Below are 72,089 nucleotides of genomic sequence, written 5' to 3'. Positions count from 1 at the left end.
TTTTATGTCCAAAAGTGATTTACAAATTTTTGGTAAAAAAGCAATGGTTCACAATTCTAAAATAATTTTGATGGGGTTAGAAGTTTCAGATTAGGCTGATTTTTTGTAAGGATGATCTCCTCACCATAGAAATCATCTTTAAAAAAAATCAGATCAATCTGAAACTTTTAAACCACTTAAGATAAAAAAAATTGTCAGTGTTTTGTCATCCTAAGCTTGTCAGCCGAACGCCCCGTATATATCTTCTCGATTCCTACTTAATGAATTTACTTTTTGAAGACCTCCTAGAAGTTATTACCACCATCTATTAATAATTCCTATTTGGACTATTGATATGGTTGCACTCTCAAACAAATAAAAAGATCTCTTTGTTTTTCAAGTGACCGAAAGGAAGAAAATGTTAAATCTCTTTGTTGAATGAAACATGAAGAGGAAGATGAAGTGCCACTTAAAAATCACGAGTCTCCCTCACTCCCCAACAAAATTGGGTATTTGTTAAGACCCGAATGTGAGGGCCAAATCACGTTAACTAGTTTTTGAAATTACAAAGATAACATTTTATTATATTTTCTTAAAAATCAGCTAAGTTAATATTTCAAATTATGAAAAATCCTAATTACAATTACCCACTTTAGTTAGATTTCTAAAATTACAAAAATATCATTTTACTTTTTTATTTTCAAAATCTCGTCACTTAATAATTTAATCTATAAGAAATGCCTGTACATTAAATGATAAAAATTAACTTATATATTTGAAAATTTTAATAATGTTTTAAAGTAATTATAATTTTTTTTATTCATAAATCCTAATTTTTGGTAATACGCCACCTATTAGTATATTTGATAAAATATATATTATAATTTACATAATTTCTCAGATTTTATTAGATTGGGACATCGTTGATCCTATAAATTAACAAATTGGATTTTTATAATTAACCCGAGGGGTTGGCTGCATGGCAATTTCGGACCGATAAGCGGTTAATGCCTGTAGGTCGTGAGTTTGATACCCAGCATGAGCATTATTCCTCAGAGGCGACCCGCGAGAGCGCTCCCTCACTTACATGGTGAATGTGATCTGAGAGCATTGCATGTGCCCCAGGACTAGTCCTTTGACAAGACCATGATCTACCTATAGATTGAGCAAAGTCCAGATATGGGGCCGATCCTCTGTCTACAAGGATACTCGATTATCAAAAAAAAAAAAATGTATTGACTTCCTATTGAAATCCAAGCCCTTGATTCAGATCCAAAGTTATTGGATTTCGTGTTTGATCTAATTCTCTGACGACTATATTATTGACTTACAAGAAAAATAATGCGGTGACTTCTAACCATTGGATTTGAGCACGGTAAGTGATGCCAAAGAGTGATAAACATTAAGAATATGCCAATAGGCCATGAAGAGCCGGATCACAGTTTTTGGAATTTAACCCTACCACAATCATGATTTGGAGACCAAGGTTTACATAGTAATTTAAAGGAAATAATGTCACTTATTTAATGAATTTTAAAAATATCTTTATCTTTGTATTTATATGGTGATAATAGGGAGAATTATTGATGCAAATCTATATTAATTAATATATTTTAAATTACTTAAGTACCATTGAATATATTAATGCATCTAAAATTATTTTATGCCTAACAATATGAATATTATATTATATATTTTTATCTTTCAAAAATTCTCTTGACTATATAATAACAAAATATGCAACACAAGATCAAGTGTCTATTCTCTAAATCATAAATATGAGGCATTTCTAGCAATGTTTTGAAAACTGAATTGATGATTGGTTAGAAATTTTGGTTGTAAAATCTTACATATATGGGAAATGTTCAACACCCTACACTTTACCCTACGCTTTACCAAACATGTTTTGTTCTACATGGGTTAGAAGTTTTGGAATGGGCTGATTTTTGGTGAGGATGATCTCTACGATGTAGGACAAAACACGTTTGGTAAAGCGTAGGGTGGTGAACGGGACCCTATATATATATATAGGGTAGCGTTTGAAGGCCCTGAAGAGAGCCAAACATTTTTTAAATGTATTGGTTAGAAGTTTCAGAATGAGCTGATTTTTTGCGAGGATGATCTTTATGATGAGGGGATCACCGTCACCAAAAGCCAGCCTATTCCAAAACTTCTAGACTGATTTACAAAAATTGAACAGTCCACAATTCTTCAACTTGTAAACTAGGCTTAGAAGTTTCAGAATGAGCTGATTTTTGGTGAGGATGCTCTCTTCACCATAGAGATCATCATCAACAAACTTCAGCTCATTTTAAAACTTCTAACCCCTATTTTGAAAAATGTTTGGCACAATGTTTGATTTTCTTTTATATATATATATAGATATATGTTTGGAGGCCCCAAAAAGGGCCAAACATCGTACCAATTTTTTTTTAAAACTATGGATTAGAAGTTTCAAAATGGGCTAATTTTTTGTGAGGGTGATATAAAAAAAAATCAGCACATTTTGAAACTTCTAACCCTAGTTTACAACTTGAAGAAATGTGAATTGTCAATTATTTGTAAATCACTTTTGATGAGGATAAAATTTTTTGAATGGACTGATTTTTTGTGAGGATGACCTAACTAATTTTATTACAAAATCCATTTGAACCCATTGAACCATAATCTTGTGCCATTTTAAAAATTATTGTATGAAATTAATACAAATAGACTATTTTGGTACACATGTGCTGTCTTAATTACTCTTTTAGTAAAACTAGCTTTAAGCTAGTTATATGATAGGAAATTAGGAGAGAATTGTATATTTGGGAAAAGTACAACATAAAAGAAAGTAATTTATGTTGGAATTTAGAGGGTTGAATTGGAAAACCCTTTAATATTCAATTAGCTTTAACCATATGGTAAATCAGTTATTAACCATAGGGTATTTCAATCCCATGTTTGTTTTATGCTTTATGCTTTATGTTTTATGCTTTTTACTTTATTGCTTTAAGTTTAGTTGATAGTTTTGTTTTTGCCTTGAGTAATTTTAGTCCCACATCGACTAGGAGAAGAATTGATTTGTAATTCTTAAATAGTTGTGTTTCTAATAGTTTTAAAACGGATAGAAGTAGTGGGTGGGCTCACACGCGCACATAGGGGCCCAAGAGGAAAATCCAAGGTTTCAATTGGAATTTGGATCCACCGGTCCAAAAATCTTAATGCGCGCAGGGGAGTGCAAAATCCGAGATTTACACCTCACGTGGGTGCTCGCAAATTCCCGTTTTTTACTTTAATTTTCAAGGCCCACTTTTATTTAAAAAATTCTAGACGTTTTTAAATTCTGTTTTGAACCAATGTGTTTATTCTGAACCAGCACAATGTGTCTGTTTGGAATAGGTTTGTGACTGTTCTAAACAGCCACTTTCTCTTTTATTTATATCAAATTGTTTAGTCGATTAAAACCACTTAATTTTCTCTGCTACTTTATATTTTCGAATATTAATAATTTATTATTCGTTGTAAGAGCACACAACATCTGTCGAGTTCGAAGTTACGTTCCAATTTAAAGTATCATTTTGGATGCGTGGGTTGTTGAATCCTGCAGAACGAACGCCTACAGACTGTGGTACCGTAGCAGGGGCGAATTTCGTTTTAGGACAGTGCTTTGTGCACACCTCAACCATTTCTTTTAGGTAATATTTTTCTATTACATTCGGTTTCAAAATTAAAATTTGTTCTAACTTCTTCTCTCTCTGCCATAAGAAATTAGTATTCAAAAACAACAATTTAAATAAAATAAATTATCTTCTCCTGGGTAAGACTCCAAACACATGGGTCATAAGTCATTATCAATGTGGGAAATTGCCCACCCCATAAATAAAATATCAAAATTTTCCATACCTATTTGTTTTCATGGTACATGGGTCTGTCCACCCCAATCTTGGACATTATCTTGCTCCACATTACAAAAATCTCTACACTGCCTCAATCGTTTGTGATACAAATCTAACTGTAAAATATTATGTATATTTGATAGATATATATGGAACAGTTGGTGGTAAGATTGTGATCTAGAGTCCAATATTACCATGCACAGACTTCATCACCTTACTGAGGTGCACAATGTGAAAAAAGCTCAAATTTGACAGTCTTAGGTCGTCAAATTTTATAAAATTCGACAAATCAAAGGGTCGAATTGGAATCGAATTTTTTACTGTCAAATTTTTTTTTTCAACGACTCAAAACTGTCAAATTAATGAAGGATGAAAGAAATTCGACAACTCTAAACCATCAAATCTGGAAACATCAAGAATTTCGACGTTCCTACACTGTCAAAATTCAGTGTCTAAAATTCATGGGCCTTGGCCCGTCAATTTTTTCTATCTAATTTCCCAGATTTCACGTGGTGGTGGTACCTTCAAATAGCGAAATAAAACATAATTGCTTGGACATTGTATTTTAGTCAGTGACTAATATAGGTACTTGGCATGTCTGAATCAATTAATCATTGGAGTAAGGTCAAACCATGGTCCATTTCGTTAAATAATTACATTATTAAGGTTTGGCTAGTAAAAATAAAAATCATAAGCGAAATTGAAATCTTTTTTAGAAATCTTATGTTGAAAAAGAAAATTATTTTTCAGATAAAAATACAATATAGGGACCATTTATTATGTGGCTTGAGTCCCCCTCTTTCTACTACAGCTACTATATAGATGAAGGAATTTGAATCTCAAAAGTCCTCATGTTTGCTAATCCAATAACTCACTCATTCAACCGTGATTATTATATGAATAGTGATGCTTCGGTGTCCAAGCTAGAACGGGGAACTGCGTATGCTGTTACTCTACACCACTATGCTACTGCATTATTTCAACCTACTCGACTTGTATTACAAGTTGAGTTGGACCATGTCTCCCAAGGTCTCTCAAGCCTCGTTTCCCAATGAGTCAAAGATTATGTTTCACGAGAACAACTGAGATATTACTAGTTTTCATCATACATGTGAATTATACTACCCCCACTTAATCGTACATGCGATCTCTATTCAATCATACTACCCCACCAATCGTATTACTCAAACCTATTTCACTCGTCAAACTCCTTGCTTTGCTTTTTGGTGCCTCATGTCATGTAGCATAAAGTCCTAGTCCCCAAGTCTCTCTACGTAATTCGTTTCCACCATTGATAGAGTCAATTTCTTTTTATAGCCACCTGCGACCTTTTCAAAACATGACTTGCTGATGTCTCAATTTTTTGAAGTGACTTAGTAGATCCTAACTTCACGTACGAAGAGAACCTCAACAAATTAGAGTGGATCTCTCAAAACCCTGGCCCAATGGGTCTATTTATAACTCACTTGACACATTCGAAGGTTGTGTAAGGGTGAGATTAGTGGTTAGAATCATCAAAACGTGAGAACCAATCAAGAGGAGGCCCATGGCCTAACTTGATTCACCAGCCATGCCACCACCATACCAGGCCGTGCCATGGTCCGCTGCTAGATGTTGAATATTCTATTAATTTTAAAAATCGATCTATTGTGGCGGATATAAATATCCGCCACTAAAAATGGTACATTTAACAGCGCATATTTGTTCCGCCGCTACATTTAGCGACCGAGCATACTACGTCGGATCTGGTTTCCGCTGCTCATCGTCGTAATAGCTTTTAGTGGCGGAAAAATTGCCATTTAGCGGCGGATTTTTCCGCCGCTATAGACCAAAAATGTTGTAGTGTTTAGAGCTTGATTGCTCCTGAACTTTGGTGATTTGTCCCTTTCCATGCCTTGAGTGTAGTGGAGCTTCCAATTTTACAAAATGGGTCCTTGATTGCACTTAATTGTCTTCGAGATACCTACAAAATAAATTGTACATAATTAGGCTCCTCTAATTACACATAAACGTATGCTAAAATGAATGGATTGAGCAATTATTCAACAAAAGACATGAAATTGACCTTGCATTGATTTCTTATGCAGATCCTTAAATATTACCAACATAAAGTATATAAGTGCCTTCAAATACATGAAATAATTTGAATATTTAGGCACTCTGAACAAGGTCATGAGAATGTAACGATAAAGTCAAGTTACAAAGACTCCACTTGATTGGATCCACAGTCTGGAAACCAGTTACGAAGTTGCAGAAGGTCTTGCAAACAAGTCAAGTGTTCACGAATAGAAAATATTTCCTATCAAGTTAGAAACAAGAAGTTGAGTATGCCGCTTTTGACTCCATCATGAACATGTAGGTAGAGACATGTTATGTAGACTACACAGATAGTGATGGCAAATAATTTGGGTTTATTTCAGGAGCTACACTAGAGAAGCTCGTTAGTCTATGACTTCAAAATGGGATTTGATTACAATAAGTAGCGCCAAACTTGATGTGGGGAACATGCACTACGTGAAAATACCCTAAACTTGATGGCCCAAAACCATCGAATTTTACAAAATTCAACCGCCTCAACCATCGAATTTGTTCGTTGAATTGGGCCATGTTGGAAAAAAAAATCGATGGCCATAAGCCATATAAATTATTTTCGTCGGCCTTGAAAATCGTCGAGAAAACTAAATTCGACGGCTTTGAACCGTGGAAAACAATAAATTCGATTGTTTTGAGCTATGGAATATGATATTTTTATTATAAATTCAACGGCTTTGAGCCGTCGAGTTACTATAAAACCCAATCAGAGGCTATTTCTTTATGTGCCTGAAAGCACCCTCGATTCACGGGTGCTGATTTGCTTTTCATTTTTTGGGAGTCGCCACCTAGTTTTACAATTTAGGAATCGAAACATGACTCTAAACAGAAAAAAAGTACTAAACTACAAAAAAAAATGGTTTCGGGGATCACGTTAAGGGATCCGAAGATGTTAAGCATCAATCTCGCTCAGCAAACGCCGATCTCTACTTTTCTCAAAAATTTTACATTGTAAGAAAAAATGGTCTAAAAATAAAATTAAAAATTAAAAAATTATCTTCTTTACATGGAAGATTGCGACGATCGATTCCCTCAGAACTGGCAAAGAGCATTCCTCATGTGAATCTTCCCGCGTTTATCTTCGTTGTTAGATCTACTTCCAATTTTTTAGATAAGATTTTTTTCTTCTAGATCTGAATATTTTCTAATTTTTTGAGGTGTTTTAAGAATTTATGGGTGTTTTTTAGGTAAAAAAAATAAGATTTCGATGTTAGGTATGGACTTGGGACTTTAGATTTAAGGTCATGGGAAGTCTTGGGAGAGTTTTTGATCTCTCTTTCCTAGGATTTTTCTTGACCTCCGAATTTAGGTAGTGGAAACCCCTTTTAAAAAGTTTTTTGGGATATTAGGCTTTTAATTAGGTCTCTTAGAGATAAGGTTAAGTTGTTTTAATTAGGGTTTTGACTTATGTAGAACGATAATTTTTTAAAATTTTGGAGAAATCCCCCAATGGAGGGTTTTTTATTAACTTGTATTTTTAATTTTTCGAGACCCCCAGTGGAGGGTTCTTTATTAAATATCATGTGGGCCCCACTTATATAAATGGGTCAGCACTTAAAATTTGGCCCGTAGGTTTACTTAATTGATTTTATTTTTTCAAAATTTTAATTTAATTTATTAAGTTCTCACTTTATGTTAATTAATGTTTTAATTATTACTTCTAGAATTTTTTTTTTTTAAGATTTGAAAAATTATCATTTTGCCCTCAAAGATGGCTTTTAAATTGAGAGGTTGATTTTTGACGTTTTTGAATATTTTGAAATTAATTTTTCTTAAGAAATTTAATGAGAGTATTGGTTTGTGTTACTTATGGATTTTTATCGTGAAATGATTGTAGATTCTATGAGGGCGTTTTCATAATTTAGTCGAATTTTGTGAAAATTGGCAAAACAGTTTATTTGATTTTAATTTTTTGTTTTATGTATTCGAAAGGATTGTTCTAAGCGTAATGCAGGCTTTAGGGATGTTTTGATGTTAGGGGTATTTTGATATTTTGTTCATTTTTTAGTGATTTTTCTCATAAAGTTTCTTTTTGTTTGAAAATAATGATTTCTATGTTTTGGGTCATATTTTCCTAGCGTAACGTGATTTCTAAAGTTTTATTTGCTTGAAATATCTCATCCAAACTTTGGAAACACATCAAGTAACAATAAAAATATTAGAATATTCATCCATCAAGTATCAGATCTTACTTGTAATATTTCTTAACTATGTTAATATTAGTAGCTTAGGAAATATTTCGTCATCCATCTCTGTGACGATTAGTGCACCTCTTGACATCACCTTCTTGATTACGAAGGGACCTTCGTAGTTTGACTTGAACGTGCCTCTTGGATTTTCTTGAATTGGGATAATCTTCTTCAGAACTAGATCACCCAACTGAAAATTTCTCAATCTAACCTTCTTGTTGTAAGCTTGTGCAATTTGCTTTTGATATAGTTGTCCATGACATATCGCAATGAGTCATTTCTCTTCAATTAGGTTTAGTTGCTCATACTGTGTTTTAACCCATTCAGCTTCTTCCAACTTTGCTTCCATAAGGACTCTAAGAAAATGAATTTCTACATCAATTAGAAGGATTACCTCCATCCCATAGATAAGTGAGAATGGCATTACCCTAATAGAAGTTTTGATTGAGGTTTTATAAACATAAAGAGCAAAGGGTAACATTTCATGCCAATCTTTGTAAGTTATTGCCATCTTATCAATGATTAGCTTGATATTTTTATTAACTGCTTCTATTACTTCATTCATCTTCAATCTATAAGCCACTAATCTATAGTGTTTTATCTGAAAATCTTCACAGATCTTCTTCATGTTTTTGTTCTTCATGTTGAGAGCATTGTTTAATACAATGGTGCTAGATAGGCCATATCTGCAAATGATATTCTGCTTCAAAAATTTGAGAACCTACCCTTTCGTAACATTTGTGTTAGACATAGCTTCAACCCATTTAGTGAAGTAGTCGATAACAAATAGGATAAATATGTGATCATTCAACAGTTTAGGGTTTATCAGACTAATGGCGTCCATGCCCCAGAGCAAGAAAGGTCATGGCCATGTCATATTGTAGGGTTCATTTGGTGGTGCATTTATCTTATTTGCATATATATGATATAAATGGTATTTTTTGACGCGTTGGAAACAATCCCTCTCTATAATGTACCAGTAATAACCCATCATCATTATCTTCCTTACTAGTATGTGTCCATTCATATGAGAACCACAAACCCCCTCCGTGGACAACTTTTATTAGACATTTAAGTTCATCTCCTACTACACACTGGATGAGAATCTTGTGGTGTGATCACTTGTAGAGTGTCCCATTGCTTAATGGATCCATCCTAACAATAAGATGTACTTTATAGCTTAGCAAATAGGGATACAATCTTTGCGATACCCAAAGTAGGATGCAACATGTCTTCTCAAGCAGGGAATACTTTACCTCATAGTCAGTAAACTTTTTGTTAAGATAGTATATCGTCCTTTCCTTGCGCCCCATTTAGTCATGCTGCCCCAGTACGCATCCCATGGCTGTTTCAAGTATTAATAGGTATATTAATAAAGGTCTCCCTAGGGTAGAGGAACTAAGATTGGAGGATTCAAGAGATACTTCTTAATTTTATCAAATGCCTCCTGGCAGCCGTTGTTTTATTTTAAAGATTCATTTTTCCTTAAGAGTTTGAAAACAGGTTCATAGATTGATATGAGTTGTGCGATAAATCTGTTAATGTATTGAATCTTTCCCAAGAAATCTTGTATTTCTGTTTCTATCTCTAGTATTGGCATTTCAATGATTGCTTTTGGTTTAGCTAGATCTACTTCAACACCTCTTCGACTTATGATGAAACCTAATAACTTTCCTGAAGTTGCTCCAAATACACAGTTTGAAAGATTAAGTCTTAAGTTGAACTTCCTCAAATGATTGAATATTTTGCGTAGGTTGATGAGGTGATCTTTTTCCAAATCATACTTAGCAATCATATCATCCACATAGACCTCTATCTCTTTGTGAATCATATCATAAAAACGAGCGGTCATGACTCGTTGATAAGTTGTCCCAGCATTTTTGAGACTGAAAGGCATAATCATGTAGTGAAAAGTATCCCAAGACGTGATAAATACTGTTCTCTTTTGGTCTTCTTCTACCCTCTTGATTTGATTGTAACTGGAGAAACCGTCCATAAACGAGAATATGTTATGTTCTACTGTGTTATTGATGAGTGTGTCGATATGCGAAAGTGGAAAATCATCATTTGGACTAGCTTTGTTCAAGTCTCGGTAATCTACACACATCCATACTTTGCCATTTTTTTGTTCTAGTAGTATATTTGCAAGCCATTCTAGATAAGTTGATACTATTAAAAATCCTTCTTGAACCTGTTTTGTCACCTCTTCTTTGACATTAAGAGTCCATTATGGTTACAATCTTTTGAGTTTCTACTTGATCAACCTTGCATTGGGAAAAATGGGTAGACGGTGTACTACAAGATCATCCAAATTTATTGATCTTTCATAATCATCTCGAACAATGAATTTCTGAGCAGGTTCATTTCTTCTGCCATGTTTAGATATTGATAAAGATTATAATTGCCTATCACTTTTCACTAATTATGCAATAGAAATATAAGAATAGGGGGAGGAACAAACATTGTTAATTCGTTTATATCCCTCCAACAATGTCATCATATTTCAATCTCTTAAAGAAAATGAAAACCTAAAACTTAAAGATTTGGTTCCCATATATATCATGATAGAAGAGAAAGTCATTTTTTTACTATAAAATGAGTATTTTTTTTAGAACCCCACACATGGAAAAATTATATTTTGTAGAGATTTTGAATGCATCGAAACCTATTGCTCTGCATTCTCGACGTAAACAGAGGTCACAAAAACTACTTCATACAAATGACAGATGATCTTAGAAGACTTGGATTGTCTATTTTAGAAAAAATAACAATTATATTCAAAATGTTGGTGTATAGAGTACCACCAATAAATACATGAGAATTTGTGAATCCACTACAATTCTATTTATGAAAATATTTTGTAAAACAATTATAGAGCTATTTGGAGAGTTAAGATTACTCAATACTAAAAATATTGGAAGGCTACTACAAAAAGGTGAAGATCGTGATTTACCGAGAATGTTGGGGTGTTTTGACTATATACATTAGGTTTGAAAAAATTATACAATGGCTTGGACGAGACAATACTCAAGACGTCATAGATCCCCAACTATAATTCTTAAGGAAACAAAATCATATGACCTTTGGATAGACATGCATTCTTTGATTTGTTCAATTGCAATACCGATATTATTGTCATGCAATCATCCAACCTATTTGTGAATCTTACTTAAGGTATAGCTCCTGCTCATAATACTATCAAGATACAAAGTATAATTTTGGTTACAATTTAACCAATGGTATATACCATAAGTGGTCAATTCTTGTACAAATCATTTTTCAACCCTAAGGTCCCAAGAAGAAGTATTTTTTAATGATGGAAGAAACATGTCAAAAAGATGTAGAACGAACATTTGAGATTCTCCAATCATGACTTTCCATTGTCAAATGATCAACATGTTTTTGGGATAAATATGTATTATATTGTATATACATGTGAGAGTTTAATTGTTTAAATTTCATCTACTTAGGTTTGGGAGTCGCCACCATTCAAAGAATTTAAGGTGTGAATGAACCCTAAAATAAGTTTTGAAAAAACTATTTCTCAAGGAGTTGGTGACTCAAATCTAGTCTAACCTAAGAGGTTCAAGTAATAAGGTTCGGTTGTGAGACAAGAAAGGTGTTAGGCACCTCATCTCACCCATCAAGCCGATGGCTATCAAATATTGGCTAAAAGTGAAAACTAAAACTATTTTTTTAAAGGATTTTGTATTAGAAAATAGAGCAATGCATGTATCCTTGAGTACATGAGATAATCTAAAAGTGAGTGTATGCAAATATGTTTTAAATGTGTCCATAAGGGATTATTTTTTTGTATGTTTTGAATTGTAAGTGTTAATCCATAAGGAATACACTCTGACTCTGTATTTTTAGAATAAGAATGTGTGGTATGTGCAAAAGTGCGTGCATGCAAGGGTTTCATAAGGAATTTATTATGGACTTATAAATGGGAGACTACCTTACATGAAAGAATTACTTTCTTCTTCCTTATCCATTAAAAGTATTTACACTACATGCAATGCAAGTAAGCTAAAGGGGAGTAAAAGAACATTGAAAAGTAAATGATGCCTAAGGAACTTATTATGGTCTTATAAGAGGGAGATTACATCACATGGAAAGATTACTCTCTACCTCTCATGCCATTGAGAGTGCATACACTACATGTATGCAAGTAAGCTATAAGTGAAAGAAGTTAAAGCATTGAAAACTAAAATATTCCCTCAGGAATTATTATGGACTTAAAATGAGAGATTATCTCACATGGAGGGATTACTTTATACCTTCCTAACTATTGAAAGAAAAGATTACATTATTTACTTGAAAAATAAATGTACTTGGAAAGTAAAAAATTAAAGACAACAAGAAGAAAGTAAAAGTTCCCTAAGGAACTTATATTTAGAATTAAAGGGGGAGATTACCTCACCTGGAGGGGTTATTCTCTACCTCCCTAGCCATTGAAAGTAAAAAACTAAATTATATTTTTTGAAAAATAAATGAACTTAAAAAACTAAAGAGATTAGAGTGGGAGCTTAGAAGTAAGATTAGGGGAGTATGTAAGTAACAAAATAGAAAATTAATGTTTCTCCCCACTTTGGTATGTAAGTAGAAAATTTGCCAGAGTTTTGGGACTTTATAAGATGGTAAGAAGAGAATTTGGACAGAATTTTGGGGTTTAAGACTTCCCCCCTCATTTGTGGGAAAAGTCATTTATTTATAAGCCCTTGGGAGATCTTTAAGGATGTAAAAATCCAAACTCCATGTGTTCTTCTTAATTTCAACAAAATCTCAATGAATGACCATGTTTGCCATCCATCAAAGTGTCTTTGATTATCTTTTACATTTTTTTGAGTTTTACCAATCATGATGATCAAATGACAGAAATGTCAAAACTTATAAAGTTCTAAAAAAATTTATTGGTGGGATAAAGGTGTTGAAACCCTTTGAAAATAATCAAATATATATCAATGAAAAAAAGATTAATGACATATAATTAACATAAGAGAATAGGGGTTTTATAATCTATTATTTTCTATAAGCTCCAAACGAACTTGAGGATAGAAGAGCAATTATTCTTGAATTGTAGAGAGTTCTTCTAGATGGGTAAAAGTATATTGATTCCTTAAACTTGGTTAAATTGGAAAGTGAAAGCGCCCTCGATCCGCGGGGTACGCGGATCCGCTTTTGACCCTTGAGGTTTGGGAGTCGCCACCTAGTTATTACGGTCTAGGAACCAAATTGACCCTACAATGGATAAAAAGAACTAATCTACTATAGAAATCTGAATCCGGGGATCATGTTACGGGGTTGGAAGGTGTTAGGCACCAACCCCGCCCGGCCAATGCCGGTCTCTACTTATCCCAAATAGATCTCCATTGCTAATGATAAACCTAGAAAAAAAAATTACCTTTGATCTGCAAAAGTGTTATTCCCTCAGATCTGGTTAGAATGGCTCCTTGTACCGTATTCCTTACTTCGTTCTATCTCCGGATCTGATTCCTGATCTCCGAGGTAAGGTATCTCCTTCTTGGATCTGAGTGCTTCAAATTTGTTGTGGATTTTTGGGATGTTTTTGAGAGGTTTTTGGGTATTTTTTAGGCTAAAATCGGAGTAGGGATGTTAGGGAAGGAGTTGGGGCTCCAAAATTAGGATTTTGGGGAGGCTATGGAGGCTTCTTTACCTACTTTTCCTAGGGTTTTTTCTTTGATACGAAAATAGAGTGTGGAGGCTCCTATTTATAAAGTTTTTAGAAGTATTAGGGTTTGATTAGGATTTCTTTTTAGGGTTTCAATTAGGGTTTAGACTTTGGTCTCATGAGATGGACTTAGTCTTTAGGGTTTTGACTTAGGGTTTTGACTTTAGTCTTAGGAGATTGACTTGATTAGTTTAGATTAGGGTTTTGATTTAGGATTTTGACTTTAGTCTTATGAGATTGACTTGATTAGTTTAGATTAGGGTTTTGATTTAGGATTTTGACTTTAGTCTTATGAGATTGACTTTAATACTTGACTTTAGTCTTACTTAATTGATTTTAATTTTGACTTCAATTTTATTTGATTGACTTTAATATCTTGACTTTAGTCTTGCTTGATTGACTTTAAATTTTTGGAGAACCCCTTTCTATTATATCTTTAATTCTTTAGACCCCCAAATGGAGGGGTCCTTAAAGAAATATCTTGTGAACCCTCAACAATTTTGCCTGAAAGCCTGATTGATCGATTTTTTTGTTCACATTTTAAAATTAATTTTATTAATGTTTCACTTTACAATATTTAATGATTTATTTATTAATTTTGAAATCTTTAATTTTTAAAATTGTGAAATTACCATTTTGCCCTCAGAGAGGATTTTTTACGTTTTAAGTCGTTTTTCCATGTTCCATGATGTTTTGGAATCAGTTTTTCGTAAGGAATTCAATGGGAATGTTGGTTTTTGTCATTTATGAAGTTTTTTTTGTATGAAATGGTCGTGAACTTTATGAAGGGTATTTTCGTAATTTTGTCGAATTCTGTTAAAATTGATGAAATGATTTATTTGGTTCCGATTTGTTGTTTTATGTGTTTGAATGGATTTTCCTAAGCGTAATGTAGGCTCTAGGGTTGTTTTGATGTTAGGGGTATTTTGGTAATTTGATCAATTTTTAGTGATTTTTATCGTGAAGCTTCTTTTTGATTTGCAAGATGATGATTTCTATGTTTCTGGAGTCGTATTTTCCTAGCGTAGCATGATTTCTAAGATTTTGTCAGTTCGAGATACCTCATCCGGATTTCTAAAACACATCTAGTAACAAAATAAAGCAATGGAATACACATCCATCATTGGGAATCATTGCAATCGGGTTGACGAGTTGATTAATCAGGCGAGTGCAAAAATGGGGTGTCTACAGAAAGAATTATTGATAAATGACCTTGAATTAAGAATAAAAAAAGTGGGTTTAATGGTCAATTACTTTAGATTGAGTTTTAACAAACTAGAGATATATGAAGGTAATTGGCATTTTCTGGGGACTACGAGTCAACATTAAAGGATTTATGTAATTACTAGAAAACCAAGGTTCAATGATTAATATAGGCTTAATGCATGGGTAAAAATGGAAAATATTGTGTTATCTTGGGAAAATGAGAGATTAAGAGAGGGTTAACATGTAAATTCCTCTAAGAAAATCTAGAGCACTCAAGTGCACTCATGCTAACCACAACTGCTTAACCGACTGGATCTTTATTGAGTAAGGGCTAGTGTAAAATCATGATGTACTTTAGGTTAGTGAGGGGCAAAGTATAATTTGCATAGGTCTTAGGTGACCAACGACTTGTGGTAAATTAAGCATGGTTGTTGGTCATTAAAAGGCTAGTTTAATTAATATTTTTGAAAAGTGTTGGTTCTCTTTAGAGTGGGTCCCACTTAGTAAATTCAAAGTCTTTTGGTCACATCCTTCTTCACTGGATTTTTGTGAGCCTTCGGGTTGGATCCAAACAAATTGGGGTGTCTACAAATTGTATTGTATATGTCTAGGTGTATTATAATGCACAATGTGATAGTCAAAGATGAAGCGTATGCGAATGTTTGCCATTCTAATCAAACACCCATCACGAATGTTGAGATGGTGGTAGATGATGAAATGAGATGATTTTAATAGTTCATTATTCGACATTAATGTATCATTAAAAACAAATAGACTTAGCATGCACTTCGAAATGCATTGATTGACCATTTGTGGGAAAGATATGGTGATGATTCATTTGGTCGAAATGATTATTAATGTAAAATTCTTTAATGTTTAATGTTTGTAATTGTAATACAGTTTAATGCTTCATACAGTTCTCTCTTTTTACAAATTAGGGAATCTTCAAAACTGAATGATAGTAATATTTTAAAAATTAAATCAATGTTTCATTGAAAATTTATCAAATTGGTTGAACCGTGATGGCCCCTTTTTCAATTTGGTTGGACCATCTAATGTTTTATTAAACAATATCTAGAAATCCATATACATTTTTCTAAATTACCTTCATTAAAAAAGCAAACATCAAAAATTGATGGTTCACTAATCAAAACTTATTTTATTAAAAAATTTTGTCAAATAGTCGATTTGGTTTGATTTTTTTAACCATCAAATGAAAGAATTTAAAATAAGTAGCAGATGAAAATGATATTTAACATATGTTCCATGAAAAGAGAATACCAAAAATAACATTTATGAATTAAAAAAATTAAAAAAATTAAAATAAGTATTTAGAAAAGGTGAATAGTGAATGATGCATATCTAACAACTAAGCAAAAATCTTTCTCCCCTAATACCCTCTCACTTGGATAAAATAACAAATTCAAATCGTCAAACTCAACGATTCAAATCGTTGTTCTCAATGATTCATGTTGAAACGTGGAGATTGCCAATTGTAATAAGCTTGATCTCGACAACTTCAATCATTAATCTTGATAGTCATTTTACAAAGTTGAGATCCATGATGATCTCAATGATTATAAGAAATTCAATCTTGACCATCAGAATAAAGGTTAATTGCAACAATTTGAATTATCCATCTTAATAATTTAAATCATCCATCTCATCGATTGAAAAGAGTGGTGAGGGGGTAGTATGAAAGAAAAAATTTAATAAAATGAACTATCGTGTGGGTGTTTAAAAAGAAATCTCTGCATCAGAGTTCATTAAATTTTATGTTGTTGTTCTTTGTTTGATTTAATTCTGGTTGTTAACTTGAAGGGGATAGTTTGCCAAACCAAACACACAATTCGGTAAAAACGAAAAATTAAGTTAGCTTCATGACGTTTGCATCGGTAATGCGCCTTCTAGGTTTGCAAAATGTATTTGTTTTTAACTGAAATCTGAATAATTTAAAAATGGTGGGCTTCTCGAGGTAAAAGCAAGCCCAGGTGATACCCACTGCCACACCATCTGCTTCTGCAACCCTATCATTTCCCACCTCCCTATAAATAACTCCAAACCCCACCTTCTCCTTCACTGCCAGCCTCATCAATCAATCAATCAATCTCTCTCTCTCTCTCTACATAGATAGATAGAAAGAAAGAAGAAGAAGGTTTATTCATGGCTGCTGCTGCTACTACTACTGCTCATCATTTCTATATGGATGAAAAATGGAAATTATCAAAGAAAGAAGGATCAAGGAGTCGTTCTTCAACTACTACTTCTCCTTTAATGAGGAATTCTTCTAAAAGGAGAGGTTCTTTTACAAGAAAGTGTGCAAGCTTAGTGAAGGAACAGAGAGCAAGGTTTTATATTATGAGGCGTTGTGTCACTATGCTTGTCTGTTGGCGTGATTATGGTGATTCTTGAGATAAACAAAGAGAAATTTGAGAGCAAGACAGGAGATCTCTTCTTTTTCTCTGCTCTCTCTCTCTCTCCTCTTTCTATCTCTGTGATGGGTTTTGGGTTTAAAACCCAACTAAGATTTCAACCGTCCGAGGAGGAAGAGAAGATCAATACTTCTTTGTAAATTTCTTTTTCTTTCTTTCTAGAAGTATTTGTATCTCCAATATATGAAGGATTTAGATTTTAGATTCGTTTTGTAACTGATATTCATCTGTCAAGAGGGATTTATATTTGATATAAAAGAGATCTTCAGTCCCCAGTTTGAAAATATTTTGAGTTTAATTTTGTTCCTTGTTGGCTTCTTTTTCTGGATCTGGTTGTTTGCCCATCAATGGATCTCTCACTATCTAGTTATTTTTATCCATTTTTGTTTCTGGGTTTTGTAATTCTAGAGGGTTATGGTCATGGGTTGGAGAGAGAGACAGATTCCTTCAACCATTGGAGTTGCTGCTGTGCTGAATCCGGTGTGTGCTGAGCTAATATTTTTTGACTAATAATTCATTTAATATTGTTTTATTGAGTGGCAGATTAGAAAAAATATATAAAAATGAAAATAAAATGAAGTAAGGAGTACTAACTTGTATCAGTGTCCACTAGCCCAATGCCAATATTTTTTTAATTAATAAAATAATATTTTATTTAGTAAAACTCTAATGTGATTTGGCAAAAATAAAGAACTGTCCTTGAGTGCTTGTCACGTCTACTTATGGAGGATCAAAGCAGCAGAGGCCGGACAGAAGTAAAACTACCACAGCACCCAAATGAAGTATTATTTAGGATTTCTTAGTTATTCCACAACAATATGTTGGTGAGCAAACATGCCACTTCAAAATTAACACAATAAATCGGTCTATTTGGGACAGTAATAAAAAAAAATTTGGACGAAAATACTAGTCACTCTTAACACTTAACTCTCATTACATGAAAACTGAAAAATTCTATAGAAAAATTTGACGGATCAAGGCCAACAAATTTTAGAAATTGAATTTCAACTGTCAAAGGCCATTAAATATTTTATGTTCCCCGGATTCGACGGTTTAGTGCCGTCGAATTTCTCTCATCCTCCGTTAATTTGACAATTTTGATCGGTCGAAAATAATTTTTTGACAATAAAAAATTTGACACCTTAGTCTGTCGAATTTCATGAGATTCGACATCCTTGGGGCGTCGAACATGTGCTTCTTTCATATTGTGTCTAGTCCTTTCTCGAAACGAAATTGAGTTCACACCTAGCAAATGTGATTCATTCCAATAATTTGTGAACATGAATGACAAATGAAAACTGATATACTTATAATTTCAAATATTTAAATATAACTTTCGATCTATTTTGATGCTTTGTGATAAAGAATTAATGGCGGACATATAAAAATGTAATTGTAATTTTGAAGATTTATTTATAATGTTTGATCCAAATTTTTTTGCTTTGCCTTTACAATATATGTATTTTGGGTACTTGGAGTTCAAAAAGTTTGAAGTGCTGTGATCAATGTTTGTAGTGTCGAGATCGATATTTTGAAGCGTTAATCTCCATGTTTGAAGCATCAATCTGAACACTTCAAATGTTGACCTCAATGATTCAAAATTTTTATTTTTCTAGCTCGACACTGGATTGATATATATATATATATGGGTCCCGTTCGGCACCCTAAGCTTTACCACACACTTTAACAAACGTGTTTTGTTTTACATGGGTTAGAAGTTTTGAAATGGGCTGATTTTTGGTGAGGATGATCTCTATGGTGAGGAGATCATCCTCACCAAAAATCAGCTCATTCCAAAACTTCTAACCCCATCAAAAATGGTTTACAAAACATGGACGGTCCACGATTTTTCAACGTGTAAACATGGGACTAAACATTTCAGAATGGGCTGATTTTTGGGGAGGATGATCTTCTAATCATAGAGATCATCCTCACCAAAAATCAGCTCATTCCAAAACTTCTAACCCATGTAGGACAAAAAACATTTGTTAAAGTGTGTGGTAAAACTTAGGGTGCTGAACATTTCCCTATATATATATATATATATATATATATCATTCGACAAACAGTGTTAGGGAGACAACATGTTTGTCCTGTATGATTTAGAAATTTAAGAATGGGGTGATTTATTATAAGGATGATGTTTACGACGAGGAGATCATCCCAAAAAAAAATAAAAAAATTTGTTTTTCCTTTTTTTTTTCCATTTTAAATTTGGGTCATATTAGCGCCTATCAATGCCCTTTAATTCAGTCCGATAGAAGAAAAACAAGGTTTAGTGTCTTGATCTTGAGGCCGTAAAGGTAAGGTAGAGTTCAAAAATTGCAAGCTCATTAAATCCAGGTCGAGCTAGGTTCTAACTGTCACATGTGTGGTTTAGAAAGAATAAATAAAGTATTTCATAAAATAAAAAATTTACACTCAACTCTAATCCTTTTTAACTAAGACGAAGATCAGACAGCTATACGTATATTGTATAATTAAGAGAGAACAATTTGTGGGTGTGCAAAAACCCGATAAACATTAGGAGCCTAAGGGAAGGGTGCGGTCAGACTCGAAGGTAGCAATCGACAACTGTATCAAAGGAAATCGTGAACCTCCTTGGAAAGAAGCAAGGCAGTTAAAAAGAGTGAATGAAGCAGCTGATGAACTACTTTCATGAGAAAGTTAGAAATAATAGATTTCAACCATAGAGAGCTGAACATTAATGCTCCCATCTTTGGGTTTTGTAATTCTTGATCCTAGTGATTTCTCCATAGAGCTAATGGACATTGTAACTAAGGATGTTTATGTGCATTAGATATGAAAGATTGTTATTTGGTTCTGGCTTTGGGGTCTGCCTAACTCACGCCCCCCCCCCCCCCCCCCCCAACTCATGCCACGATTGATTCTGGATATGAAAGATTGTTCGGCACCATACTATTTACCCAACGTTTTGCTCTATATGTTTTGGCCTACATGGGTTACAAGTTTGGTGAGGATGATCTTTATAATGAGATCATTCTCACCAAAATCAGCTCATTCCAAAACATCTAACCCCATCTAAAGTGGTTTACAAAAAATGGACAGTCCACGATTCAACTTGTAAACATATGGCTAGAAGTTTTGGAATGGACTGATTTTTTGTGAGGATGATCTCTTCATCATAGACGTCATTCTCACAAAAAATCAGTCCATTCTAAAATTTCTAACCCATATAGGACAAATAGTAGGGTGCCAAACATTTTCCTATATATATGGATCCAACATCTATCATAATTGTAAAATAGTGAAACATGACAATAAACATATTATTTATAATATTTTTTTGTTAGAAGATCATACATCTATATATATATATATATGGGGGCGGATCAAGGGACATATGTAAAAACAATGGTTGTTCAAAATATGGGTTAGAGGTTTTGGATTGAACTGATTTTTTTGTAAGGATGTTTTATATGATGAGAAGATCATCCTCACAAAAAATCATCTCAATCTGAAATAAGTCCATCAAAAGTGATTTACAAATTATAAGTAAAAAATCGACAGTCCACATTCTTAATCACTTTTGATAGGGTTAGAAGTTTCAGATTGGACTGATTTTTTTTTAAGATGATCTTTCTCATCATAAAGATCATTCTCACAAAACATCAGATCAATCCAAAACCTCTAACCCATATTTTGAAAATTTATTAATGTTACATTGTTTTTACATATGTTTTTTCATGTCCCTTGATCCGTTCCCTATTATATATATATATAGGGTCGGGTTTCGTAGACATATAAAGCAACATCGTTTTTGTTTTATATGAGCAAAAAGGTTTGGAATGAGCTGATTTTTTGTGAGGATGATCTCTGTGATGAGGGGATCATCCTTGCAAAAAATCACCCCATTCCAAAACTTCTAACCCCATCAAAATTGATTTACAAAAATTGGACGGTCTAAAAATTTTCAACTTGTAAACATGGGACTAGAAGTTTCATAATGAACTGATTTTTGGCAAGGATGATCTCCTCATCACAGAGATCATCCTCACAGAAAAAATCAGCCCATTCCAAACATTTTTGCCCATATAAGACAAAACACGGTGTTGCTTTATGTGTCTACGAAACCCCATCCATATATATATATATATGGGTGGGTGGGATTCCGTAGACACATAAAGCTACTCATAAAGCTACAACATTTTTGTCTTATATGGTTAAAAAGGTTCGGAATGGGCTGATTTTTTGTGAGGATGATCTCTATGGTGAGGGGATCATCCTTGCAAAAAATTATTCCATTCCAAAACTTTTAACCCCATCAAAAGTGATTTACAAAAATTTGATGGTCTAAAAATTTTCAACTTGTAAATATGGGGCTAGAAGTTTCATAATGGGCTGATTTTTGGCAAGGATGATCTCCTCACCATAGAGATCATCCTCACAAAAAATCAACCCATTCCAAACATTTTTGCCCATATAAGACAAAACACGTTGTAGCTTTATGAGTAGCTTTATGTGTATACGGATCCTAATCCTATATATATATATATATATATATATATATATATATATATATATATATATATATATAGGGTCGGGTTCCTGCAACACACATTGCGACACACATATAGACAACGTGTTTGTCTTATATGGGCAAAAATGTTTGGAATGGGCTGATTTTTTGTGAGGATGATCTCTGTGATGAGGGGATCATCCTGGCAAAAAATCATCCCATTCCAAAACTTCTAACCCCATCAAAATTGATTTACAAAAATAGGACGGTCTATAATTTTTCAACAAAAATTGGACAGTCTAGAAGTTTCATAATGAGCTGATTTTTGGCAAGGATGATCTCCTCACCATAGAGATCATCCTCACAAAAAATCAGCCCATTCCAAATATTTTTGCCCATATAAGACAAAACGGTGTGTCGCAATGTGAGTCCCAATATGAGTCTTAGGAACGCTGTTCATATATATATATATATATATATATATATATATATATATATATAGGGTCCCGTTCGGCACCCAACCATTTACCCAACAATTTGTCCAACATGTTTTGTCCTACATGAGTTAGAAGTTTTGGAATAGGCTGATTACCATAGAGATCATCCTCACAAAAAATCAGTCTATTCCAAAACTTCTAACGCCATCACAAATGATTTACAAAAAATGGACGGTCCACAAATTTTCAACTTGTAAACATGGGGTTAGAAGTTTTGGAATGGGCTGATTTTGGTGAGAATGATATCTACGGTTAGATATCATCCTCACTAAAAATCAGCCCATTCCAAAACTTCTAACCCATGTAAGACAAAACATGTTGGGCAAATGGTCGGGTGCTGAACATTTCCAATATATATATAATATGGTGGGTCAGAGTGGGTTGGGCATTAACGGGTTGAAAAACTTGAGTATAAGCCTGACCTTCGTGGGCTCAAGAATAAGACCCTATGCCTACTTTGTTCAGCGGGTTGGATTTACACCCCTATTCATTATTTTGGCAAAATAGAAATTTAATTTTAGATCAATAATCAAATGCTAAAGTTAGAAAGTGTAGCGTTTGATCTGAACCTGTTTCAATATGCATTGTGGGTATTTTCTCCAGTTCTTAAAAGGTGACAAGCTGAACATTGGGTCTCAAAATTCCCCAGTAATTGTGTAGTTAGCTTTGTGGATCTACTGGATCTTCCAAGTTGAAAAAAAACTAGAAGAATATAACTAAGTTTATCAAGGAATAAAATCAGAAGTTTCCACTAGACACCAACGACCTCAAATAACAAATGAAGAGGTGGCCTTTTCACCATTCTCCACTCTTTTATGGTAGCCATCACTAGATTTCTTTTAAGCAAAAAATAAAAATAAATAAATAAAGATAAAGAGAAATATTGGTGCCTTATTCAATAATATAGGATGCTATAAGAACTAAGGTTGTTTTATGAGAAAAAGTTACGCAGAACACATCAAGGAAGAGTGTTCAGGCCCAAAACCTGTTAACATCTCGTCAGCGCTGTAGAACTACCTGATTGGATGAAAATTCAAAAAACTTAATTTCGATGGTCAAGATCATCACAATTGGTCAGTATGACTCTAAGCAAAACATTCCATTCATTCATCAGAGAAATCACAACAATGGTTTTATTCTATAGTGGGATCAGGATTGCACCATTAGTGCTTTGTACAAAAGAATAATCAGCTCAGCTCCTGTAGTAAACACTAATTTCATGTGTTTCTTTTCCTTTTTCTTTGGGCAAGGTAAGGTAAGTGGGGATCAACTCCCCTTTCTACATGATATAAATCAGACACAAAACACTGTTTTCAGAAGCATTCTATTTCTTAAAAAACATCAAAATAACTTCGCTATGGTCTGGTATCTGTTTGGTTCAAATCGTGTAAGATACCTGAGCTGTAATTTACACGTTGGGCCATCTCGTCCGTGTTGAGAAAAAATAGTTTGCAGCTAAGCCATCCAGAAAACTATGTTGAAGATGAAGTGGACACCTTGTTATCATAAGATGTTCGGAATAGTAGGCCTGAACCAATGTGTCTTGATGTTGGACACACCCATGTGAAAGGGCTTGGACCCAAAACCTAAAGATCATAAAAACAGATTTACTTAAAAAGTTTATGTGAAGTGGTGAGATGCAACACCCCATATGCTTTTATATGCCCATCCATACAAGTCTTTTGGTTTTTATAAAAGGTATATAATGTATTTTTGGCCAGGGAATGAAATACTCAAGTATTAGCAAAGAAACAGGCCAACCACCCAACTCTTATGAAATGACGGGCATATTCTATACATGGTTTAAAATCTCGCTTCGACGTCTCATCTCATTCATGGACAAGACCGAGTTGTCTCAGATGAGTCAACTTGTCTCACACAAGATAAACCATTTAACTTGGTTTATAATTATTTATCCATATATATATATATATATATATCTAGGGGAGCATTAGGAGGCCCTAAAGAGAGCCAAACATTTTTTGCAATACATGGGTTAGGAGTTTTGGAATTGGCTGATTTTTAGTGAGGATGATCTCTATGGTGAGGAGATCATCCTCACAAAAAATTAGTCCATTCCAAAACTTCTAGCCCATATATTGAAAAATGTTTGGCTCTTTAGGGTCTCTGAACACTTCCCATATATATATAAATAGTGATAATAATTTTTTTTATGAAATAAGGTTTGATTAGAAGATGTTTAATCATTGAATCATATTTTATTTAGATAATATATATTTAAATTCTAAAAAAATGAATTATTTTAATAAAAATATACAAAATCCTGGTTGACATGGCCAAGTCAGCTCGTTTCGCAGGCTTGAGACGCCTTGTCTATTTGTTTCGTTAATGGACAATACCAAGATGACTCGCCTGAATCATATCGGTCTCGGACAAGATTTGAAACCACAATTCCATAAGATTGCCAGGAAAAAAAAACGGGAATAGTGTTCTTACTGTTGTTAAATTTTCATAGGGACCAAGATCATACGGATGCCAATAGACATTCCCAATCTTTTCTGCAAGCAACATTGCTCTCACTCCTTCATGATACTATTATGACAAAGGCCATCAAACAAAACAAATGGGAAATTTAGTCACACAAGCTGGCAGACATAAGCTCGTCAAACTATCTATATTTAATAATAAAAAATCCAAACCTCGATTGTGGTTTTGTTCTGCAAAATGAGGAATATATGCCAGCCCAAGAGGATGCTTAATGCCACGGTTAAGGGGAACAGCAAAACCCCGGAAATGACCTGCAGTGGCCCATTCATGAGAAAATCGGTCTAAGGTCTTAGATATCATTTCTAACAATAAAGTTGTTTGTAGAACATACATAAGAGATTCTGGAAGAGCCTTCATTCTGCAACTCATCATTTTGAGCATCATGAGCAGCACAATTTACAAGCAAGACCTGAGACAATCCAACATTCATTTTTAATACATAAAATTTTCTCATGTTTTAGAGGGTTATCTGGGATTTTGAGCAATTGAGTTAAAAGACAATGGTCACAAACAATGAAATAGGCATTAGATCATACCAGTGAGTGAATGGATGCAATTAGGGCATACATCACAGATACAAAGAAAACCTTATAGTTTGCATGGCCCACACAGTTATTGATCCAGACACAGTGGTGGTCCTGCATTTGAGAGATTATAATTTTATCACCTATTTGGCAACATATGAGAGAACAAATGAATCATGAATGCATATAGCTAAACAAACCATTCGCAAAACACATCTTTTGCAAACACGACAATGATGTGCTCGAGGAGGCTTATACTGGGAACACTTCTGGCAATATCTCAGATCTCCACCCTGAAAGAAAACCACAAACTATGTAACAAGACAGTGCTTTCTAAGAATTTTCCATATCGGACACAACGTAGCATTCGTATATGTGGTTTCTATGATTTCAATATATACCAACTCATTTAAATAAATGATAAAATGAACTAAAATATTCGGAAAAAAAAAAAAAAAAACTCAAACATATGAATAAACTATATGTTTGTAGGGGTCAGTATGTAAGGTTTCGGATGAGATCAACTTAAACTTCAAAATGAAGTACCAGTATAAAAAAATAAAAAGAACTAAAAGAAAAACTTCAAATGCGGCACAGCAATACATGTTGGTATGTCATGCATGCCCATCTGCCTAGCATCAACAAAATTGTATTAGCCAAGACATCCACAAAATTATCAACATAAAAGATGTTGGTTGTGATTTAAACATGTAAATTTGCCCCACCAACCATAATAAGACAAAATGAAAATTCTGAAGCCAATAGTACAAGCTATAATTATCGAATGCCTGTCTATGAAAAATAACTTCATATACTGCTTCCCTTGTAACAGGATAACTACTGAAATCAACGACATAAAATGAGGCTTGTCTGAACCAGTTAACTATACAGTTTCGTACATCCATTCTTGGACTGGAAAACATGGTCTATGCAACGAGGCCATGAAGCTTCATCACCACTGAAAACTTAATTGGGAGTTGAATTCAAGAATCAACTTCAACCCATGTACTACACTGGGGAAAGTGATTTATGAGCTTCACTTCAATGACAGCACGAGGACATTTGTTGTTTTTATTGATAAAAGTCTCATTAGAAATACAAGAAAGACGGGATAGTGAGAAAGGATCTCACTTTCCAAAGAAAAACTAGAAGTAAACTGCAATGTCTTTCCATTTAAAAAAGGTCTACAAATCTCAATCCTTTTCACTCCAAAATGTACCAAAGTTTTGAAGGCAAGAATTAAGGTCTAGACATAAAAGATAGAAGGGGTGGTGAGAAAGGATCTCACTTTCCAAAGAAAAAACTAGAAATAAAACGAAATGTCTTTCCATTTAAACACAAGTTCATCAAATCTCAATCCTTTCATTCCAAAATGGACCAAAGCTTTGAAGGCAAGAATTAAGGTCGAGACATCATCCACTTAGTTTTTCTTTTACTTCAAGAAAGGTGGATTCTATCAAACAAAGAAATGAAAAACAGAGCCCTTGGAGGAGATATTACAAATTGAGAATCCAATCCCAAATGGCAAAAGAAGTAAAGGAAAGTTTTTCTCATTAAATTTAGAGCCTGTTTAGATACACATAAAAAGTAACTTTTTTAATTTTGAAAGTTACAAAATTAAAAAGCTTGTTTGATTCATTTTAGAAAACTACTTTTAAAATGTAAAAAATCTTAACTTTTTAAGAAACAAAAGAAAACTACTTTCTACTTTCTAAATATCACATTCTCCGAAAGCTACTTTCATCCTAGTTACTTTCTACTTTCTATCCAAACGGGATCTTAATATCTTGTCCATGTTTCCATCCATTGGGTCTTATGTGAAAAGCATCTCCAGTGAGAGGCACTGGGTAGGGGCTTCGGAACTGAGTTTCCCCTATTCTCTGGTTCTTATGTGGTGCTTAAATTCCACATGTCATTAGTGTAAATTGAGGCTCTGCTCTTACCTACATCTAAGGGTATTTGAGTATGGTTGACAGGATATTTGCATTATTTCAAATTTTCTACGAAAAAAATATATTTTTTCAAAGCAGAAAATACCAGTTACTGTCAAAGTGGTGACTGGGTAATGTGTCTAATCTTCTTCAAATCCTAGCAGCTGGTCAGTGATTAAGATAACACGAAACTAGATTTAACTCAAGACTAGAGAGCCAACTTCACCGATCGTAGCAACTCAAACTCCATGAAGCAACATAGTAGCATCAAGGCATTAAACAAAACAACCAGAAGTAATGTGTGTGTGTGTTTTTTTTTTCTTTTTTAATAAAACAATGGTTAATCATGAGAACATTATGGAAAACACTAGGATCTCCAAAATTTAACAGCATACAGCTACAAATAATGCTGTTGACATCATCATCATACATGCCTTACCACAATTCACAAATACTGTGATCCACAACATGAATTGTACTCCACCTTTCAATTCTATCTAGAGCTATTATATGTCCAGACAAGGAATGTCTAGAGATATTTCTTTACTACTTCAACCGTCATCATTATCATCATAGCCTTATCCTCAAGATTTGGATAAGTTGAATCAATCTGGTTCCCCTATACAATTACGTCTAGAGCCACGTCATCTATTATTGAAAGTGTGTTCATATCCGCTTTCATCCACGTTCCTTTGGGTATTCCTTTCTCTCATTTACATCCTTTACCTTGCATATTCTTTCTAACTATGTCAGTAATTGGCCTTCATTGAATAAGCCCAAACCATTTCAATTGCTTTGTCTTAGTTTATCACTTGTTGGAATTACTCCCACATTTTCTAGAATGCATTCATTTCTAATTTTCTCTTTCTTAGTATTTCCTCTAGGCCATCTCAACATCTTCATCTCTGCAACACTCAATCTATTACTATGTTGCTCCTTGACCACCCAATAGACAACTTCATAAAGAATAGCCGGTCATATCATTGCCTTCATAAAAATTTTCTTTTAATTTAATATTAGAATTGTTTGTTAGAATTATGTTATTTTCTAACAGCCCTAGGGCTGTTTGTGTTTGTGCAACCGCCCTAGGGCTATTACTACTATGTGCGACAGCCCCTATTGGCCTTTTTTAAGTAATGGGGTAGGCCCCACATACTTTATTATTCATTGGTTTTTAATACATAAGAGGAGAGGCCGATCCCTAGAATTAAGTCAGTGTTCAGCTTCCTCTCTCCCTAATCTTCTCCTCCTCTATTTCTCCTCTTCTACTTGCTCTAGACCGTTTTGGCTCTCTACTTAGTATCAAAGCAAAGTTTTTTTTCTCTTCTCTCCCATTTTTATTTTTTTTTTGGATTTTTAAATACTTATTTCTGCAGTTTTGTGGTGAAAAGAACTTCGGTTTGTTGTGGTGGTGCAAGATAAACCCTACATGTGTATCTACACATCTAGGGCGTGATTGTTTACTTGTGGTTGGTTGTGAATGAGTTTTGGGGCTGCACGATGTTGTTCTTCAAACTTTTTAGAAGGTTTAATTGTGGTGGGTGGTGTCTAGGCCATTTTCTTTTGGCCGAAATTGGGTTTTTGACTTCCCAAAAACGGTGGATTTTTATTTTTTTTCCCTTCCACCTCCAACCCTTGCCGCCCCTCTTAGGTGCCTTTTACACCGGTTGTTGCCTCCCTCGTTGTGTGTTTACTCCTCTTCATGGTTAGTATAATGGATGAACGTAGCTCTTCAAGTGATGATTCAACCAAATAAATTATGCCGGTACGGTTGAACGGAAATAATTATCATTCTTGGTCCCATGCTATAAAGGTGCTCCTATGAACCAAGAAGAAAGCAAAGTACCTTATTGAAGATCCTCCTCCTGGGGATTCAAAGAACTATAAAGATTGGTGGAGTGAAAATTCATTGGTTATGACTTGTCTTTGGTTAAGCATGGACCATTTGTGGCTTCTAATGTGCAACTCCATGGTACTGTAAAGAAGATCTAAAGCTCTCTTATAGAGATGTACTCTTAAGAGAGTGATGTGACTAGGGTGTTTGAGTTGTTTGAACGCATGTTCACTACTAAACAAGGTGATAAACCCCTGAATAAACACTACAATAATCTAAAAGGTATATTGGAAAAACTATTACTCTATCAAGCTCTGAGCACTGATTTGGAAGTTCAACGTCAATGGGAAAAGTTTTAAGTCGCATTCCTGTTGTCCAGTCTTAACTCAGAGTACACTATCTTCAAGGATTAGATTTTGCTGGTAAATGACTTCCTATTAAAGCGAATTTCTATTCTCACCTTCGAAGGGCCTCACTTAATCACTCAACTCCTTATTTTAAGGAGTCATCTACCTTAGTCACTAGTGATGGTACTTGTGGGACTTTTCGTAACGGATGCGGCAGTACTCACGGTGGTGGTTGTAGTGGTAATTGTGGTGACCATGGTGGAACCCGTGGGGGTCATGGTGGTGGTACTATCTCTGACCGTGATACTAATATATCCAATTGAAAATGTAACTATTGTGATAAGACAAGGCATACCAAGGATTATTATTGGGACAAATGGGGATGTCTTGACTCTACCCACAATGCATTTTTCGATACGTGTTCCGCATTTGTCACTCAACCATCTACTTCCAAAACCCCGATTTTTTATTATTATTTATAAGTATAATATATTGATGAAAAGAGGGAAAATACAATACAAGGAGGCCGAGGAAGCCTTTAAAAAGCAAAAAACAAATGAAGGCTAAAACATCAATGAATACATAAAGAGTTCCATCTAAAAACAAAGTCATCAAAAGTAGTCCCCGTGAACTCTATATTCTGTTTCAGCCAAAGATACATCAGGCCCAAGATCTCCATGAAATTGACATGAAAGCTCCTCATCTTATTATTGAACACCCTGTTATTTCTCTCATTCCACACCCCCCAAGCAATAACCGAGGGAAGAATAGCTCAAAGATATCTTTCTCTTGAAGAAGAATCATTACTAGCCCACCCCTCTAACAACGAGGAGAACTTACGAGGAAAGACCCACTGAATACGGAATAGACTAAGGAAAGTTGACCAAATATCATGCGTGAAAGGGCAATGAATTAAAATATGGTTGACAAACTCCCCATCCTTCATACAGAGGGGACAATAATTGGGAATGATCCAACCCCGAGTAATCAAATTGTCCATCATAAGAATCTTCCCATGGAAAGCCAACCAAACAAAGAAGGAGATTTTAAAGGAAAATGAGTTGGACCAAATAATGGACCTGAAAAATGATTGCTCTGCATAAGGGTTGAGCCATTTATGGAAGGATCTGACAAAGAATCTCAAATCCTTGGCCCTCGTCCATTCCCACCTATCCTGTTCACTTTCATCAAGAAGAGACAAATGCAGTAGAACAAGGAAAGATGTCACATCTATTAACTCCCAATCATTAAAATTTCTCCTGAATCCCAAATCCCAAGTAGAGCTAGAATCATTGCGAATCAAAAATTGCTGGATCGAGTAATTCTTTTTCAGCGAACAAGCGTACAATGATGAAAATTGAGTTGCTAGAGGTAATGTGCCACACCAATTATCCTCCCAGAATCTAACCTTATCTCCTATACCCGTTTTGAAGCTAATCCATTTCTCAAACTCCTCCCTCACTTTGAGAATCCCCTTCCAAACAATACACCCATACGAGTTATTAGCCTCGCCACTATACCAACCTAGTCTCTTATCCCTGTACTTGGCCGTAATGACCCTCCTTCACAAACTTCCCAAACCTCCAAAGTCACTTCCCTAAAAGCGCTCTATTAGTTAATCTAAGACCCCTAATCCCCAACCCCCTGTTCTTTTTAGGCATGCAGATAACCTTCCATCTGACTAGGTGATACTTCCTCCTACCATTCCTATCATTCCACAAGAAATTTCTCATAAGCCGTTCCAATTTGTTTTCAACGGACCTTGAAAGCGTGAACAATGAGAGAAAGTAAACCGAGATACTAGTCATAGTACTTTTTATCAATCGATATTACTTCTATCGATTGAGTACAACGAAAAATGATCTTTTTAGGGTATTTCAAGCCATCATTTTTCATTGGACGTTCCTCCTCATGTCATGTTCATTGATATTGAAGGTACATTCCACATACTCAGTCTTAATCTACTCATTCGAAAGCTTTTGCACTCCAACACATCTCTACATGCTACTTCAAGTCTCATCATTTTTTAAATAATTTAATCCACATCATCTTAGGTTGAACGTCAGCCTTTTCAAAATATTTCCACTTGCATGAATATGTTCCTTCTCTTTGGTGTTGTCATTGGTATCTTTGTACATGCCCAAACCAACTTTACCATATTTGCTTCCTATCAGGGCCATAGGTTTTAAACAGGGTGTTCTATCTTGTTTCAGCACCCACTGAGACCTAGATGACTCAAACAAATCCTCTTGACTTGACAAGTAAAACCCTTTCAACGATTTAAGTTTATTTTATTAACACACACACAAACTTAAAAAATAATTATTTTCTATTATAAACTGGATTAATAGATGCACAATCACATATCTCATTTTATATAGATTAGAAACATCAAAATTCTTAAAAATCAATTATATTTAGATGATGAAACACCAAAACCAGTCCACTCGGCCAAGTCAATTTGATGGACTATTCACAATATCTCATTTGGGTGCCTACAATACCAAGATGAATAGCCCAAGTGGTCTCGATCTTGACTGAGAATTAAAACCATGATCCAAATAAATAGAAAGTTAAAAAGAGTATAAAGATTGAGGAGAAAAAACAGGATTGTAGCTGTCACTATGCCCTATTAGAAAATTTGAACTCCTAAGCTGATTTCTAGATATAGAACTTGAGACTCAACTCTCAGGGTTACAGAATGCTCTCTGTAGACGGTTTACCATGGCACATTTGAAATCCAAAGTACAAATTGGATTGAATTTTTTTTTTTAATTTTTTTTATATGGGTAAGCTGGACTTGAACCAACGACCTCAAAGTTGCTTTGCAATGTGTCAAACCAACTGAGCAATGGGTTTAAGCCTAAATTGGATTTGAAATTCAAACCACAAATTGCTTAGTTGATGGATTTCTACACTTATTTATTTAAACAAAAAAAAAAAAAAAATCACAACTTTCACATAAAGATCAAACAACCAAAATTAGAGAACATTTTGCACAACTTTCGTACAATCCAAGAAACAATAAACAGAAATTGAAACCCTAATTCCTAATTCAATACAGAGAAAATAATAGATAAAGCAATCAAAGAAACCCGAGAGAGTGAGAGAGAGTTGATCATCTAACCTTCCTCTTGATTTCATGGATCTGAGTCTCCGAATCTTCAATATCAGGTACATAAGTAGAGGGAATGCGACCTGGATCCCTCATGATCGCAACTCCATAGGTCACAATGCACATGCAAGCAATTATAGTGAAACCAACAGCATTCATCAACCCCTGTGAAGTCCTCAGACCCAACCAACCTTCTATAAACACAAACACAGTTGTATAGTATATATAAGAGATAGTCGAGAGAACTACGATTATAGGCAGAGAAACAACCCCTCTTTGCCCCATTTTTCAAGAACACCTGTTATAGCAAAGAAAGCTTGAACTTAAAAGGGGCATTTAACAATGGAGTCACCGCTCGTTCCACTTCGTTGGAACCAAACTGGTACATGTAAAGGTGGGATTTGAAGGTTGGTGATGGTTGCAGCTGTTATTACGCCATTAATGAAGTTTGGTTGGTAGGTTAGGTGTCAGTTTCTCAATGTGCTGCCGGTCTAATTTGGTCCGGCTGTGCTGATCGAAGATGGTGAAATCTTTGAGAAGATACAGACACAAGTATAAGCCGTGAATGTTTGGTTACTTGTAATGTTTATTTTCTTAATTAAAGTTTTAAAATTAGAGATGATGTTTGACACCTAACTTTTACTTATTACACCCAATTTGTTAAATTATTTATCACACCTACATTACAAAGATTAAAACACACTCTTCTAAGTTCTAACGTTACAAAGATTTGTCCCAAATTATAATAAATAATTTCAGTAGTTGTTTGTGATTATGATTAGAATCATATAAAATTCTAAACTCAAAAAATAGAAATCTAATTTTTTTTTGTTTTTTTAATATGAGAGAACTTCTATTGGCATCCCAATGGCAACTCTCAAATCTTTGTAATGAGGACCTATTTAAAAATATTGGAAACCTTCGTCTATCGAGCATATCTAGTACTTTTTTAGTTTTCAATAAATATTAGTCATGTATGTTGTTAAAAATAAATATTACAACTAAATAATTGTGAGTTTTTTACAATTAGAAGACAACAAAAGATGAACATTATAAAATATTTTTGAAATTATAAAATTATTATGAAACCTTTAAAGAAGAAGAAGCTTCAATCATTAAAACGTATATTTATTATTTATTTACTAATAAATAATAATATTGATCATGAACTATTTTGTTGTGATTAATTGGAGGAGATAAGTAGCATAGTGTCATTGTTGGTACTAATCAAGTTATATAAATATCACGAAAAATGCAACAAAACCCTTTGATATAGTGTAAGTGAAATATAATAGCAATGGACCATATTAAAGTCCTAACTAATTTTGAATGCACAATTTATTAAAGAAAGTATGTTTATTTCCTAAAAGTTATTAGTTATAAATAGTAAAAGAGAATATGTTTCTTTACAAGAGATAGTAAGTGGTGAAAGAGTGAGTAGAGTAAAAGAATGATCCAAGAGTAAAATTGATATTTAAGTATATTGTATATTATATTTTACTCAATATATTAAAATGTACGGTACGAAGTAAACATCACCCTTATATGCTTCTTCCTCATTAGTCATTTTTCATGAGCCATTGGAAGTTGGAACCTAACCTTGTTCCAACCTTTTAATTTAATAAGAGTCATGATTTTCTGACTTCAAAATTTTTAGTCAATTTAACTAAGTTGACCTAGTAGGGCACAAAATCATTGTTTTTTTTCTTTGGGATACACAAGGAAAAGATCAACGGATATGTGCCCTTGACACGTCAATCGAGTACAGACTAAGTGAAAATTTTCGAGTAAAAAAATCATTAGCGATTTAATAAAGACTCAAAAAAAGAGAAAAATGTCCACAACCTGAGTCCCAATTTGATATGTTCCTCAGGATTCATAGCGGTCAAATTGATTCACAATCTTAGAAAAAGGTCCTCGAACAAACTCAAATTAGGGGTTAGACTCAATCAAGTTGGGAAAGCATTTTTCAAAAAGAAAGTTTCTTGAAAAATATTTTTTTGATAAATATATTTTTGCAAAGTCGTTCTCAACTCATTTCAAAATGCATTACCATTGTGGTCAGATCCCTTTGAGATTCCGATACACCCGTCATCTATTTTAAACCTTTTTTGCATTGTCATTTGCTTATTTTCACACAAATAAACACATGGATCCAATAAATTGAGTATTAAATCAAGGCTAGGGTTTTTGACCCATCGAATATGAGAAATGAAATATAGTGACATGTGTGTGCATCGAAAATTTCTAGACATAGACATGTCAGGACATTTGGAACTGGGAACTTTCTGAATATATTTCGCAAACCGGGATGAAGGTAGTATTGTGCACATGTACTACGCCCTAACAAGCAAATCTATTAGGGAATTTCTCCATAACCTAGCTTTGACATTTTGTTTTCAAGCCACTTTCATTATATCTAATTTTTTTTACAAGACTAAAGCCTTGATTCGTTCAAATTGATGAAAGGAAATGTGGTGTACACACCAAAAATTCTAGTACATAAGTGAATTTTAGGATTATATTCTAATATTCAATCTTTTTCTTTCATCAAGTGTGTTCAAAAAGAGATAAGCCAAGACATCATAACAAGGTTAACCATTAAACCACAAATGGGGGTGATTTGGGGTGCCTAACACCTAGGGGTGTCACTGGTACCCATTTAATGCAAAATCGAACCCAAACCAAAATCGAAAACTCCGATTTCAGTTCCCTTTTTATAGGAATCGATTAAAGTCAGATCTAAAATGGAACCGAACCGATACGAATCGAAACCAATAGGTTCTATCCAATGGGTACCCGGTAGTCAGAACCGATATATTTTGTCATTTCTTTCCATACTATAGATGATTTAAGATATTTTTTTATTTCAAAATAAATGCATATTATATAAATTTCTTAAATTTTTCGTATAAATTATCAATTGTAGCTTAAAATAAGTTACATTTCTAAAACTTTATTACTTTTAACTAAGATAAACTTTTATTTTTGAAAAAATTCATTAACTTGTATCTTTAGGAAAACAAATTATAACTAAGTTAATAATTTTGTTGATAATATGTTTATTTTTTGAAAGAACTTTTTTTTTATAATGTTCGAAATACTTTTTTTCCCATTCGATTCTTGAGAACCGAAACCGATGGGTACCCTATGTTTTTTGGCGGCTCTGATTCCATTTATTTTGTAATTGAATCCGAAACCGAACTAAATATAATGGTTATGATTCTAAGTTCCTTAGGAATTGAACCGGAATCGACCCATTGACACCTCTATTAACACCTTCCCCATGCACAACAAAACACTTACATGTAGAATGGTTGATTGTAGACCAGACGAGGTGATCATCCGATTGTGTTCACAAACATTGATGATGATTCCTAGGTGACCACTTACACCCAGAAAAGATGGTGGCTACTTCATACAATTTATAAAATGTCCTAATGACCGTTAGAAAAAGGTCTCAAACTGACCATAAAAGAATGGTTCAAATGACCATAGCCAGAGTGATCCCATATTCTCATTCCCACGTAGTGTGGCAGGGCGATTCCTCATCCCTAAAAATCACATAACTACACATGATTTTAGGGAAGTTATAAAATTATGGGTAATTTTGAAAAATCTACTAGGATTTTGGTGTATATTTGAGAATCACCACAATATGAAAAAGTCCATATTCGATGGATTGAGGCATTGAATTTGTTTTTTCGACAGATTGAAACCGACAAATTAATGGAGGACAGGAGAAATTCGATGGCTCTAAACCGTAGAATTTGGGGAATTAAAGAAATTCTACGGCCCTAATTAGACATCAAGATTTTCTTTGATATTGGATATGGTTTAGGAGGTGTCATACCGAAATCAACTGGTTATCACACAACATTCTCCTCACCAGGCATCCCATCATGTTTATAAGGATGTGTTCCCTGCCGTCAAGATACATTAAAGAAAATGAAACCTATTTTAGTTGTTTATCTTTAATTATTTCTTCAATTAAATCATGAACTTTAATATATATTTTCATTAAATGCATATCATTTTGACCTTCCTCTCACCGTTACGAAATTTCGCTAAAAACCTCTATCTCCCTTTATCTGCAGATTTTGTGAAAAACACACACTCTCTCTCTCTCTCTCTCTCTCTGTATCAATTTCATATCATCTCTTCTACATCTAGGAAAAAATCGAGAGAAACCTCTCAGGGCCTCATTCTAACAGGAACGATAATATCTCCCATCGATCTCTCCCCTCTTATATTTCTTCTATCGATTTCAAAGATTTTTTCAATTCAAATTGATTTCAGCCCTATTCTTCTTCGATTTTGAGAAGGTGAAGTTCATTTCAAGTTTCAACCCCATTCATATTTGATTATGAGATGGAGAAGTTCATTTCGACCCTCGTCATCTTCGATTTGGAGAATGTGAAGCTCGTTTCAATCCTATTCATCTTCGATTTCGATAAGGAACTTGTCTATTAAACCTGTAAGATCTTAAACAAAAACCCTAGAATCGACATTTATTTTTCTTTGAATTTTTATAAGTTTTTGTTCTGAATTGGATTGGTCAGATAATCACTTTAGATATTTCGATTGAGGTTGTTAGATTTGAAGTGTGCTTTGGTTGCTTTGATTCGTAGAAGAAAAAATCTATTTTTGCTTGATCTATTTGTGGCATTCTTGTTGATTTTGTTTCTCTCTTAACATTTGTGATTTTTGTTGTCGAATTTTTCAATCTGTTACATCTGCATGTTGATGGACGCACTAACATTTTCAAAAGTTACACCTGAATTTAAAAACCATGTTATTTAGAAACTTATTTGAAAACAATCTGTTGTTATAATCATCTTAAATTTACTCATCCAAAAAACAACATTTTTAAATATAAAGATGGAAGGAAGGAAGGTATTGTATCCCCTTTTTATAACATGAAGCTCTTGTGAGTATATGTTAAATTGTTAGCTTCTTCAGTATTTGGTTTCAGTTCTTTTAGTGTTGGGCAAAACTAAAAAAAGTTAAAAATCAGAATGCTGGGTTCAAAAATTTTTTTAGGTGGCTTTAGAGAGGTCTGTAGAGATTATTAGAATGGTAACAGTAAGTTGGAGGTTTGGTTGGACTTTATAGAGTTTATAGCCTTCTTGTGTGAACATGATAGAAGAGTTTTAATGGATTTTCTAAGGTTGATGAATTGCAGATAATTAGCATAAAAATAATGAATGATAGGGAGCACTAAAATGAGAGAAAAATTGGGTCTAATTATCCAAATTCATAGTCTTAATAGTGTCAACTTTTGACTAATTTAAGCTTTAATTAAGTCAATTTTGGTGAGTGGTGTTTGAGATTCCTTTCTGCTTCAGTTTGCTTGCTAAAACTGACTCAAATTCTAGCATGTTTTATTAGGAGGTTTTGAAACCAGGTTGAACAATAGATGTTAGATACGTTCTTTATTACCATGGACATGAGAAACCAACACTGAAATGTTCCAGGTGATCATCTGTCTGGGGGATGACTATTGGTTGAGAAGTCGAGACCCAAGTAGATAAAAATGCTCGGTCCAGAATCATCCTGCGAATCTCAAGTCTTTATTACTTAAACTTTTCAAATTTCCTTTGTTCTCTCTTTTTGAATGGGCTAAGGGGTCATGGTTAGTGACTTAGTGGCTGATGGGTATGCTGGTGAAGACTGTTTTGAACACAAGTCTATGTTATGGATACTAACAATGGAAAATGACTGCCTGCAATGAGGAAATAACACTGTATAGTGACAGCTCTGTGGCATGAAATTTCGTTGGCTTGTGTGACATATCAAAATCAAAAGAGAAGCTAGAGTTTTAGGAAGAAAATAAAGTTGAACTTGGGTCTGCTCTTTTCTGGGAGATTTTAGAGTGGAGTTGCACCACTATAAGATCACAAGTGGTTGACTCACATGCTCAAACTAGATCAATCAAACCCATTATATTGTGATTTGTTATAAAACCGTAATACATCCATATCGTTCAATTGAATAGTAAAATACATGTAAATTTTGTTTAAGAGATCAACAGTTAAGAGGGGCTCACTTGGAAATTTTGTTTTTTATTTGATAAGACTTATGTATACACGGAAGACACAAACATATAAATGTGCCAAATGTCTAGACATGATTTCTAAAGCAAAGTTGTACTAATCAGAAAATACCCTCCATTGGCTTTTGGATTTTCCCATTTTTGACCTTTTCTTTGGGCAAGAAACCAAATGTTAGCCCCTTTTTTTTTTCTTTTCTGTTCCTCATGTTTATTGTATGCCAAGTTGTTAACTGTTGTCACGCACTCTCACACTTAATGAAAGCAGACAATTTTCTATTTGGATGACACCTGACATCAACTATAAGTTACTAATTTGGTTTTAAGTCAAGTAGCTCAACTGTTAAGGCTATCTTTCTAGAAAGTCATGGAGATGTTTTGAAAAAGGAGGAAGAATTTGTACATGTTTTTATTTGGATCAGAAGAATAATATGATAGAATCCCTGGAGAGTTAGTTTGGTGAATAGTTTGAGGTGATACACGCAGTCTCTAGTTATAGAGGATTTGCACCAATGATTTTCTCTAAGCTTGTACCTTTTTGCCCTAGTAATAGATGGGTTAATTGCTCATATTGAAGGAGAGGTCTCTTCCTATATGTTATCTGCGGTCGATGTAGTGTTGGTCAATGAAACGAGGAGGGAGTAAATTCAAATTAGAATTGTCGAGGGATATATTTTAAATTGGGGGGGTTTAAAAAGGTAAGTTCAAGATAAAATGTATGATTTGCAATTTTCATGAGGAAACTCCTAAGGATAGGATGGTAGTTAAGCTTGATTGGCAAGAAGTCCCCCAAAGTGACCACGCTCATTATTTTTGTTTCAATTATCTATATAGATGGAAATGGCGGTGTTTAAGTGGAGGATCACTTTTGGAATATTACAAGACAAGAGAAAACCTGCCCTGCTTTATGCAACTGAATGTTGGGCAGTTAGGAAACATGTTCATAGATTTAGTGTATCAAAGATAAGGATTTTGTGATGGATTAAGATTGGGAAAGAAAAAATTAGAATGAGCACATGTGAGGGATTTTGGAAATATCTACATAGGAGAGAAATAAAGGGGAAGTTGATTGAAATGGTTAGGGCATGTATAAAGAAGACCTGTGATGAATGATTTGATGTAAGTCGAAGGCTCTAAGAATGAATATGGAGGAAGTAAGAAAATATAAGAGGAGACTTGCTCAAAATAGAGTTGAATGAAAAAATAGGATTTATGCTTCCATCACCAATGTTTGGCATAAGCATAAATAATGATATAAAAAATACAAGCCATCCATCGAATGACTATTCTCCAATTGGTGTCATTTTAGCTTATTACCATATGAGAGGTGACCAAGTAAATTGGATGGCTTTCGTTGAGCTCATTGGAAAGATCTCAGCGTGAGCTTTCTAATGGATCCATTTTTATAGCAAACCAAATAAGGATTAAAAGTTATGAGTTTTTGAATTTTCTCGTTAGCATTGCCAATCCTATTCTTCAGTCAAGGCTTGTTCCTTATCTTTTCTTAATATATCCATCTATATCATTTTCGGTCTTTCTCTTGCTTGTCAAAGCACTCTTTATCTTATCCAATCCATTTTCTCTACAAACAGTTGTCTAATCTTGGATTGGATTGGATTGAATGATATTAAAGATGAACAAGGAACTAAAGTGTTTAGTGTGAAGGACATGAAACCAAACAGGAACTTTCATTTGTATAGATAATGCATCATTAGTCTATTTCCTATATTTATGTCTTTGTAAGATATAATATTGATTCTTTATGTGTGTGTGTGTGTGAAGAGGCATAAACTTAATATTCTAAAATAACCAGTTCTTGCTATGCTATTATTGCAAATTTACAGTGCTTTTTTTTACGGGAATATTCTAACACTGTAACTACTAATCTAGCAATAACCAGTTCTTACTATGCTATTATTCTAAAATAACCAGTTCTTGTTATTCTATTATTGCAAGTTGGCTAGCATTGATGCAGCTGATTGTATATAATATTTTTACTAACTATGCTAGTACAGGTCATATATGTGTTTGAAGGTTTATCAAGATGCTTGGTTGGTTGGTTGCTGTTATTGAGAGCCTCCTGATTCTAGCATCCCGTAGGCATTACAACGTTGATGTTGTCGTTGCATGGTAAGATAGGGTTCATCATCGCCTCAGTTTTAGAATACTTGTTTCCATGTTGACACTAATAAATCTATTTGATCCATTTTGCAGGTACACAATAAACCTGGTTGTATTCTTTGTGGATAAGAAATTGCCAGGTTAGCCTTTGATGCTCTAAGCTAGAAAATAGTTATAGCTTATTAATTCTGTGAAATGTATGTGCATTCCGTTTGTTTTATATTCTTTTGAGATAGGCCCAAATTTCCTAAAATATTGTCATTTTTATTTGCGTTTCTGTATTCTACTTTTCCTAGTTGTTTAATTCTTCCCGACGTCCTCTTTGACACTCTTCTTTTTTTGTTTCCAAACAAACTGAAGACTAACTTCAGCATAGGCTTGATAGTTTCCTATTTAATTGTTATTGTTTAATTGTTACTTAATTATCCAATTAGGCTGATGTCCACACCCAATTAGAGTGTTTTGTGTTTTTTAGATCATTAGAACTATTCTGACCTTCATATGTGCTAATCACCATTTTTTTTAATCCTTAAGCACTGTGACCTCTGCCTTCTTTGCCTATGACACCGTGCCATTTCTATATACAGAACATAATGACATAAATCAAAAGGATGAGACTATTTCAATTTCATAGTATATATTTTTGTTAGATTTAGAGATAGTCTTGGTGGAGTTACATAGGTTTTAATAAAGTAATACTCTAAGCTTTGTTGGTGGAGTTATATATGTTTTTGCTATTAGTTTTTTCTTTGGTCTCCTAATCAATTGTTATTAACCTTGTGTAGGGTAAGCTTGTAATGAGCGAGAAACAACAATGAAGAGGCTCTCTAGGAATTCAGGACAAGGTTCATAAGAATTCAAGAACGAAGTGATGTTGTTGCTTAAGCTTCAACATCGAAATCTTGTTAGACTTTTGGGTTTCTTGTTGGAAGGAGAAGAAAGTTTACTCATCTATGAATATGTTCTTAACAGAAGTCTCAACAAATACATTTTTGGTGTAGCCCATTATACATTCTTTCATCTAATTGAGCAAAAGATTTACTTATTGATGCATGTTATTTGCCAAGTATTTATTGATCCTCTTTGGCAACAAGCTATGGATGAGGAACGTTCTGCTTTGCATAAGACAGGTACTTGGGATTTGGTTCTTCTACCTCCTGGTAAGAGTGTTGTTGGTTGTCGTTGGGTGTATAAGATCAAGACTAATTCTGATGGATCTATTGCACGAAACAAAGTTAGGTTGATTGCAAAAGGGTACTCTCAACAGTATGGTATGGATTATGAGGAGACATTTGCTCTTGTTGCAAAAATGACTACTATTCATACTCTTATTGTAGTAGCTTCAGTTTGTCAATGGCATATTTCTTAACTTGATGTTAAAAATACCTTCTTGAATGGAGATCTTCAAGAAGAAGTTTATATGGCGCCCCCTCATGGTGTTTCACATGATTCTTGGTTTGTTTGCAAGCTCAAGAAAGCATTATATGGTCTCAAACAAGCACCTCGTACTTGGTTTGAGAAATTTTCTGTTGTGATCTCTTCCCTTGGATTTACTTCTAGTAGTCATGATTCTGCTCTTTTTGTTAAGTGCACTGATGTAGGTCGTATTATTCTGTCTCTATAGGTTGATGACATGATTATTACTGGTGATGATATTGATGGTATTTCAGTTTTGAAGATAGAGTTAGCTAGACAGTTTGAAAATGAAGGATTTGAGTTCTCTACGATATTTCTTGGGTATTGAAGTAGCTTGCTCACCCAGAGGTTATCTTCTTTCTCAGTCAAAATATGTTGCAGATATTCTTGAGCGGGCTAGACTTACGGATAATAAGACTGTTGATACTCCCATTGAGGTTAACGCAAAGTATTTTTTTTCTGATGGTTTACCTTTGTTAGATCCTACTTTATACCGCACTATTGTTGGGAGCTTGTATATCTCACTATTACTCGTCCAGATATTGCATATGCTGTTCATGTTGTCAGTCAGTTTGTTGCTTTTCCTACTACAATTCATTGGGCAGCTGTTCTTCGTATTTTGCGGTATCTTCGACGTAGTCTTTTACTTTCATCCTCCTCTTCCTTTGAGTTGTGTGCATACTCTAATGCTGATCATGGTAGCGATCCTACAGATCGCAAGTCTGTTACTGGTTTCTATATCTTTTTGGGTGATTCTCTTATTTTATGGAAAAACAAGAAACAATCTATTGTTTCTCAATTTTCAACCGAAACAGAATATCGTGTTATGGCATCTACTATCAAAGAGATTGTTTGGTTACGTTGGTTACTTGCAGATATTGGAGTTTCTCTTTCTCATCCCACTCCTATGTATTGTGACAACAAGAGTTCTATTCAGATTGCTCACAACTCGGTTTTTCATGAACGAACTAAGCACATTAAGATCGATTGTCACCTCACTCGTCATCATCTCAAGCATGGCACCATTACTTTGCCTTTTGTTTCTTCTTCTTTGCAACTTGCAGATTTCTTTACCAAGTCGCATTCTATTTCCCGTTTTTGTTTTCTAGTTGGCAAACTCTCGATGCTTGTAGCTGCTGCATCATGAGTTTGAGGGGAGATGTTAAGAAATATAGGGTTATTTTTTAATTATTGTTTATTAAGGGTAAAATAGTCTTTTCAATTTTCTTTGACTTAACCTATATATAGTCTCTTTGTATTTAGGTTAAATCATCTTTTTGTATTCAATTGTATTACGTAGAATCAATGAAACAATAGCCTCTTCTTTTTCGTTGTGTGTTTTTTGGATTGTTTAACATCAGTATCCTTCGATTCATATCTGTTGGAAGAATTTTTTGGATGATTTCTTTTTGTTAATGTAAGAAAGAAAATATTCAATTTTGTTTGATACTGTTTTCCTTGGTAAGACGTTTTTAGATTTGTGAACAAGAAGTTTAGCAATCAATACAAGGCAACCATTGGAGCTGATTTTTTGATAAAGGAAGTACAGTTCGAAGATAGACTCTTTACCTTGCAGGTTAGATATCTATGGAGAAATTGTTAAGTTTTATGATTTATCCAATGGCTTTAATTGAAATTTTGAGAATTTTATGCTCTTAATTTAGCATTTATGTTTTTTTTATTTTCTTTTCTTTTATCGTGCAAAAGCCATACTGAATTCTTAATTATATTTGTAGTTGATTGTATCCTTCAATAACTTCCCTTTATTATGATTTTATTATTGGCAAATCTCATGTGTTGATATAAACTTAGTTTCGGAAGAAAGAAAATTAATAATGTGATGGTTTAAGGAGAATTATAGGCTTTGAGGATTGCATTTTCTATCTTACTTTTTGTGCACATGCTCACATCTTCGTGGGACTACAAGCCCGCATTCTACCTAGTTAGGTAACCATGCCAATAGATTGGTCCTAAACATTTGATTTGTTCAATTTCAGGAGCAAATCTTTCTGAAATAAATGTTTACTCATCTCATCTCCCCTTGAAGTAAGAGTAGATTTTAGCGAAGGATGGAATGGTCAAATTTTAGTTTTTAAGATGTACCAAGAGACCATTTCTTGATAGCATATAGTTATTGATCTATGTTTTCCCCCCTCTTTGACATTGTAGGGTATATATCCCTATAATCATTTGAATGGACTAGTCCCATTGGTTGCATGCCTCAAACCCACAAAAATTTCTCAATCTGCAACAAGGTAAATCAGGAAGTCACTAAATTTCGAACACACATGACTGTCTAGGGCAAGCAAACCCCAATTCCTAGTGTTACTTATGTATAAATCATCTTGTTTGAATTTGTGTCTATTTTAAAAAAAATGACCAATATTTTATTTAAAAAAATTGATTGAAGTGACTCCTACCAAAGATTATGAAATGATAGAGGCCTACTTTCTATAACGTGGTCCTTACATGAACCTTTTGGGGCATTATTTGAGAAATACTTAAAATAATTAGCCTTTTAAAGTAAAAGACTCTAAATCACTTTAATTTGAAAACCTTTTAAAAATAACTAAAATTTTGAAGAAACAACACATGGACTCTTATGTTTTCAACCTGATGACACGCCCCTCGTGTTTTGGTGAATATTTGATAAACCCTCTGTTTTTTGAAATTGAGGACATGCCCCCTTTCTTCTCTCATAGAATAACGAAAATGACCTCAATGCCCTCTTCATCATCATCATCACCATTCTCCTTGTTTTGTCATTGCTATCATTATTGTCTAAGAGGTTGAGGATGGTTGATTTTGTGAAGAAAAATCGAGGATTTTTAGGTTATTTTTCATTAGTTTTTAAGAGGAGTCCGTTGATTGCCTATAAGGCATTTGTGGCTAACAGAATGGATTTCCCAAATCTGAGGCGATTGTAACTTTCTTGTCTTTAATCTATATCTGCTTGCTAGATTGGCAGTGACACAAAAAAAAAAAAAAAAAAAAAAAATTATAAGAGAAAATTGAGGTCATGGTCATCATTTTTAAAATTTCTCAACTATTCACCAAAAGTGGAAGTTTGAGTAGGATATAATTTCTTCAAGACATTGAATGAGGTTTTACAAGGGTATTTTAGGTATTTCATCAAATTATATTTCAAAAAGTTTTTCTAAACACGATATGTTCTTAAAAGTGGGCCTCAAACTATCTATAATGGGTAAATTCCCAAATAATTACCGAAGTTTTTAAAAATGCTGAAAGTGTTACATGTGTTGACATAACTATCACGTAATGTTGACAAAATATTATTAAATTGTCAACATTAGCAACATTTTGAAAACACCGAAAACTTTTGTAATTATTTGGGAATTTACTCATTTATAATCAGTCTTTAAACACTTCGATAAATTTTTTGAAAAATAGAAATTGTATCATCGTTTTCCCCTTATTTTATGTCACATAGACTACTCCTAAACACTTAAATTCATCCTCAATGGAGGGCTCGTAATAAAAAGGTCAACCAAACAAAACAATCATGAATTGGTCAAAATGCTTCTTTGCTACTCCTTTTTTTCTGGGTAGGGGAAAGGAAATTAAGAAATGAAACAAAACATGTTAAAGGAAAATAATAAGTTAAAAAAATGACGAAAGACAGCTTCCTATCAAACTAGTTGAATCTGGAAGTCAACACTTGGGTAGATCAGATGAAGGAGGTGGCAGCTTCTGATTGGGGAGCTCCCCATCCAAGACGACCCAAGCCATATTCAAGCCCCAGCTTGTGTGGGTTTCCAGGTGGCAATGCATAAACCATACACCTATCATCAAAACAATACAATTATATATATTCTCATAATTTAAACAATACAATTAGCACAATTATATATATTCTCATAATTTAAACTTTTTTACATTAGTCCTACATTTATATAAATTCAACATGGATCACTAATATAGACAGCATAGTATTAAAACTTGTCGAATTCACTCAAACTGGGCCAAGTTTTTTGTAACTAATTTGTATTTCAAGGTGATTTGGCCCCAAAATTTGATGAAACCAATTAATTGAATTAACTTGACAAATCATTGAGTCATCTCTGAAATTTGATTGAGTCAGCTAAAATATGCAGCGAGTTAGGTCAGAAACTAGATCAAAAGAAATATTTTTTTTATTTAAAAAAATTAAAATATTTTTTATTTTATTCATCCAAGCTGACTCATAAGTTGTTGGCTTGACTCAGCTTGGTGGACATTTGAGTCGAGTTTTAAAATTTTGATAGAAAGATTATCTATTAATCTAATTATGTAATCCAAGGAATTAATCTTAATTGATGCTCATCTATATCCGTAAGATATGTTATGAGATGCATTAATATTACAATGATAGAGTGAATCTCATATCACAATGAACTTAACTTACCTCTATCATTTTCCAGTAATTGTATTGTCCTTTTAAAGAAAGAAAATGCAATTGTTTATAAGAATATCAATAATTCATTTTATGAAGTGATCAATCGTTCATGGTTGGCTGGAAATTCCAATCATGCTTGCTGGCAATGCATGATTTGTAGACACCTAAATTTGATCGGACTCTCAACGCAAAATGCCCTAAAAATCGTAAAAATTAGAATGGGTTTCGAGGTCCAAACCTACAAAAATCCAATGTATTTTGTCATTCTTTTTCAATAAACGGCTCAAGGTTACTCACGTGGCTCATGGACCCAAACACCTCACCACCCTCCTACATTCTTAAATTCAACCCAATACAAGCCCCAACCCATTCTTATTCTACACTTTCCAACCCAACCTAAACTTATCACCTAAACCCATTTAAATTAATCCTATCCATCACTACACCCAAGCCCAACCCAATCATTCTTTAATCCAATCCATTACTCAAACCCAACTCAATCCAACCCAACATCATAACCAATCAACATGATCATCAAGGTGGGACATATGTCACCACCTCAACTCACTTCAACTCTCAACCCTCAATACTCAACTCTCTCATGCAAGTCAAGGAAAGTCAAAGAAGGTCAAGAAAAACAAGGTGGGTTTGGATAAAGACTCTTCTCCTCTCACCCCTTCAACTCCCCATTTTCTATTTATCCCTATTTTCTATACCTTTAAATACACCACAATGGTTTGAATCATCAAAGGGCCCATTTTTTAGTAAATGTGCCCTCAATGATTTGAACTAACATTAAAGTCCTTCATACTTGATGACACATATTGGATTTTTCGATTTCTTTCATTTTATTTTTATTTTCAAAAGTTGACCGAATCTGAGGTTACCACTAAAGGTGGATGGAGTAGGGTACCTAACACTTTTCCTACTTCATAAAATGGACCCCTTATCTGTAATCAAAAGTTGGACCATATACCTTATCCGTATGACAATCATCAAATGCTAAAATGACATAATTTTCAAAAAATGCGACATCGGGTGACCATTCACACCTATTTCAAATATGAATGGTGATGACTCCAAAACCTCCAAAAGTGGTTGATATATTCAGAAATGAATAAATAACGTGTCCACATGATCTATAACATAATTGTAATTGATTAAGGTAAGTTAGAAGCAACATTACAATAATGTGCATGAGATATAGAAATATGGTTGGTTGGAAAGTCCAATCATGCTTGCTGGCAATAATGTGCATAAGATATAGAAATATGGACCTAATTATAACCATAGTCACAAATTCGAGAATTTTTTTGACAGAAAAGTGTCTGCTATAACAAATAACGATAAATCGGTTGATCAACAAAATTGATGATTTTGTTTTTTTCAAATGACCATTACTTTGGAAAACTCTCCAAACTTTTTATCCAAACATGCTTACCAAGCATATAAGCATGATATAATAGTTGAATTGATATAGTACACACCTGGGTTTTCTGCAAGGAATTGAATGGCAACCCATCCACTGGATGGCACACCAACGGTGTTCCTCTCAACAGGGTCGACAAGATTGAAATTTGCAGGATCTGTATTGGGGTCATAGTATCCGAATCCTTGCCCCACTATGAAGAAGTTGAAGCCATGAAGGTGAAGTGGGTGGCTCTCAGCGCCAAGTATGCTTGCGTCCTGCATCACCAACACTTGTGTTGAAGGGCAATACCACCACTTTTGTTCCATTACTCACCATAGTGTTTTTGGGAGGAATTCCTGTGTAGTTGAAAGGAATACTTGGGTTAGCAGGGAAATCAGTTGTGTAGACTCCCAAAGGTTTTCCCAAGAAATAAGATTGCATGAGGGCTATGGTTGGCATAGCAAAGGAGACATTGTTTATAGAAGCTGAGAACATAGTTCCACTGGGCCCTTGGCATGTTTGGTTTGTAGGACAAGGGTTTGTGCCCAATCTCACTGTGAAGAAGAATCTTTTATCGACAGTTTGTGGGACGTTAGCGGGGAATTGGGTAGTGGCTAAGCTACGGAACTTCTTTGTGAAATTCATGGCGAATGAAGTATTGTTAAGAGGAGGAAGGTGAGGTTTGAAGAGTTTGAGTTTCTTAATTGAATTGGTGAAAGAGGAATGAGAGGGTGGTTCGTATTCGAGGATGGCCGCAGTGGTGGAATTGTCGAATGTGCCAAGGCCAGTGGCATATGGTCTCGCTAACATAAGGAATGTGGCATTGGGGAAGTGAGGTTTAGTTTTGAGAAGGACATTGGTGGTTTGTCCTGGAGTGATGAGAAGTGTATTTGTTTCGAAAGGTTTAATGTAGACAGCGTCGGCATCGACTACAGTGAATGTGTGGTTTGCAATGCTGAAGAAAAGCTTGACATTGAGTGCAGCGTTGATCAATCGCAGGAGATATGTCTTTCTGGGCTTCACCTTCAGCTTGAACGTATCTGTGAGGAGGCCACCCCATATGTCAAAACAAGGAATAACAATGTAAATCTTACATTGCCACACCAACTCTTTTTTACAACACACCAAACAATAAATTTAGATATGATGTCTAAGATTTATACATCGAGTCCAAATTGTATATACACAGGGAGGAGTGTTGAAACCCGAATTCCAAAACCTCAAATCTTCCTCCATGGATCTCTCAATAAATGCAATAAAGGGAGATTATTTGACATAGAGATCTAAGGGGCAAGATTTGAGGCATAGGATTGGGGTTTCAACCCTCTACAGGCCCAATATTGATAGCTCTACTAGGTGGACTTTTTCTTTTTTATAAAATGGATATAAAAAAATAAAAATAAACTACCCTCATTTGCAATGTTACCTTTTGCTGAGCAGTTGTACAATGGCCCAGGAAGTCCATTAATGGTGTAGGCATCAGAGACGTTTGGGGCTCCTCCTGTCTGCAAAGCCTGGTTGATAATTGCCTCAGGATCTGCCTTAAACCACTCTCCTGGATTTTGAATTTATATATAAACAAAAATGTAGCTTATAAAATGTAGATATGTAAGAGAAATAAAGTGACATAAGTCAATAATTTGATCTTGATAATTGTTACTTACCAAAGATAATTGGGATTTCCTTGTATGGTTTAGCGAATGGGTAAGGAACACCGAGCTTAGGGAGGCACTACGTCATAATCACCATAAAACGACAGCCCAAGACCGTCACTTTTGAACAAAATGACTGCCGTAACAGTCATCCGAGGCGTCGTTTAAAAAGGAGTCGCGATTAAAATGCGACTGCCTATAAAAGTCGGAAAAAACGATGGTTTCAGACCGTCGAAAAAAACGACTGTTTTGACTCAGAACTGACTGTTTAAATAGTCATAAAAAAATGACGATTTTAGGCCGTCGTTTGTATGGATTTATAATATAAAAAAAAACACTTTTCTGAATTTGGAAATTAGAAAAATGGATCATTAAGAAAATTAGTTTTCTGAAGTACAAAACCACTGCAATGTACCAAAAACTATTTTGTGCCAACAGAAATAATGAAAAACTAATATTTTTTGCCGATAGAAATAACGTGGATGTTGCAACAATTGGTTCAAGTCTTGCCATTCAAAGTGGTTCTTATCTTAACAAATTACTAACAGAGTTTAAAACATACACTCCCCTTAAGAAATAACTATTACTTTTGTAGGATATGTATCTCATATAGGGAGAGGATATCCTTCTTGGGATTCCTCAACTTAAGCAACTCAGTGCCATAACCATGTTTTGTGAGTTCCTGCTTTAGTTTCAGCACGGTGAATCTAGTATGATCTTCCAACTCTGTTTGCTGGCTATGATTGTTATCCTCATCACCCTTGAAAGCTGAAACTCCCTTCTCTGCTTGTGTTGTGCTCTTGAACCTCTTTCTTTCCCTTACTATTCCACTATCAACGTCCATATCTTGGATGGATTCCAAAGCCACATCGTAATCATCTACCCTTGAGCGTTTTCCGTGTGAAACAGTCTTGAGTTTACTATTTAATTCTGTTGAAGTAAATAGAGTTTACCCTTAGTAGATTGTAGTTGGAAAGAAAGGACTATAGCCCTATTGTTTGCCTCAGCTCGGGTTGCTCTCTCCACCTCCAGAAGGCTCTCAAGGAATTGAACAGTACTTGTCCTCTGCTGATTGTTTGATTGTAATAGTGAATCGATCTCTTTTTCTCTATCTTCGACTCTGGCCTCCAGTAATGAGACTTTGGAAAGGGCATCCATTTGACAAGCATGCACCCCCTCTACTTCCTCTATAAGATGAGCTTTCTGTCTCTCCAGGCTTTCAATATGCCTTCCATTGCGCAATGAAACCCATCCTTGGGCGATCGAGATGAAACCTTTACATCAACAATATTTTAATGGTGTTATTAAACCAATGAAATAATAATAAAAGAAGGTAGGCAAAGAAAAAAGAAAGAGAGGATTTTCAATTTCTGGTAGTAAGAAGATGAGATACGTAACTGACCTTGAATTCTGAAATTTTTACATACTCTGGCGAAACAAGAAGTATGTTCTCTGGCTTCAAATCAGTATGGATGAGATGCAATCATGCATAACTGCAAATTTTATAAATATAATACCAAAACATAAGCACTTGTAGCAGTGGACACATAATTCAACATAACAACCATCTACTGATTAAACAATTTAACTGATAATAGCAAGCATAGGCAGAGAGGACTGCCAATGATAGTCACACCAGTTCAGTATTTGCACACAACTGCAAAGAATAACCTGCTTAACGGCTTATGCAAAAAAGAAAAAAACCTTGAATCTACTAAAGAACATGAAAAACATTACAAAATATATGATCAATGGGTAAAGCGTTTATATAAAAAATAATAATACTCACCGAGACCCACTTTTATCATGCTTTGCAAGATATTGTAGCACATCAATCTCTATCAAAGCTGCTTCATGATACTTCTTAACTCCACAGACAATTTTGATGGCAACCATTTCCTTCCTTTCTCTATCCCAGCATTCCAAAACCTGACTGAAGGTACCTAGATAAGATAATAGAAAGGAATGCATGGATGTGAGTGAATTTTCATCCTAGTTTAATCATAAGTTGAATAGAAACCGCCAAACCCTGCCTAACAAATCCCAATTTATGTGATGCAAATCTAGAAGCATGCACCTAATTTACTAATTAGGTAACAGAGAACTTAAAATGCTTTAGATAGATCATTTTGACGAATAGATTTTGAACACTTAAAATGGTTTAGATAGATCATTTGTATAAATTAATTATCTTCATGTCCAAGTAGTTGAACTAGGGGGTCTCACCAGAGAAGATTGTGGCGGCGAAACTAAAAGGGAATAGGTGAGTCTGGATGAAAAATTCACAATAAGACTAGCAACTCCAGCAGAGATTGAGCATTTGAAGGAGGGAAAAGATCATACTTTTGATCTTTATATCACTTCACACCTGCAAAACGGAACAGTGGTTTAATCATGTATTCCAACATTGTACATATTGATCACATACTCCAAATAGTTAAACCTACATAATTCTCTTGATGCCAACTCCTTTAGCATAACAATGGCCAAATCATCGTAACAACTTGTTATTTACTCTATTTACCATATTCTCTATTTGATTCTTCATCCCCTCACCCCCATCCCCAACAAAACACATAAAGTCACCAAGTCAGGGTTGGGGAATAAGTTGGCAAGGGAAAAAATCTAATATATATTAGGCTACAGTTAAGACTAGTAACTCTTCCTACTAAGTTTGGATTCATTAAAAGATCAAAACATCAAATTCAATGTCAAAATTAAATGTGAGCTCATTGAATAAAACAAAATGAAAGATTTATATATTAAAACATAGCATCAACTCCCACTACAACATTTTAGATCTACAGCGATTGTTTATAACAACGGATAATTTTATCCGCCTCTGTATGTATCTTTATTGCAGCGGATACTATTATCCGTCACTATAAATAGTATTTATTGCAGCGGATACTTATATCCGTTGCTATAGGGTCCCTTTATCCCCCATTCAATCTATATAGCAGCGGATCCATATATCCGCTACTACAAAATCATTGTTTTTCCATTAGTCTCCCTCCCTACCGAGTTTTTTAAATGAATATAGCAGCGGAGTATAGGTTCCGCCGCTATAAAGTACATTATTTTTTTAAATATATAAAAAAATTCAGTTTTGTGAGTTCTTTTGGTTAATATATATTTTTTAAAATTAAAGATAACAGCGGATAATCGTTTCCGCAGTTATAGAGTATATATTTGTTTTAAAATTGAATAAAACAGCGGATAATATATGCTGCAGCCATAGAGTATATAAAAAACGCTACTTCTAAATTCACTATAACAGCGGAATATGGTATCCGTAGCGATAGAATACACTTTTTTTATATATAAAATTCTAAATTGACTATAACAGCGGAATATGATATCCGCAGCTATAGAATACACTTTTTTATATATAAAATTCATTTTTTTTAGTTTTTTAAATTCAATATTACAGCGGATGGTATTTCCGCAGCTATAAATTTTTGTTAAACCATAACATTGTAGCGGTCATAACAGCGGATAGGTAGTTGTGCCGCAGTTTGGTGAGTTTGTTGTAGCGGATAAGTTCTTCCGCCGTTTAAAGGTCATTCTTATACAGCGGAAAAATAGTTCCGTATGTAAATGTTCTATAACTTCGTGCGCGAACATAAAAATCAATTCGAGAAGGAAAGAAGAGGGCGCGAAAAGTAATTTTCCCTTTCCCTTTCATTCTCTCCCTCGTTACTTCGTCTCTGTCACTCTCTCTCTCTCTCTCTTTTCATTGCTGTCTGTTGGTGGTTGTGAGTTCGAAAAGCTCGACTGGACATCCATCTCTCTCTCTCTCTCTTTCGATTTTTTAACAAGCTCGCAACGATCCATTTCTATTTGAACATCCGGTAAGATCTCTCTCTCTCTCTCTTATGTTTTCGATTTTTTATTTTTTACAATTGATACTCTGCAACCGATCCATTTCTATTTGATTTTTGTTCATCCATGGATTCAACCACCCAATACGACTCAAATCTCAAACCCTAGAGTTCCATCGATTTTTTATTTGAGTTTCTTTTGCTAATTGTGATTTGTTAAACCTAGGTCTCTTTTGTTTTTGTTGTTAATTTTTGAATTTGTATATTGTGATTTGTTAAACTCAAATATTTTCCAGATGTCCTACATTTTTCCAAAATTAATTTTTTGGTCCTTGTTCACGATCTTGACAACACTTGGTACCATCCGAACATGGGTTGATATTTCTGAAATATAAGTACGGCAATCAAGACCCATAAGAGCAATCGATGGTCGGTATAGAAATCCATGAAATTGACAAAAAAAATCTTGATTAATGTGTGCTACCTAAGCAACATAGTCTTGGTTAGGAAAAAGGGGAAAAAATAACTTCTGTTTAGAGAAGATTGATTCTCAAACCTTGATCTTTACTTGAAGCTTTGATTTTGACTAATCATGGCTTTAATTCCATTATATAGCTTGCTATTGCTACTGCGTTTTTTATTTTAGGTCAGATATATGTTGCATTTGTAGTTCTTTTGAAAATATATGGGCATTTATCATTTCTTAGAGGTATATCCATTGAATGTATGTGTAGCATCTTAATATACTTTATATTCGGGTACAATTTGTAGTGTTCGGTGAACTCTACAGGTTTAGTTTTGCATTCAAAACCCATATGACAACATTTCATTATCTACACAAAAACCTCCAAATTTTTTAATTTTTTATGTTGGAATTATTGATTGGATGTAGGTAGATGCTATTGCTATACCTCATTAAAATGTACATAGACACATGTTACATTCAATGGGGTGACCATTTCTGTAGGTGGCTGAAGATTATTTGGTTCAGATGTTTGAAGATGCAATGCTTTGTACTATTCATGTGAAGCGTGTTACACTTAGTAAGTTGAAACTCTGTTCTATGCATGCTCTTTTTTGTTTGAGTTTTCAATGGATGTAGGTAGGAGGATATAAGTTAAATGTAATATATATATATATATATATATATATAGGGGACGATTCAGCAGCCCTAAAGTTTGACAAGTTTGGTGCCAAACATTTTTCAAAATATGGGTTAGAAGCTTTGGAATGAGAATTTTTTTGTGAGGATGATCTCTATGATGAGGAGATCATCCTCACCAAAAACCAGCCTATTCCAAAACTTCTAACCCCATCAAAAGTGATTTACAAAAATTAGACGGTCCACGATTCTTCAACTTGTAAACTAAGGTTAGAAGTTTCAAAATGAGCTGATTTTTTGTGAGGATGATCTCTTCACTGTAGAGATCATCCTCACAAAAAATCAGCCTATTCCAAAACTTCTAACCTCATCAAAAGTGATTTACAAAAAATGTTGGCACCAAACTTGGCAAACTTTAGGGCTGCCGAACCGCTCCCATATATATATGGGAAATGTTTAGCAACAAACATTTTGGCAAAACATTTTTCAAAACATGAGTTAGAGGTTTTGGAGTTGGCTGATGTTTGGTGAGGATGATCTCTACCGTGAGGACATCATCATCACAAAAAATCAGCTCATTCCAAAACTTCTAACCCCATCAAAAATGGTTTACAAAAAAAGGACGGTCCACGATTTTTCAACTTGTAAACTAGGGCTAGAAGTTTTGGAATGGGCTGATTTTTGGTGAGGATGATCTCCTCACCGTAGAGGTCATCCTCACCAAAAATCAGCCCATTCCAAAACCTCTAACCCATGTTTTGAAAAATGTTTTGCCAAAATGTTTGTTGCTGAACGGGAACCCTATATATATATATATATATATATATATATATATATATGGAGGAAAAAAAAACAACTTACAGCAACGGATGATGAGATAAGTAAATTATTTTATTTTCTAAAAATTTATCTATTGCAGCGGATATTTATATCCGCTGCTATATGTAGTATTTTTTTTATTAATTAAAAACTGATATACTGCCGCGGATAGTAAAATCCGTCACTATATGTACTATATTTTTTTTTATTAGAAATTGATTTATTGCGGTGGATACTAAGGGCCTGTTTGGATACCAGGAGTAGAACTACTCTTCCAAAGAATAGGAGCTGGAAAAGTAATTCTGTGTGGAAAGGGCGTTTGGCAATCAACTCTGTGAAGTACTAACAGAAGTACTTTTGTGCTGGAAGTCTGTTTGGGAACCATACTGACTTCTCATGACTTCTAGAAAAAAGATCAGAATACCCTTATATTATACCAGTTACTGTTTTTTATCTTTTAGTGTCATAATATGCCTTCAAACTATACTGTTTTTGACATTTTAACTATAAATATTAATATAATATAATATAATAAATATTAATATAATATAATAAATATTAATATAATATAATATAATATTTTAAATATTAAATATTAATATAATATGTTTAAATCCATTATACTCAAAATTTTAAAAAAAATTTGACAGACTGTTTTTGACATAATATGGCATAATATTAAAAAAAAAATTGACAGACTGTCTTTTAGTGTCATAATATGCCTTCAAACTATATTGTTTTTGACATTTTAACTATAAATATTAATATAATATAATATAATATAATATTTTAAATATTAAATATTAATATAATGTGTTTTAAATCCATTATACTCAAAATTAAAAAAAAAAAAATTGACAGACTGTCTTTGAATGTTATAATATGCCTTCAAACTATATTGTTTTTGACATTTTAACTATAAATATTAATATAATATAATATAATATAATAAATACTAATATAATATAATATTTGAAATATTAAATATTAATATAATGTGTTTAAATCCATTATACTCAAATTTAAAAAAAAAATTGACAGACTGTCTTTTAGTGTCATAATATGCCTTCAAACTATATTGTTTTTGACATTTTAACTATAAATTTAATATAATATAATATAATATAATATATATAATATAATATAATATAATTAAATATTAATATATAATATAATATAATAATATAATATAATATAATATTTTAAATATTAAATATTAATATAATGTGTTTAAATCCATTATACTCAAAATTTAAAAAAAAAATTGACAGACTGTCTTTTAGTGTCATAATATGCCTTCAAACTATATTGTTTTTGACATTTTAACTATAAATATTAATATAATATAATATAATAAATATTAATATAATATAATATAATATTTTAAATATTAAATATTAATATAATGAGTTTAACTATAAATATTAATATAATATAATATAATATAATATAATATAATATTTTAAATATTAAATATTAATATAATGTGTTTAAATCCATTATACTCAAAATTAAATTTTTTTTTTAATATTAATAAATATTTCTTTCATTTGATTTAAGGGCAAATGAATTAGGAATATTTTCATAGAAAATTAATAAAGTTAAGGGTATTTTGGTAAAACGAACCGTTAGATTTTGACTCCCCGCAAGATGAGTTTTGAGAAATAAGTTTTCTCGACTTCTTCACAAAGAGTAATTTCTTGCTCTTGTGCGGAGTAACTTTTCGAAGGAGTTGTTCATCAAAACGCATCCAAACGACTTCTAACTCCCCGCAAAAGTCAGAAGTAGTCAAGGAGTCCTATCCAAACGCCTACTAAGTTCCGCCATTATAGGAAGTGAATTTGTTGCAGCGGATATTAATATCCGCTGCTATAGGGAGAATATTATATTCATTTACAATGGACATATTGCAGCAGATATTAAGATCCGCGGCTATAGGTAGAATATTCTATTCATTTATAAAATCGACATATTGCAGCGGATATTAAGATCCGCGGCTATAGGTAGAATATTCTATTCATTTAAAAAATCGACATATTGCAGCGGATATTAAAATCCGCCGCTAAATGTACTACCTGCAACAGCGGAATGTGCTATCCGCTGCTATAGTTAGCGACGGAGGAATCTACGACGGATATTTGGTTCCGCTGCTCATCGCCGCAATAGCCTTTATGACGGAAAAATTGCCTTATAACGGCGGAAAAATCCGCCGCTACAGATAAAAAATGTTGTAGTGTCCTTTCATAACCTAACATATATATACATACAAAACATGTCCATACACTCTCTTACAAGTTCTAATTTTGTTGCCCACTTTGAAATGGCCGTCTATAAGCATGGTCAATATCATCTTGTCTAGAGGGACTCCTTTCCTCTCCATCTCTTCCCTTGCTCTATTCAACATGCCTTTACTGCATAGACCCCCAATGATCACCCCATATACTGCTACATCAAGCCTGATCCCCTTACAATGCATTTGGTTCAAATACTTCGTGACCAAATCCATAATTCCTTTCTTGAAGTGACCATCTATCATCGAAGTGTAAACAATAGAATTGGGTTCAATCCCATCTCCCTCCAACATTTTCAAGAACAAACCATCCACACTTTCTAACATTCCACATTTACAAAAACCATCTATTAAAATTGCAAGTAACAACATTCAATCCTTTTTTGGTGAAGTTGGAAAACTTAAGAAGCAAGAAGATGGTCAAAAGTCAATAGACAACCAACCATATATAATATATTAATAGTTTCTTTTCCAAAATCATGGAAAATGCAGTGTTGAACGGTGTGTAGTTGTGTTCAGATTCTGCTATTGTAATGGCCATAATCTAACTACGATGATATACACACAAAAAAAGATAAAGAAAGAAAACTCACTGATTCTTTGTTCATGGGCTTTGAGCTTGAATGAGGTTTCTATAAAGTCATGCGAGTGACTTTTCTTCACACCAACACCATTGGCTTTGTCACCATCTGTTCTCAGCCTACACAGCCACAAGCCCACAGCTATGATTTGAGTACCAGCATGAATAAAGAACGAGAAAGAGACCTATATATAACTACAAAAAAATATCCCATCAAATGGTCGACATGGAATTTAAGGCCTCACCGCATGGAAGCTTAGAAATGTTTTTGGTTAAAATGTAATTTTTACTATTTTAGAAATTATTAAGAAAGCTACTAGTATTGGAAGACAGGCAAATAATGTAAACTTAGTCACCCACAAACCTTCTGGCTTCTTCATCCCATAGCTTAGCGTCCATTTCCTTGCTTGGAGGATATGGTGGGAGGCTTGAGGGCTCACACGCATCTGTTCTCACAGTTTTCTAAGAGAACACAAGGGAATAAAAATGTATCAAAAAACAGAGATGAAACTCATTGAAAAGTGATACATATGAATTTCTTGTTAACTAACTTGATATTCAATAAACCTTGTAAGAGAAAAAATCATAAAGTAAAGAAATTGGGAAATAGTACATTGCAATCCATACACTCATCATCATCAAAGCTTTATCCCAAAAAAAAAAAAAAAAAAAAAGGATCATCCAACTGAATAGTAATGCAAGCAATATGAAACACAGAGATGTAGTAAGTACAACTTTCATGAAGTAGTTTACAACAAAATAGCATTTATAGCCACAAAAACAAGAACACATTTATAACTTAAAAAGATGAAATCTCTTACTCAGACTATGGAGCAATTGTATGTACTGCAAAGCTGAAGCAGTGCTACTTGATTAGCTGGATCGAGAGATTCTTTAATAAATGCTGGGTACTTTCCAGGGGAGAATTGAACCAAACAGATCAGACTGAAGAATTGTTAGAATCTTACTCGCACAAGAATGCAAAAGCCACAAAAAATAAATAGAATCTTACTCGCACTACGGAATCCCACCAAATACAAAATCTTACACTTAAGTTGTCTTCGTTTTTTTTTTTTTTTTCATTATAGCAGGTGCTCTCACAATTTATATCAAGTTGGAGAAGAAAAATACCCAAACCGTGTTCTTGTGATTGTACGTTATTTTCTCTAAAAAATAAAGATAAAAATTAATGTTTAAAATCTCATCTTAAGGCAATGTATTGATCAAGAGTTGATCGATATCGTCTCTAACAAAAAAAAAATATTCCAAAACTCCATGGATGCATTTTAGAGCTTATGATATTAAAAAAAATAATAATAATAATAAAACAAAAACTGAAAATCCTAGAAATCGAAGCAAAGAAAAAACAATGAGAGTTGAAATAACACCTGTGAAATCAAAGAGTGCGAGAGGAAGCTTGACAAGCTTTGCGAGAGAAGGAACCCTGGGATGAAGAGGATTTTCAGAGAAAAATCTCTAATTTTATAGAGGGATTGAACCAATCCGAGTGCGCATACCCTAGATTTGATCAAGATTCGTAGATTTGGGATAAATCTAGGAAGCAAGTTCACAAACCCTAGATTTGGGATGCTACGGAGAGAGAGTGCGTGCGAGAGATAGATCCAACGACAGAGAGTTGGATCGAGAGAGAGACAGATTGCGAGAGACCGAGAGAGAGTGAGAGAGAGAGAGAGAGAGAGAGAGAGAGAGAGAGAGAGAGAGTGAGAGAAAACGAGATAGATAGAGAGAGATTTGCGCGAGGAGAGCCGAGTGAGGGACAGATCCAATGACAAGAGAGTTTGATCGAGAGAGAAAGAGAGAGAGAGTGCAAGAAACAGAGAGAGAGAGAGAGAGAGAGAGAGAGAGAGAGAGTCGAGTGAGAGAGAGGGTCGAGTGAGTGAGTGAGAGTGAGAGTGAGAGCGAGAGCGAGAGAGGGTCGAGTGAGTGAGTGAGAGTGAGAGTGAGAGCGAGAGCGAGAGAGGGTCGAGTGAGTGAGAGTTGACCAAATCGAATCTGTGAGTGAAAGAGAGAGAGTTAAGATATTCGACCTGAGTCGCATTGATTGGCAGGAAAAACACTGATTTGCGACTGATGTGATCCGTCACTTAAAACGACGGCCTAAAGCAGCCGTTTTTCTCGAAAAATGGTGTCGCCTTTTACCCCTTATGACGTAGTGAGGATGATGATGGGTCCATGAATCGTTGATCTCAACCATTAGATGTGAGCATGCCACCATAGAGTCCCTCTCTGACCCACAATAGTGAAGTTGTAGACGTAGGTCTGACCAGTCTGTATGGGGCATTGAGTCACATAGGCTGGTCCATCTGCCCATCCACTCCGAAGTTGTTGAACTCCATGCCTGTAATTACATTATTAATTAGCTCAAATTTTAGCAACAAGGCTAATTTAAAATGACGCGGGAATAAGATGAGAGTTCCATATTAATGGATAGAGATATTGTTCTGAACATGGTTAACCACCTTAACAATCACCTGGTCTCCTTCCCTTGCTACAATCCGAGGCCCCGGAAACAGACCATTTACGGTCACGATGCTCTTAGTATTACACAAACGAGTGAAGTTCTTCAGCTTAATCTGCAAACAAAATAATAACAGAGAGAAATAAAAACCCATTATTCATTAATTTTATAAAAACATTAATATAATATATATATATATAGGCCATGTATACAACACGTACATCAGATTTGTAGTGTTTTGTTATTCCTGCATCAATGAACCCAAGGAAGAGCCATAAAACACCCAAAAAAAAGATCAAAGCTCCAATAGAAACTTGTGATGAAGAAGGTGCACCCATCTCTCTTTATCTCTATCAATCTCTTTGGCGAAAATGATGAGAGACAAGATTGCTGAACAACTAAATGTTTGGGTACAGAAACATGAGAGCTTTGAAGGTCGTTTATATAGAAAAAAAATAATGATAAAAGAACGTATATGGGTTGCTGATTAGGTGATGAGAAATTGAGAAAAATATACATTAAAGACAGTTGGTCTTTAAGTTATGTTGGACCAACTGTTGGTCGAGCTTAACTTTAGAGTGTTGCCAAAGTCAGTCTATTGGATCTCCTTCTTGTATCCGTCAAACTTTTCCTTACAGACAAGATTCTTTAACTACTCTAAAAATATATAGCTCCTGTTTTACTATAACACGTACCTGATTTTAGGACTCATCAGCATCTATAGAAAGTTTGGATAATTTTTTCATTTAAATTGTTAGTTTTAGTTCTTTATGATCTAAATCCATTTATTTGATTTTAGTTATTTTAATCTCCTCATCATGCTTAAGTTTAAGGGAAATTATATTGAAGATGCACTATGTATAATATGAACGAACTACTTCAATAACCGTGCATGAGGAAAAAAAAATGCTATAATTTTTAAATTACATCACTGAAGAACTAGCTATATTTTACATGCCTCCCTCACTTATCAAATATTTCAATATGTCAAGCTGAACCTTTGACCTTGTGTAGAAAGCTATGGAGTTTCGAGTTGGGTGGATCGTAGTTTTAAAACTCAACCGAGTTGTTCATGTTGAAGACTTTGCGACTCAGCTTGGACGAGTCAAATATAAATAAAGTAATTTATAAAAATTTTAAAAACCAATTTTTATTTTTAATATTAAAATTAATAATTTCTATTTTCCTGAAAAAAATATTAGATGTAAGTATGTAGCCAAATGATTTGATCAAGTTTCTATCCTGACTCAGATTATTTTTGAGCTGATCACTTGGTTGATTGCATTGATTAGGTACAAACTTCACTCTCAACAGTTTCGGTTGGGTTGACCCATGATTGTTTGGCCTGTGGTATGCACTTTGTGTGCTTATGCATTAAAAAAAATGAAATTTAATGCTGAATTTTTTTTAAAGAGATTTACTTGGCAGACCCAACTGTTGTATTTTTATTACAAAAATATCCCTTGTAGTTCTAACAATTCCAAGAGAACCTTAGGGTCTGTTTGGATACCAAAAACAGAAGTACTTTGTCTAAGAGCAGGAGTCGGAGTACTCTGTGAAGGAATTGAAAAAGTACTTCTGTGTTGAAAGGGTGTTTGAGAATCAACTAGCAGAAGTACTTTTATGCTAGAAGAGTGTTTGGGAACCATACTGATTTCTCATGATTTTGAAAAAAGACCAGAATACCCTTATATTATACCTATTACTATTTTTTGTTTTTTAGTATCATAATATGTCTTCAATCTGAATTATTTTTGACATTTTAAATATAAATATTAATATAATTGTATTTAAACCCAAGTATACTAAACATTTAAAAAAAAAAAAAAAAGTGACAGTACCTTCCTTAAAAATTAGATTTTTTCATCTATCAAAACTACATTCAAAGATTTACAATCAAACATATGTATTTAAATTCAAATGCATGAAAAATCAAAATAGATAAATCACCATTATGTATTTATGATAATGGTGATGATGATAAAACATATAGCCTCAAATCTCCTACCATTTGATGGCCTTTTAGAAGAACATATGATCCAATGATCCACTCCTCTCGGACCCATTTTCACTCTTTGTTATGAGAGCTCAAATTTGATCAAAATAGAAAATATGAAGTATAATGATCTAGAAAGTCCATGTATTGGACAAGATAAAATTTTGATCAATGGTAGATTGTATTTACAATGTACAATACCTGGGTGGGGGGAGGGGGATTTGCAACTTGATTAATTCTCCAAGTAAGTAGTTGTATGAGCTCAACACATGACATCTTCAAGTACAACCAAACCCCAAAGAATTACAGAAAAAAATAACCCATTAACAAAACACAAAAACAAAAGTTTCAAAATAAAATGCACCTATAACATAATCAAGAACCCACAACAGATCATAATTTCTTCCAACACCACCAACCCAAGATCAGCTAGGACATCATCGCACCAAATTGAAAAACTACACCTCAAAAGCAAATAATTTCAGAGATTTCAAGAACCCAATTATTCACAAACACCCATTTATCTATTAATCATATAAAAAGAAATAAGAATCACACATAATTGATCCAAATCCACAGTCCATTTTCACTTTTAGATCATTTTTTCCAAGATTCTAGAAATATCAAAAAATAATCAATTTTAAAAGCCCCATCTACCCATAAAAAAATTGAAAAAGGAAAAACCCACTAGCACATTTCTTACAAATTGCAAAGAAAACACGATCAAGAAGATCAAGAAACACCCATAAATAGAAAATTTCAAAATAGACCGAAAAAATAACAAAAAAACATAAATTTTCTTTTCAAATTTATACCTTCTGGCCATTGTGGGAGTGAAGATGGTAATGAAAAGTGCATTGGTTCGGCTGAAAAAGAATCAGAGAGTTTGTTCCAATAAAAACACTCTCATTCTAACATCTTCTCCATGTAGTTAAAGCATCAAATCCCCCCAAAACTCATAAGTTTTAGGTCTCTGGGCATCTACAATTTGTATCCGATTCTAAGCATATTCGCTAAGCGAATATTCAATTATTTAAACAGTCGTTGATGGAACATTGAAAGTACAAAGAGGAAAGTAAGATCTGAGAGTTTATGAAGCATAGATCGAATATGAGGGATATTCTCATAGAAAAAACATAAAAAGGTCAAGGGAATTTTTGAAAATCTACAGTACTTTTGCCTTGTAAATTGACTTCCCGCAAGATCTATTTGAAAAATAATATTTTTGGACTTCTTCTCAAGGAGCAAATATTGCTCTTACGCGAAGTAACTCTTGGGTGGAGTTTGTTATCCAAACAGTCACCAAATGACTTCTAGCTCCCCACAAGAGTTAGAAGTAGTCAATGTGTCCTATCTAAGTATCTTTTTTTTACTTTATAATGTTTGTTACCCACTGTAGACACCCCATTTTCGCACTCGTCCTATTAATCAACTCGTTAATCCGATTGCGTCGATTCCCAATGATGGATGGATATTTCAATATTTTTTATTTGTTACCAGATATATTTCTAAAGTTCGGATGAGATATTTCAAACAAACAAACTTTAGAAATCATACTATGCTAGGAAAATATCACCCAAAAACATAGAAATCATCATTTTTGAGATAAAAAGAAGTTTTACGAGAAAAATCACTAAAAATGTCTTAATTACCCAAATACTCCTGACATTAGAACATCTCTAGAGCCTATATTACATTTAGGAAAATCTTTTCGAACACATAAAACAACAAACTAAAACCACATATATTATTTCACCAATTTCCACCAACTTCGATAAAATTAGGAAAACGCTCCTTATAGGGTCTATAATCATTTCACACCGAAAATCCATAAATGAAGAAAACCAATACTCTCATTCAAATCTTTATGAAAAACTGATTTCAAAACATTCTAAAACATCGAAAATCAACCTCTCAATGCAAAGCTCTCTTAACAACAAAATGATAAATTTTCAAATCCTCAAAATAAAAAATTTGAAACGAATAACTAAAATATTAATTAACGTAAAATGAAATCTTAATAAATTAAATTAAAATTTTTTGAACAAATAAAATCAATTAATTAAACCCACGGATCAAATTTTAAGTGGTGGCCCATTTATTTAAGTGGGGCCTACATGATATTTATTAAATAACCCTCCACAGGGGGTCTCAAAGAGTTAAAAATATAATTTAGTAAAGAACCCTCCATTGGGAGTTTCTCCAAAAATTTTAAAAAAATCTTCATTTTATGTAAGATTCAAAATCCTAACTCGAAATCCTAATTCAAAATCCTAACTAAAATCATAATTAAAAAACTTAATCTTATCTTGAAGAAACCTAATCAAATCCTAATTTTCCAAAAAACTCAATAAAAAGGAGCCTCCACAACCTAAATTTGCAAGTTTAGAAAAATCCTATGAAAAAGAGGCAAAAAACTCTCCAAAGACTTTCCAATACCCCAAATTTGAAGTCCCAAGTCTTTACCTAACACCCAAACCCCATTTTTTTTTACCTAAAAATACCTAGAAAATTTTAAAAATACATCGAAGATTGGAAGCAAATCTAGTGACGGAGACAAAAATAAGAAGACTCACACGACGAACACTCTCCGCCAGTTCTGAGGGAATCAACTATTGTAATTACTTTGATAAAGAAAACATTCATTTTTATTTTAATTTTTATGTTAGTTTTTGCAATGTAAAATCTTTGGAAAAAGTAGAGACCGACGTTCGTCGGACGAGATTGGTGCCTAACACCTTCTAATCCCGTAATGTGATCCCCAGACCTATAGTTTCTTTTTCATGATTCAGAACTGTATATCCGTTTAGAGTCAATGTTTCGGTTCTTAAATCATAAAAGTAGGTGGCGACTTCCAAAATACAAAAAACGAATCTGCACCTTTGGATCGAGGGCGCTTTCAATGGCGATTCCACTAGGGATAGTTTGAGGATCAAACTTGAAGAATCCCAAATATTAGTGCATTGCAAAATCGGCCTAGTTATTTATTTTGTTTATTTTTTTTATTTGTATATTTATTCATTTTATTTTTTATAAATTTTATTCTTTTGACTCAATTGTGGATCATTTGTTTGATTTTTGAGTATTTTATTTTATTTATTTTTTCTTGTTTTATGATCCAATTAAGGGTTACTTTTGATAATCCTAAATAATTCAAGATTTCAAGAAAAAATGTTAATAAGTTAAAGGATGGAATGATGGGGATTGAAATAAGGAGCCATGAAATTTAAACAAAAAAAAAAATTTGATAAAATTTTTTTTAGCGTACTGCTATGCGTGGGTGGTAAGCTATGAAAATAATTTTTTTTTGTGTTTATGCGTAAGTGATGTGCTTAGTAACAGTAAAAAAGAAATCAACTTTATTATGCATGGTGTGCGGTTAGTAAAAAGTTTTTATTATTATTTTCTTTTCTTTTCATCTCTGTGAAGAAGGGGAAGCAAAGGGAGAGAGACATCTCTCTCTCTCTCTCTCTCTCTCTCTCTCTATATATATATAGATATAAATTTTCAAAATATGAGTTAGAAGTTTCGGATTGAGTTGATTTTTTGTGAGGATGATCTCTATGATGGGAAGATCATCCGAAAAAAATCAGTCCAATTTGAAACTTCTAACCCCATTAAAACTGATTTAGAATGTGGATCGTTGATTTTTTGCCAATAATTTGTAAATCACTTTTGATGGATTTAGAAGTTTTAGATTGATCATAGTGACCATCCTCGCAAAAAATCAGCTCAATCCAAAACCTCTAACCCATATTTTGAAAAAACCATTGTTTTTACATATGTCCAATGAACCGGCCCCATATATATATATGGGAAATATGGGTTAGAGTTTTTGGATTGAGCTGATTTTTTGCGAGGATGGTCACTATGATGAAGGATCATCCTCACAAAAAATCAGTTCAATCTGAAAATTCTAAATCCATCAAAAGTGATTTACAAATTATTGGCAAAAAATGGACGGTCCACATTCTAAATCACTTTTAATGGGGTTAGAAGTTTCAGATTGGACTGCTTTTTTTTTTTTTTTTCCAAATGATCTTCCCATCATAGAGATCATCCTCACAAAAAATCAGCTCAATCTGAAACTTCTAACCCATATTTTAAAAATTTATTAATGTTATATTGTTTTTACATATGTTTTTTCACATGTCCCTTGATCTGTTCCCTATATCTAAACACCTGATATCACAATTTTATTTTCATGTTTTCCCTCTATTTTCGTTGTTGTTTCAAGCATTTGGTCTCCTCCTTTGTCTACGTTCTTCAAGAAAGTGTGACAAAACATATCATTTCGACTCTCGACTCTTCATTTTTTTTCTAGCAAATCTATTGTGCAAAACCCAACAAATTTTCCACCATTAATGTTCTAAATCGAGTTTCAACAACTTATTTTTAAATGATTTTCTTTAATTTCTTAAAGGGGTTTGGGTCGGATCATCACTAGAACGCTTTTAATCTGTGGGTTTCAATTACTAAGGTTAATATTAGAATTCAGATTGCAATTGTTTTATCTATAATTGAGATCTCAGTCAGGTGGGTTTGTTTATTATGAGAACAACTTTGGATCTTTCGAGAATTTCTCATCGGTTTTGTGGATTCAGCTGTTCGGGTGTTGAATTTCTAGGCTTTTTCGCTAGTTGAATCTTTGTATTTAAAGAGATGGTAAATTTGGTGTTCCCTCTGAGGAACCTATTGTGGGTTTCTACTGTGGTACCGAAAGCACTTGTGTCGGGCGATGCCAACGATGATATCGAAGGTGATGAGGATTTGGGTGTTAAAGTGGGGGATGATGGATTTGCAGGTATTGTTAGATCCTAGTATTGGAGAATTCAGGAAGATTGAAGTTGTGATTTTAGAGAAAGAAAAAGAGATTTGTATCTCAGAACTTCTTTGTCTCTGTTTCTTCGATAAAACTAGGACAGGAGTTAGTATTCTTACAAATTACTGTTTCTAATTTTTGATTTACAGATTTTCGCAAAATAAAATTCTCTTACACTGATTGAAGCGAATTTCTTAATTATCCGATTTCTTTGCAGGAAAAACGCTTGAATTATGGAGATCAAATAAAAAAAAGTAAAAAAAATCAATTCTTTTTTTATATTTCTACATGTTGAGATTTCTTCGGAGTTCCAACGAAGATGGAAGGGACTGAATTTCATAGTTTCGACAATCCTTGGAAGCTAAAATAGTCGAATGCTAGATTTCCTCATTTCTTGAGTGAAATTTATGGGAGAATGGTTGAGATATATTTTCAATGTGCTTGCCTTGATTTTAATTTTGATATAATGGGTTTTGTATTAATGTGATCTTCATATTTTGTGATATGATTTAGCCCATGGGCCAATTTATCTGAAAAATGCTCTGGGCACACCCCATCCTATTTTGCACACCACTAGCACGTTTAAATTATGCATTGCACGCTTGCATGTCCCTTATAGCTAACGTTACACTAGTGCGTGGCCCGGTCTCTTCATGAGACGCGACGTCATTAATGAAAATCACAACTCCAGTCACGTAACTTTATGGTATATAAAATTAGGAAAATCAGTACTGTTTGATCAGATGACCCTGAAAGTATATCGATGCACCCACGTTGGAACGACTTAAACCTTTATCTTATTGTAACCCGCAAAGTCACATGTCTTGATTGTCAACGTAAAACTATTACATGGTCGGTCCTCTTGTGGGATGTTAAACTATTTATAAAAGCTACAACTTTAGACTCATATCTGTACGGTACATCAAACAAAATCATCACGTACCATCTAGTTGAGTACGCTCGAGAGATATATAGGTGCACTTGGGCAATGGTGACTAGATAAATTGCATTACATGTACTAAACCTAGAGTTTAGAAACTCCCCATAGGTCACGACTCGAACTTATTGTGGGTGTTCCCGGGTTGTCTTTTTGGAAAGGGACATTTCAAATATTGAGATCAGGAAATTACGATTTTGTCCTCAAGATATTAATTTTTTGGTTATCATATCTCTGGATGCACCAATTTAAAAAAGAATCCATTTTAATTGTGGCAATGATTCATAATGATCCAGTCCATTTCGATCCAACAATCACGATGGTTCGGATCATTCAAATCAAAATGATATTCAAATAATTTTCTAATTTAGGTCCCAACCCATTTCAAAAGAAAAAAAATGTTTTTTCAAAGGAAAAGAAAATAAAGAAAAAGATTTTTACATAAGATCTATTTTTTTGTATGGATCTTACTAAATATTTTTTTTACAAAATATATTTTTCTAAAAAAAATGACTTACGAAAATCTATTTTTTGCATGGATTTTGAAAAAAATACTAAAATACCCTTTTGTGTCAACTCAGGATGCTAGTCGCAGGTAACAACCCAATTGACCAGTTGGTCAAAACAACAATCATAGGGATGTATACCGTAGAAAAAATCAACTTTGAAAAATTCATGTTGAGATGTGCATTTTACTTCCACGAGTTTGAGATAGATTGGAATTTTTTACGCGTTTTGGTTAAGCGTTGGAACCTTTATTTCCATATTTTTCACATTGGGTAGATGCACTTGTGTCCTATTCATGAAGAATATTATGGCATTATGGGGATTTCTACTTTAGGACCTCTAGTCAGGCCCTTATTGAAGACAAGATATTCTGGTGACCTCACCTCAAGACCAGACATCTCAAAAAAGAAGCCAAGACCCTATTTCATAATGGGTGATTAGATATAGTACCTTTGTTGGGATCGTACCATTCTCGCAATCATCTTATCAATGTAAAATAAAAAACTTGGTGAGCTATTAGAGATTATCGATTGTGCTTAGGAATCTTAGCCCAATACATTTTGACATCCAAAAGTGATGGTCAAACCATCCCTGAGTCATTCATTGACACAGCTTCTAGTTCTTAAGGAAAGCCAATTTTATGCCTCTCATTTTAGCTAAAACCTTCTCGGGTCTAGATGTCATAAAAAATGGTGAAGGGAAAAACTTCAAAAGAAGCCCCACCTACTTTATATGTAGCTTTGTGACCGTCTTAAAATTGTGGACATTCCTTCATCCCTCGAGTATGGGCCAAAACACTTTTCCAAAAGAAACTTGATAGTAAGTTACAACTCAGTCAAGGCTTTGAGCAAATGGTTGGATTTCCATCTTGTCCATCATATTGGTTTGAAGTACCCTTGTAGATAACTAACTATCCTGTTCTAGGTACCAAAGGATCCTATTACTTTCGTCTAATTGGATTGGAGGAAACATCTTTTTACCAACCTAACTTGATCCCAAAACAATATGGACTGCCTATAGATTTTTCTTTGCCTCAACGTAAATATTTCTTCCCTCTTGAGCCATTGATTGAAATATTAATGTATTTCATTGAGAAGACTTGGAACAAACGCATCTTAGGGTATCCAGATCGACCAACAGAGTTTAAGGAATCATTTGTTAAAGCCAAGATAAGTAAATCTGATTGCCTTAACAATCCTGATGATCAGTAAAACAAAGCCAAGCATCTATGTAAAAAATAGTTTAAATCAGTTTTTTTTTTTAAAGTTGTTATTCAATGAAAACATTATTTGTCAGTAATTTTTAATAGTTCAATAAAATTATTTTTCTTTTGAATAATCATTACATAAATGAATTGTTTAATGGATTAGTGTACAAAATTAAATAAAATCTCAAGATTCATTAAAATGTTATCAAGATGATAATACTAAAATTGATTAAATTCACCTTCGATGGGGTTTCAAGGTTATCATTATGCTTAAACTCAAGCGTCCATTTCTTAACTAGAGTAGTAAATTTAGTCGGTTATAATGAATGTCAGTACCAAGTCAACAGTCAGAAATAACTTCAAAATATGAACTTACAGAGATCCGTAAAATTCTAGCAGTCTTTATCACATATATAAACAGTATAAAAAGCAAGGTGGGAGGCCTTAGAATAGATTTAAGAATCAATGAAAAACCCCTTGACGATCCAAAGGGAAAGAAAATAGAAAGGAAGTGCAACAAGCCCTTGTCCCTTCTCTCTTTTACTAGATTCCCTCCATTAGTAAGATGAGGAAGCCTAGGAGAAAATTTTAATTATGTGTTATTTCTTTATCTTTCCATGTTCTTTATGTTGTTTATAAGATTCTTTTTAAGGTTTTATCCAAATCTAATAGATCAAAGCTTTAGATGAATATCTATACCTCATATGCTTAACTTAGATGTTTTATACTTTTAGATAAGATCAAGATGAAACATACTTTATCTAGATATTTGGTAGTAGGGACTTCACACATTAGTGAGTGAAGAAGTCCTAACTATAATATTTTTTCAAGTTTCATGTCATATCTTCCAACCCAAGGAGTTCACACCAAGCCCTTGAGGTTGAGTGCAAAGAATGATAGACTTAAATATAGTTTTATTTGCTAATCATAAGTAACTCTAATCACTAATGATTTTATTTCTCTTGTTTTCTTAGTATAAATTTCTCTTTTGTTGCATTATTTTCTAGCAACATGTACTTTTCATTTTGTTTCACAAAAATATAAAATAGGTTTTAAATTGTAATTTACGTTAACTTCTTTCTTGCTAACTTGATAATATCCCCTCTTTCTCTTGGGTTTGATCATTTACTTGCCCTCAAATTAAGGATAGTATAAAAATATTAATTTATGACAAGATGACAGTGACGACATAACTTCATTCTTGCTTTAATTAGTTTTTTTTCTAACCTTAAAACTATATATATATATATATATAGATATAAATTCACAGTGTCATATTTCCTAGCCAATATTCAAAACCAATTTTTAAAAATGTCATAAATAAAGTTTAATGGAAGTGATATCATATTATAATTGAGACCATTGAATTCTCAATATTACAAAACATTCTCTAGTACTGTTTTCATCCTCAATGGTGGGGTTGGAATAAAAAGGTCAACCAAACAAAACAATCATCAATTGGTTAAAATGCTTCTTTGCTACTCTTTTTTTCTGGTAGGGGAAAGGAAATTAAGAAATGAAACAAAACATAATAAAGGAAAATAATAAGTTAAAAAAATCACGTAAGATAGCCTCCTATTAAACTAGTCGAATCTGGAAGTCAACACTTGGGTAGATCCGATGGTGGAGGTGGTAGCTTCTGATTGGGGAGCTCCCCATCCAAGACGACCCAAGCCATTTTCAAGCCCCAGCTTGTGTGGATTTCCAGGTGGCAATGCATAAACCATACACCTATCATCATCAAAATTATATAATTAGCACAATTATATATATTG

General features: G+C 33.7%; 2 protein-coding genes, 2 long non-coding RNA genes and 1 pseudogene across 9 annotated transcripts in view; 1 reads left to right on the top strand and 4 right to left on the bottom strand.

The window, feature by feature from the left end:
- Positions 1-23,550: 23,550 nt before the first annotated feature.
- On the bottom strand, positions 23,551-33,267 carry LOC147380753 (putative protein S-acyltransferase 16). The gene is made up of 7 exons (XM_086431313.1): positions 32,716-33,267; positions 25,677-25,769; positions 25,489-25,590; positions 25,284-25,361; positions 25,105-25,203; positions 24,902-24,997; positions 23,551-24,030 (listed from the first exon to the last, which is right to left on the bottom strand). Exons 1-7 carry the CDS (start codon positions 32,986-32,988, stop codon positions 23,917-23,919), a joined length of 855 nt encoding a protein of 284 aa, XP_086287439.1. The 5' UTR covers positions 32,989-33,267; the 3' UTR covers positions 23,551-23,916.
- Positions 33,268-36,561: 3,294 nt separating this feature from the next.
- Positions 36,562-44,037, top strand: LOC147380752 (uncharacterized). 3 transcript variants are annotated; one of them, XR_015175146.1, is made up of 4 exons: positions 36,562-37,180; positions 40,771-40,885; positions 40,970-42,927; positions 43,006-44,037. It is a non-coding gene; the product is annotated as an uncharacterized LOC147380752 (long non-coding RNA). The 3 variants fall into 3 exon arrangements; XR_015175145.1 differs by having other exon boundaries at positions 36,564-37,180; positions 40,970-41,016; positions 41,662-44,037; XR_015175144.1 differs by having other exon boundaries at positions 36,568-37,180; positions 40,970-44,037.
- Positions 44,038-45,658: 1,621 nt separating this feature from the next.
- On the bottom strand, positions 45,659-61,183 carry LOC147380750 (laccase-17-like; annotated as a pseudogene). Its single transcript, XR_015175147.1, has 7 exons — positions 61,067-61,183; positions 60,810-60,960; positions 60,527-60,726; positions 49,764-49,830; positions 49,526-49,654; positions 48,176-49,139; positions 45,659-46,095 (listed from the first exon to the last, which is right to left on the bottom strand). The product of XR_015175147.1 is annotated as a laccase-17-like (transcript).
- Positions 50,981-60,232, bottom strand: LOC147380751 (uncharacterized). Of its 3 annotated transcripts, none has more exons than XR_015175141.1 (7): positions 59,755-60,232; positions 59,188-59,311; positions 58,380-58,828; positions 51,978-52,119; positions 51,541-51,694; positions 51,154-51,244; positions 50,981-51,025 (listed from the first exon to the last, which is right to left on the bottom strand). It is a non-coding gene; the product is annotated as an uncharacterized LOC147380751 (long non-coding RNA). The 3 variants fall into 3 exon arrangements; XR_015175143.1 differs by lacking the exon at positions 59,755-60,232 and adding an exon at positions 59,379-59,737; XR_015175142.1 differs by lacking the exon at positions 59,755-60,232 and adding an exon at positions 59,415-59,737.
- Positions 61,184-71,654: 10,471 nt separating the features above from the next.
- LOC147380749 (laccase-17-like) overlaps positions 71,655-72,089 on the bottom strand; it is a 3,973-nt gene continuing 3,538 nt past the window's right edge. Inside the window, exon 6 of the mRNA XM_086431312.1 lies at positions 71,655-72,045. Coding sequence (XP_086287438.1) covers positions 71,915-72,045 — 131 coding nt within the window. The 3' untranslated portion in view covers positions 71,655-71,914. The remainder of the gene's footprint in view (positions 72,046-72,089) is intronic.

Source organism: Akebia trifoliata, unplaced genomic scaffold, assembly GCF_017979445.1.
Source record: "Akebia trifoliata isolate Shusen 1 unplaced genomic scaffold, ASM1797944v1 Contig01014, whole genome shotgun sequence".
NCBI classification, from domain to species: domain Eukaryota; kingdom Viridiplantae; phylum Streptophyta; class Magnoliopsida; order Ranunculales; family Lardizabalaceae; genus Akebia; species Akebia trifoliata.
Note: the sequence above shows the minus strand (reverse complement) of the source record. Positions and strands in the feature narration are given on the sequence as shown.

Coding starts and splice junctions, on each gene's coding strand:
- LOC147380753 (XM_086431313.1), bottom strand. CDS start 32,988: ATGGGGCAAAGAGGGGTTGTTTCTCTGCCTATAATCGTAGTTCTCTCG. Junction 24,998..25,104: donor AGAACAAAACCACAATCGAG/GTTTGGATTTTT, acceptor TTGTCATAATAG/TATCATGAAGGAGTGAGAGC. Junction 24,031..24,901: donor CCTATGAAAATTTAACAACA/GTAAGAACACTA, acceptor TATGATCTTTAG/GTTTTGGGTCCAAGCCCTTT.